Source organism: Clarias gariepinus, chromosome 2 (genome assembly GCF_024256425.1).
Source record: "Clarias gariepinus isolate MV-2021 ecotype Netherlands chromosome 2, CGAR_prim_01v2, whole genome shotgun sequence".
In the NCBI taxonomy this organism is placed as follows: Eukaryota; Metazoa; Chordata; class Actinopteri; order Siluriformes; family Clariidae; genus Clarias; species Clarias gariepinus.
The window spans coordinates 13925805-13997893 of NC_071101.1; the positions used below are offsets into that span (position 1 = coordinate 13925805).

General features: G+C 37.2%; 3 protein-coding genes across 3 annotated transcripts; 1 reads left to right on the top strand and 2 right to left on the bottom strand.

Annotated features, from left to right (window-relative positions):
• Positions 1 to 15040: 15040 nt before the first annotated feature.
• On the top strand, positions 15041 to 19408 carry bnip1a (BCL2 interacting protein 1a). Its single transcript, XM_053483414.1, has 6 exons — positions 15041 to 15408; positions 16278 to 16370; positions 16448 to 16539; positions 16724 to 16828; positions 17688 to 17806; positions 18231 to 19408. Exons 1-6 carry the CDS (start codon positions 15334 to 15336, stop codon positions 18425 to 18427), a joined length of 681 nt encoding a protein of 226 aa, XP_053339389.1. The 5' UTR covers positions 15041 to 15333; the 3' UTR covers positions 18428 to 19408.
• A 4367-nt stretch (positions 19409 to 23775) lies between these two features.
• On the bottom strand, positions 23776 to 27047 carry nkx2.5 (NK2 homeobox 5). The gene is made up of 2 exons (XM_053487309.1): positions 26613 to 27047; positions 23776 to 25234 (listed from the first exon to the last, which is right to left on the bottom strand). The coding sequence occupies exons 1-2, from the start codon at positions 26926 to 26928 to the stop codon at positions 24633 to 24635; spliced, it is 918 nt and encodes a 305-aa protein (XP_053343284.1). The 5' UTR covers positions 26929 to 27047; the 3' UTR covers positions 23776 to 24632.
• A 13468-nt stretch (positions 27048 to 40515) lies between these two features.
• stc2a (stanniocalcin 2a) lies at positions 40516 to 45279 on the bottom strand. Its single transcript, XM_053488401.1, has 4 exons — positions 44976 to 45279; positions 42362 to 42504; positions 41789 to 42000; positions 40516 to 41239 (listed from the first exon to the last, which is right to left on the bottom strand). Exons 1-4 carry the CDS (start codon positions 45118 to 45120, stop codon positions 40906 to 40908), a joined length of 834 nt encoding a protein of 277 aa, XP_053344376.1. The 5' UTR covers positions 45121 to 45279; the 3' UTR covers positions 40516 to 40905.
• Between the last annotated feature and the right edge of the window lie 26810 nt (positions 45280 to 72089).

Below are 72089 nucleotides of genomic sequence, written 5' to 3' on the forward strand. Positions count from 1 at the left end.
AGGAGAACATACAAACATCACACACACACACAGGTGAGAATTTTGCTTAGACATGGCAGAAAAATTTAAGCTCATACATAGCAGAGCTTGTAAGCATGCACGCACACACACACACACACACACACATACACGCACGCACACACGCACACACACACGTATAGTTTACAGTTAGAGCAGGCAATATAAATAAGCATCATTACGATACCATCCACATCATCATGCTTTTCTTTATGTTTTCTTCTTTATGTTTAAAAAAATTCAGATGAATTGTATTTATATATCTTATCATATTTGTTTAGCTATTATAACTATTAAAATGTGTTGAATAAAAATAAACATATATATTTTTAAAACTAGTGTCTGATTGGTTGAGCAATCCTGCCTGGCTTGGAGAGACCTGGGCTTTCCCATAATGCTAACCCTGATTGGATATCTTGATATCTGAGCTTCATCATACCTTTTAAATTTCTTTTAAAGGGGACAGGGTATAATTGTTTCATTTGAATCTTAGAATCTTTGCTATCATACTATGTTTAGATTCACATGCATGGCATCTAAAAATACGGACTCTAAATTTTCATCAATTCATTTATTTTCTATGTTGCTTAACCTGTACAGGGTAGAGGGAGAACATGCAAACTCCACCTTCAGAATGTGCCAGTGTGCCAGAAGACTAATATCCAGTGGCATCATGCCCAATTTATAGCCTTCAGTTCTTAATGACTCTACAAACCTCATATTTCCATGCTCTCCAGGACAAGTTTAGCAGTACATGCTCCTGCTGGAGAACCCCTGCTTTTTCTCATTTTATACTGTCACTGCTCATGTTGTTCTGTCCGGTAACCTGGAGTGTTCATTGGTTGCTCTTTTGTTATGTGTGATCCTGGACATTGCTTGTGTCACAGCTTGTAGTGTCAGGTTCAATGGGTTTACTTCAGTGCAATTTTGAAATACATTTTGTTTTAATGTAATCACAAGTTTCTCACAGAATTAAATTTCAAAACATATTAACACACTGTATATAAAATGTATGAGACTTTTATAAGGGTACATCTTTAAGGCAGATGTACCTGTTAAAATTAAAGTTTGGTTTATATTTCGTTGTCATTCTCATTTCACAGAACAGTAGGAGGTATTATTAATATTAGTTATTACCAGTCATCGGGGCCTTTATTAGAACCATACTTCATCATATACCAAATAAATTAAGCAAGACTTTTTAAGTCACGGTTAATTTAGCAGCTTTGTTTTTTTTTAGCTTTAATAGATCAGAGGATCTTTGAGCAATTAAAAACAAAGCTTTGTACACACACACACATACCATGGTGGTTGGATTTTTTTTTTAAAGTAATTCTCTTGTTTTAATTATATAATGAGGAGGGGAAAATGGTTCATGCTGGTAGTTGTTGTTAGATTTTCGGCTGCTACCATTGAAGGGTTTCTACAGCGGACCATCTGATCTGCATACAACTGGCCATCCCAGATTCTCATTTTATCTGGGCTTGGGACTTTCCCTGCATCCAGCGGCTGGGGTTTGGGCATTGGGTGGGAATTGAGAACGAGCCTTCCAGATAGCAGGCAAGATACCTACTTCATACTGGTAGTGTACTAAAGAAATAATGGGGCCAAAATTCTAGGAGCAAAAGTGAAACTAGTAAAATACTTAAACATATTAAATCCAATTTTTCGCCAGTTGTAATCATTTTGTAATATTATTTTTCTTTGCCACACAAAGGTATCAGTGTATAGTGCAGTCCACGCTGTGTACTTCTGCAGTTATCTTAGAAATAATAAATGACAGGTATGCATCACTGAACATCTATGATACATTCTGTGAAATAGGACCTAACCAATTTGGATGTTGTGTGAACATCATATTATATGCTTAACAAAACTATGTGTGATACTGTAGTGTACTGCAGGATTTTGATATCAAATCAACATGTCTCTTTTCTTTCACTGGGTTTCCTGCATTTGGAAGTCTTGATGAATTTGTTAATATTTTTTAAATAAAATTAAGCAGAGAAATTATATTATAACATTGTGTACAAGAGACATGAGATGCATGTGGTGTGTGCAGGAAGTCTGTGTCTGCTTATGCTGACTTACTGTAGGGGATGACTGATGGACAGGAGGTCGGTTGAGGAACAAACAGATGTTATACAGTGCATACCTGTAATATGATAGGAAGCTGTCATCATGTACCAAACTAAAACTGGTAGAGGAGGAGGCGGATGAAGTTTTTGTATCCTTTATGTCCCTCATGATCTTCAACACTCGTTATAATTAAGAAGGTTTTGTGTTTAATATACTTACAGCACTTTGTTTGACTCATTTCAAAATCATTATTAAAATATTTTATATTAAAACTTAACCAACATATTTTGATACAAAATTGGATACTTAAATAACTACAAAAATATTTTTGCCCAAACTGTGGAAAATGGATTTATAGTTTTTTTTTATCATATAAAATTCACACTTATGTCAACTAATACTACTACTACTGATAATAATAATAATAATAATAATAATAATAATAATAATAATAAGCAGAAGAAGAAGAAGAAAAGTTAAATAATATTTTGGTATTTTTCCTTTTGTTTACGATTTTGATTCCAAGGAAAATGTAGTTATCTCATTTTGCTGTCAAATTATTCACTTGTATTTTGCATTATTAAAAAATGTGTACAATAAATTTCATTACAAATTATATCATAAACAGCAACTTTCCTAAAAAGTAAAAACTTTGAAATATTAGCATTAATTCTTGTTTTTCTCAATAGTTGGTTATCCTATTTTTGCTTTAATGACACTGTAGTCAAGTTGACACAGACTTCACAAGTTTGTGCAGAACCTCATGATCCACAGAGAATGGCTTCTCAGTACAGGTGTTTTTATGATAACTCCTTTGTTCCTTTCTTTTTTTTCCCATCTTCATGTCTACAAAGCCAGTCTACTTAAAATAACACACCTTTAACGACTAGTTCTCAGATTCTGTTACTGCTCGAAAAATCTTTTAATCTAAACGATGCTGCAATGCAAATGTTTTCACATACAGTATGAATGTCCCAGAGTACAGAGAATAATTGGCTCTCTGTTTGTCTCTTTAGAACATAGCAGAACTCGTCCTCACCTTTTAATCCTGTAAAAACTAAAGAAGTAGCGACTTACAGATTTGCAAGTCCAAATTGTAGCAATTTTTGATACATACCATTTATTAGTTTTAAGCTAATTTGCTGTGAAACAAATGAGTTCCCCAATCACGCATGGAATAGCAGCCCTTTGTTTTTCTCTAACTTTTTCCAATATCAGCACTGACAACAGATACTCATTGTAAAAAAGGTTAAACATGTCCTCATAGAAAGCTTCACCCTATATGACATATATGTTCCTGTGTATGTTGTTCTTAAATATCCATGGACATAATATTGCATCATTATGGGAGTTGTTCAAGTCAAACTGGGACAGACATAAAACAGACTGACATTTACACAAGACTTCAAGCACAGTATCGTAAAAAGTACTACTGAAACACGGGGATAAGTGCATTAGTGAAGCAGGGAATTCTAAAGAGAAATAAAAGTTTTTACTCTGTGATTCTTCACAATTAAAAGTCACAGTGACACTACATAAAGTATAAGCCTAAAAATCCACTCTGTAATCATTTTAAAAAGGCAGATCTAGCCTAGCATTTATATTCTGATGAAGCAATCACCATATTAGGTGAATACCATGTAAGTAATATAATAGAAGCCAATAATTTATGTACTTATGGAAACCATGTAGACACACTTGTCCTGTTTACCACTGCAGAGGTGAGTAATAAATAGCTGATATTTTGGGAATCAGTTTGGCAAGCAATAAAACTGATCCTCCTTTTAAACCTTGCCAGTGTTATCCTTCAATAAGTGCCAACATCCTGCCTTTTTGAGGAGTTCTACCCACTCACACTTTACTCTCTATACTTTTGCTTCTCTTTTCTCCCTACACGATCACTAGTGTGTGTCCACTGCAGACTCTTGGGCCATCTGGAGGTGTGTGTCAGATGCTTGGCCTGCATCACAGTTCTGGGTGAGGAGGTAGGAAAGATGAAAGGGCACTTCTGCTTCTGTCTGTCTGGGAGAATGACAGAGAGACAGCAGGCACAGTTGAAAATGTCACTCCATGTAAAAGCATCCTGCAAGTGTCAATCAAGAAATATGATTAATGTTTTATAAACAATGACTTTGCTTGAGTGGTTTGATTATTGTAGTCGTCCAAATGCCCATATGACATCATGGGATAAGAGTTTGGATGTGTTCCTTTATTTTGAGATTGTTGGGAAAAGATTAAAAGTGTGAAAGGGGATGGGATGAGGTTTACGTAATATGTTGTCGGTCCTAACTTTTCAATTTTGTGTTTGCGTGTTGAGTTTTTATGGAATTCAATAAAAATCTAATACAAAAGATAAGGCTGTCACCAAACATCAAAATCATTGGCATCAGTGAATACGGTATAGTTACTTTTAAGACTAGATTTGTCTTACAGTTAAGATATTAGTGTAATTACAGCTGTAAATGAATACTGTAACTACATAACTGTAAATACACCTTATAACTGAATTCTACAATCAAGCATCTAGTCAAAAAAAATATTGTTTTAAACAATAAACTCAAAACTCAAAAACATTTCTTAGCCCCCTAATACTTTTTTTCAGATATAATTCTGGAGATTTTACTGTGATCCAATTCTAGCAAAGTGTTTTTTTCCCCTTCATTCTACATTAGATTAGATTAGATTAGATTCAACTTTATTGTCATTACACATGTACAAGTACAAGGCAACGAAATGCAGTTTAGGTCTAACCAGAAGTGCAATTAGCAGAAAGTGCAGGATGCATGCATGTCTGTTATAAGTAATATTGCTGTAGGATATCTGTAACTGACTTAGACATGACAAACAATTTGTGAAATATTGGCACCAGCCAATTTATTAGGTTCAATTGCTCGTTAAAGCACGAATCAAATCAGTAAATCATATGGCAGCAACAAAATCCATTTAGGCATGTAGACATAACCTAGCATTATAATGGGGAAGAAAGGTAATTTAAGTGACTTTGAGCATGGCATGGTTGCTGGTGCCAGACGGGATTTTCACACACAACCAACTCTAGGGTTCACAGAGAATGGTCTGAAAAAGAGAAAATATACGAGAAGAAGCAGTTCTCTGAAAGAAAATAATGCCAGAGGTCAAAGGAGAATGACCAAACTGGTTTAAGCTAATACAAAGGCAACAGTAACTCAAATAACATTTCATTACAACCAAGGTATGCTGAAGAGTATTTCTAAATGCACAACTCATCAAACCTTGAAACAGATAGGCTATAGCAGCTGAAGACCACACAAGTTCCACTCCTCTCACATAATAACAGGAAACGTAGCGACACGAGACGTGGCAACATAGCTTTCACTAGGTTATGGTCGCTGCCCTGCAGGATGTCCGAAAATAATGTGGGCTTTATAGATAATTGGAAGAGCTTTGAGGGCAAGGGTGCTGCTCTTATTTCTTGTATTATAGCGCATAATCTCATAAGAGGCCTAGTTAATCGTGACTACCCAGAGCCCTAGAGATGGACCTCAGCTGGTCCCTCAACACCAGCTCCCTACACAAGAAAGCCCAACAGCGTCTCTTCTTTCTGAGAAGACTTAGAAAGGCCCAGCTTCCACCACCGATCCTGACCACCTTCTATAGAGGAACTATCGAGAGCATCCTGAGCGGCTGCATCACTGTCTGGTTTGGGAATTGTGCCATATCGGACCGCAAAACCCTACAGCGGATAGTGAGGACAGCGGAGAAGATCATCGGGGTCTCTCTCCCCTCTATTGAAGACATCTACACCACACGCTGCATCCGCAAAGCCACCAGCATTGTGGCTGATCGGACACACCCCTCTCACACAAACATTATCACTCAGCTTAACTCAACTACCTCAAAATATTGGGACTGGACTGACTAATCAACACAAGTGCAGACACACTGATCTACACCACCAAATTATCGTACACACCAACCTGTAAATGCTTCTCTGTTTATCTCCTATGCACAATGATCATTACTGCACTACTTTTTGCACTAATTCCTCAATTCTTGCTGCTGTGTTGAGGAATGTTTATGTTTACCCACTACCTCAACACCATATTTTATGTTCTGTTACGTCGTAGTTGTCGCACTGTCACTTTGTTGTTGCTCTTGTTTGCACATTTGCACGTGCACTTTATGTTGTCTATAAAACCTGTAGTTATACTTAGCTAGTTAGTTTTTGTTAAATTATGTTGTAATTTATGTTAGGTCTTTCTGTCATGTCTCTGCTAGCCAGCTAACTAGGCCTCTTGGTTAGCTAGTTTAGTGTTTCTGTTAATTTATGTTGTTAATGTATGTTGCATGTAGCACCTTGGTCCTGGAGGAACGTTGTTTTGTTTCACTGTGTACTAATTGTATATGGTTGTAATGACAATAAAGCCTACTCGAACTTGAACCCAGGCCAGGGAGCAGACAGACAGGCTAAACCAACCGTCTGCTAGCTGCATAGAGTCGTCACTCAGGGTTCACTATATTGAGACTGTGTCTGTTCCTCGAGCTAAACACAAATTTAGAAAGAATAATTTAATCAACATAGAAACAAAAAACTCGGATCACACTACTGTAAATGCGCAGCCGGCACCTCTGATCTGAAGCTAGGACTGTTAAATATTCAAATTTAAATTTTATTTGTCACATACACAGTCATACAAATTCAAATTCAAATTACACAGTACGATATGCAGTGAAATGCTTGTACGACCGCCGGTGACCTTAAAAAGAAAATAAAAACAATATATAAGGAATAAATATAAATTAAAAGAAATGAAATACAAAGGAAAATAAATGTAACTAGTAAAATAAACAAACAAATAAGGGCATGTAAAAATATCACAAAATATAGAAATATAGGAATATGGGGGGGAGGGATATATATAAAAAATGTTAAATGTTTTAAAGTCGCATTAAAATGTTTTAAAGTGGCAAAGTGGCAAAGTGTCATGTGCAATGGCAGATAAACATGTATTGTATAAAGTGACATGTGCAATGGCTTCAGATATGTAAATATGTATTGCATGAATGTGTCCATGATTGTCCAGTCAATGTCAATGTTTAAAAGATATTACTCCTGTGTGGTGTGATGTGATTGAGAGACCTTATCGCCTGCGGGAAGAAGCTCCTCCTCAGTCTCTCTGTGTTGGCCTTCAGGGAACAGAATCACTTCCCAGACCGCAACAGAGAGAACAGTCCATTGTTGGGATGGCTGAGGTCCTTTACGATCTTCCTGGCCTTGGTCCAGCACCGCTTGCTGTAGATCAAGTGCAGGTCAGGGAGCTCGGTGCGGATGATGCGCTCAGCTGAACGCATAACCCTCTGTAGAGCTTGTCTGTCCTGCATGGTGCTGTTTCCAAACCAGGTTGTGATGTTTCCCGTCAGGATGCTCTCCATGGTACAGGAGTAGAAATTTCTGAGCACCTTAGAGGGCAGTCTAAAGTCTCTCAAGCGTCTGAGGTGGTAGAGACGCTGCCGGGCCTTTTTCACCACGATGTTAATGTGACAGGACCATGACAGGTCCTGCATGATGTGAACACCGAGATATCGGAAGCTGTCCACTCTCTCCACTGGGTTCTCATTGATGATGGGGGTCTGGTAGTTCCTCTCCTGCTTTGTACTAAAGTCCACTATCAGCTCCTTTGTCTTGCTGACGTTCAGGAGGAGATTGTTCCTCTGGCACCAGTTCTCGAGATTTACAATCTCCTCTAGGTAGGCCGACTCATCATTGTTCGTGATCAGGCCCACAACGACAGTGTCATCAGCAAACATGACGATGTACAGCAGGGGGCTCAGAACACAACACTGAGGGGCTCCAGTGCTGAGAGTGAGTGAGGCTGAGACATGTCCGTCCATCCTTACTGCCTGTGGTCTGCCAGTCAGAAAATTGGAGATCCACTATCACATTGATGAGCTGAGTCCCAGGTGCTCCAGCTTGGTGGTGGGTGTGGAGGGAATTATGGTATTAAATGCAGAGCTGTAGTCAATGAAGAGCATTTTAACATAATTCCTTTTCCTGGTGTCCAGGTGAGTAAGTGAGAAGTAATATTAGATCTCTCACATCTAAAGCAGTTATTGTTAATGAAATAATCACAGATCAGGAGTTTGATATACTCTGTTTAACAAACACGGACACAAATTTAATGCATTTAAAGTTCTCTATTTTAACATAACTAAGTATAGCTACAAATATTATATCTGCTCAGTCGATCCCACTAATTATCATCTACAGACCCCCAGGGCCGAACTCTGAATTACTTTGTGAATTTGCAGATTTCCTTTCAAACCTAGTAATTTCTATAGACAAAGCGTTAAAAGCTGGACATTTTAATATTCATTTTAAGCCTCTGAGAACAGCATTTATGTTCATACTAGACTCGCTAGGACCCACTCATAAAGCAGGTCACACTTTAGATTTAATGTTATTCTTCTGATTAAGTATAAAAGGTGTATTTACAGTTCCACTGTCTGAAGTTATCTCAGATCACTATCTTGTCTTAATTAAAGTGTGTCATAGAAATAATGTACGCACAGTGCCGCGCTACCATATAAAACGCACATTCACATCGACTGACACACAGAGTTTTATCAGTACTCAAATCTTCCCCTTTATCTCTAAGATTCTGGAAAAGATGGTAGCAGAGCAGCTATATCTACATAGAGATAGCATACGGAAACTGTATCAGTCAGGATTTAGACTTCATCACAGCACAGAGACCGCACTCTCTGTCTTCATTTTAACAGAGACAGAGACAGTGACCTCCTATTGGCCTCTGACCAGGGTTGCGTCACTATGCTTGTGCTACTCGACCTCAGTGCAGCTTTTGACACCATGGTATTCTCCTTCACAGATTAGAAAACATGGTAGGAATTAAGGCAACAGCCCTCTCGTGGCTCAGATCCTATTTGACTGATTGTTGTCAGTATGTAGATTTGTATGGTGATTATTCTGCATGTTCTCTAGTGGGGGTTTGGTGTTCCACAGGGTTCGGGTTTAGGGCCACTGCTTTTTCCCTTTACATGCTTCCTTTGGGTAACATAATTCATAAGCATGGTATTAGTTTTCATTGTTATGCTGATGGCACACGGTTATACGTCTCAGCAAAACCAGATTTAAAAAAAACCCAGCTTGCTAAAGTTGAGCAATGCATAAAGAATATAAAAGACTGAATGCGAATTAACTTTTTCTGCTTAATCTTGATAAGACAGAAGTTCTAGTCATAGGGCCGCATGCAGCTAGAAGCAAGATGTTAGATCATATTGTAACTTTATATGGCTTTTCTGTTCCATCAAGTGCAACAGTGAAAGACCCTGTGTGATTATAGATTCTAGTCTTTCATTTGAAACTCATGTAGACAATATCACCAGAATAGCATTATTTTACCTCAGAAATACTGCCAAGTTAAGAAATATATTGTCGCTCCCTGTGAAATTCCACATTAATTTTAAAATACTACTTTTTACATTTAAAGCATTAAATGGTCTCGCACCGCAGTATCTGAGTGAACTGCTAGTGTTTTACGATCCGCCACGCCTACTTCGATTAAAGGATGCAGGCTGCTTGTGAGTACCGCGTATTATGAAAACTAAAGCCGGGAGCAGAGCTTTTTCTTACAAAGCCCCAAAGTTATGAAATAGTCTTCTAAAAAGTGTTCGAGACTCAAGACACAGTCTCAGTGTTTAAGTCTAGGCTTAGAACCTATTTATTTAGCCAAGCATTTTTATAAATATCATGTGTTTTAGATAAAGGAGCAGATCTGGAGGACTCATGAACGTAGAGTATTACGGTGAACTGATATGTTTAGATGCTGTCCTCCCCACTCTCATTAATCACTCAGGTTTATTGACGGTAAGATGATTGGTCGCTTTACATCTCAGGGAGCCCTCATGTCTGTGTTCTCTGGTTCTCCCTTTTAATTATGCTGTTACATAGTCCTGCTGGAGTCTCTGCTTGAACTTTACAGTAAATATACATTTACATTATACATTATATGACTGTGACCAGACCTAACTGTTATCTCTTCTCTTCTGCTCTTTCTCCTGCTCTTTCTCTTCCCTCTCTCTGTCGAGCTACACATGTTGTTCCTGAGCTGCCAGTGAACCAGACTCCCTTTGCCCTCCGGACCTGTCTGACCCATCCTGGTGCCCCGCTTTTGGTTGGAGATCTCGTCACATGGATGCCCCGTGTGTCACTCTTTATCTCTGGGGATGGTTCTCTCTACCTAGAAGACGGTTTTGACCTCGACTGGTGTTGACAGCTGTTTCTTTGAGGAAACAGCTGTTCGATAGTTCGATAGTTCAGGACTGGAACTTCATACATGTCTACCTGAGTTTTCAATAACCAACTGGACTCCATATTAACATCAATTAACATAGACCCTAGACCTGCTCATCAAACACCAGTACCTGACCTCACTAATAATCTTGAAGATTGAAAGAACACAAATCCTGAAAGACACCCTTGAAAATCTAATGCAAAGCCTTTCCAGAAGCGTGAGGATCTTTAACAGCAAAGGGAGCAAAATCTGGAAAGGGATGTTTAACAAGGACATTTGGATGTGCTGGTCAGATGTACTATGTAGCTGTATTTTTTTAAGGGAAAAAAGGTTAATCCCATTCTTAAAATAGGATTGTTTTATGAGGATGTTTTTTTTTAATTTTTTTTTTTACTTTTAACATTTATCTAGTGTATGTGAATATCTTGAATAATGGCTTGAGCAGACATGATAAGAAATCATGAGAGCATCATGGTATTCTGTGATTAAGCAGTAAATTACACAGTACAGTATGTAACGAAAGAGACGTTTCTCAGATCCGTGTAAGGTCACTGGAAACCGTCTGGCAGTGTTTTGTAAGTGTATTTCAACAGGTTATGCTGTTCCACAAACACAATTTGCCAGGTCTGTGACCGGCTATGGATTAGGTACTGAATGTTTTGTTCTTTTATCGGACATCAGGAGGAATAAAGCACAGGATCAGGTAAAATTTATGTAATCAGCACGGAGAACAATATGGAGAATATTGTTGAAGATGAAGAAGTGATCCAAACAAAAAATGTCACCAACATAAGTTGGAAAATTGGCTAAACATTCAGTTTACAACATAGCAGCGAAATCTAAATATATTACTTCAGCAGTATGTTCTCCCCCAGTACAGTCAGAATCGTTTTCCACTCACTTTTGTTCAGATTACTTTTAGTTAAATATCAGAATCTATACTTTAACTATCAGCAGAGAAGAGATGTGTTAGTTGCTGGAATAAGTCCTCTGTTGTCACATTTGACTCAGTGAATCGTGTGCTCTCATTTCATTTAAAGCAAAACAAAATGCTTACGCTGTAGCTCACACTGGCTGTGAAATGCAACACTTTGGTTCTTCAGGGGTACATGGAGTTTATCCAATACATATACATTTTTTGCAATTATGTTCATAGAAAAATATGACTATGATTATATTTTGGAAGGGTCCGTGAAGTGTATTTTACACTGCAAGGATCCTTAATTTCAAAATATTTGAAAACTCAATGAAAAATTTGACTCAGTGACAAAAGAAATATGCTATATACTACAGTTTAAATATACAACAGCAGCTGTGTGTGCATAGCATAAAGAAGTAAAGTGGAAGGTGGGGGGGATTTAGACAGGAATCATAAACCCATGTCTTGTCCATGTGCGACATTTGTCGCAATATCAATAGGAGGCAGGTTGGAAGTGCGGGCCTGAATGGTTTTGACGGCACGCGTCATCGCTGGCATCGATGTCATACCGTCTCACTAGGAGAGACCTACTTCACAACAGCACTAATTACATCTGTTTCCTGTTTCCTCTGTTCGGTCACAGCTTGAGTGCATCTTTGCCATCATGCCTGTGGAGGCTGAATGTCATCAATAATTGGTTCCCCTTTGCACCACCATTACAAACAGAAGGGTCACATGCTGCCCAATTGCTAAGGGGTCTAAGAAAGATGGTACTTAGTTATCTGAAAAGGAGATAAAATGCCTCTTGTACATAATGACTGTTATTACATGCTTTTATTACTTGGACTGTCACGGATGTTTGGTGCCCTCTACAGGAATATGCAGCTCTGCATTAAAGTCTTACTTTTAAACCAGTACTCTCTATCCTTGGACTGAACCCTGGATCAGACAGTCTATCAGAGAGCTACATGATTTTTTGACTAAAGGTCATTGAAGATTTATTTTTCAGACAAGAATAATTGACCTACAAATTTTAGTGTTTGTACTATGTTACACACACCCACTACTTATCGTCTATACCACTTTATCCTTCATACAGGGTTGCAGGGGGCCTGGAGCCTATCCCAGAAGACTTGGGGCACAAGGTATGGGGGTATGCCCTGGATGGAGTGCCAATCCATTGCAGGGCACACACACTCAACACTATAGGCAATTTGTGAACACCAACTAGCCTAACCTGCATGTTTTTGGACAGTCAAGGAAGTCATGTACAAGGAAAAAACATTCTTCCCTAGATTTCATGTTTTATGAACTGATAGAACTCTTGCCTGCCCTAGTAAACCAGCATGAAAATATTAATTAGATATTAATTGAGAAATATTAATTGATAAAGAGATCAAAGCATTTCTGTAAATCGTTCTTATTCAATGTTTTTTTTTTTTCTTAAAGGAGTTCTTAGAGGTGTTGAGAACTTGTAGGCTGCTTTTTCTTCACTCTCCAGTCTACCTCATCCCAAATCATCTTAACCAAAAGTTGGCCCTACTTTTGCAGCTATAACAGCTTTCACTATTCTTGGAAGGCTGCTATTTTGGGGGTGTTTTTGTTTGAATTTGTGCCCATCCATTTCAGGCACAGGCACTGATTTTGGACGAGAAGGTCTGGCTCGGAATCTCCATTCCATTTCATCCCAAAAGCGCTTGATGAGGTTGAGGTCAGGACTCAATGGGGCACAGTCATGTTGAAACAGAAAATGGCCTTCCCCAAACTGTTGCCACGAATTAGGAAGCAAAGCATTGTCCAAGATGTCTTGGTAAGGGGCTAAAGCATTAAGATTGACCCTTACTGGGGATAAGGGGCCTGACTGAAACACCTGAATTTAATAATAAACAGGTTCGGTCAAATACTTTTCTCCATAATTTACATGTTGATTACTTTTCTCATCTGTCCTTGAATTTTTTTATGTCATGTTTTTTTTTAGAACTTTTAGCATGGTTCACTTTTTCAGACAGGTCCTATTTAAGTAATTTTATTGATTGTATGAGTCTGGCAAGTAAGATTCACCTTAGCTTTGCTGGCTGTGGGTTACTGGGCTACTGATCAGATGGTCAGGGGTTCGAGTCCCAGCATTGCCAATTTGCCACTCTTGAGCCATTAAACAGGACCATAAACCCTAGTGATGGTAAGATAAAGCCTCATTTAGGTGTTGGGGCTTCCCAGCCAATAGTTTCACCAAAAGGTTCATTTTATGTAGCTTCTTCCAGGGGCTCATTGTACTGCCATCTAGTGGACACATGTTGTGTAGCAAGTAGATCGTGACAGCTCAAGCAAAAAGATTTTGCGTGCATTTTTCTTTTTCATATATTATAAAAGAAGTAAATGTAAAGTTTATTGTTATAAACCTTATATTTTTTTATTATTAAAAAAAAGGTTTTCTAACTCTTGGAACAAAAGTCTCCAATATTTAGTCACCTGATTCGTGCAAACGAGGCTCCGTTTGTCGTTGGTCACGTGATAGCCGACGCACGCCTCGAAAGGAAGCTGTACTTGAACACGTCCGCCTTCTGCTCGATACAAACTTCGGAGCTTTTATGTCATAGTAACATAACTACTTAACTTTATCTGCTCCAGGCATTGTTGGGCGAAGTACACACATACTTTGAGTACATGTAGAAATAACCCAGATAAAATATTACTTAATTAAAAGTAGAGTCATCAATTTACAGTTTTACTTGATTAGTAGTGAATAAGTATTTTCCTTCAAATTTAGTTAATTATCAATTATACTGAACTTGTATTATAGTCTTTAGGTCATAAAATTTAAATAAAATTCAGTCTCTCTCCATATAATCTCTCTGCTTCCTAAAATGTAAAAGTGCTGATTAGTCACTGTCTACAACCGTCTCGAGTTCTGATTTGAAACACCTGATACATGATGACGAAATGCAATTATACAGAATAGTCACCAGGTGGCGATATTACGGCTTCAAATACTACACGCCACTGTGATTATAACTTGACACTATTTAGAAATGTAGTGGTATACAAAGTACATTTTTTTGTTTGTTTGTTTTTTGTAGGATGTAGTGGAAAAAGTACCCACTAACAAAATACCCAAGGAACGTACAGATACATTTAATGATTTTAAGTACAGTAATGAAGTAAATTTATTTGGTTAACTCCCCTCTGGCTCCAGGTGCACTGTGAACCCTAACTGGAATATGCAAAAATAATTAAATAAATTAATATTCACCGTGCTGTAATGTACATGTGACAAATAATTTAATGTTTTATATTTTATATTTAGCAAGGGTAATCACTTTTTCACATAGGGCCAGGTACGTTAGAACAGCCTTTGTTCCCCTCAATAAATAAAATCATCAATTTCTGCATTTTGTATTTACTTTGATTATCTTTGTGTATTATTAAAATTTGTTTGATGATCTGAATTATTTAAGTGTGACAAATATGCGAGAAAAAGATTAGCAAATACAAATTATTTGTAACAATTTACAAACTCAAATACTTTTTCACGGGACTGTATGCAGTGCATTTTGAAAAAAAAAATTAATATCGTGGAAATAAAGTTTTTGTAATTTGGCGCGCGCGCGAGAGAGAGAGAGAGAGAGAGAGAGAGAGAGAGAGGAAAAAACCCGATTTTATTTTGAAACCGATTGTACTTCCGGATTTGTCGTAGGTTATTTTTGCTTGCTTCACTGTTTTTACCTGCGTAGAAGGCTGTTTGCGTTGGGTTACGTCTTAAATCGAATTCCTGTGGCACTGAATAGTCTGCTAAAATTAAAGCCATTCTATCTGGGTGTTGCAGCGCTGCTGTTTTGTGGATACTTTTGTAAGCCGGAAGGAATTATTTTAGGACACAGAATATGGCACAGATCGTGAAACAGCTGCACTGGTTCTGAAAGGAAAGATTGGTTATACTGCCTATGTGGTTAACTATATTTCAGAGACGAAGTGGTTTGAAACACAGCCTGGGCTTTACACCGGAACACTCAGTGCGCTTGCGCAGCCATGGCTGATGTCCACGTCCGAATCTGTGAGCAGGAGATTCTTAAATATGATCTGGAGATCAAAGCTTTTATTCAGGTACAGGAGCGTTCTCTGTGTCTGTGTGTGATGTGGCACAGCTGTTACTCCCTCTCTCTCTCTGTCAAGATCTCTCTCTCTCTCTCTCTCTCTCTCTCACACATACAGTCAGCAGTCATGCAACAAGCTTTTAAATATATATTTATTTAGATTTCTAGATAAATTTCTCTCTGTCTGTGCAAATAATTATAACTCATTGTTTTATATTGTAATGAATGACAGAAACATTACTTATAACACATAATTAGTACAACAGCCAGTTCAAATGGAAAGTAAGTGTTATATTTATTATATAGAACTAATTAAAAAATATATATACTGTAGTTACACAAAGGAATAGGTATAAAAATAATTATAATAATTATGTTTGGAAGAAAATACTGTAGATTTTGTACATTTTGAATTTTGTACAGATTGAATGAAAAACAACTAATTTCACAGGGAAGGATGATGATAATAATAATAATAATAATAATAATAATAATAATCTAGAGCTTTCCATAAAAATAAATAAGAAAATGTAAATTATTATTATTATTATTATTATTATTATTCATAATAATAATAATAATAAAAGCCATAATTATTATGCTTATCACAATGATTAAAAGAAAAGGTATATTGACTAAATAAATAATAGTTAATTGCACAGAGAAGAGTATTTATTATTATTATTATTATTATTATTAATAGTAATAATAATCATTTTTATTATTATTGCACTTAATAGTGTTATTACTAATAATAATAATAATAGCATTTTCTTTCTATGATGAAAATAAGAAAATTGTTAAAATATTAAAATTCATAAAACATGTAAATATATTTTTTCTTTGTTTATTCATAATATTAATCTTTATTATTTAAAGGATATCAGTGAATGCACTGGCCCACACACTAAACTTACAGAGTTGAACGGGACAGTGAAGGAGAAATTCGTCCGACTTCGCCAGCGAATCCAGGTGACACAGTGTCATCTTGTTTGATGTAGAACAGGAGAGTGTACTTTCCACACTAACTCTAATATCTCGCATCACAGGATCTGGAGCAAATGGGTAAGGAGCAGGATAAAGAATCTGACAGGCTGGCGTTACTCAGACAGGTGGAGGGCCATCGAAAACAGATGCTCAGGTCAGGAGTATGAAGCTTGAAATAAATGCATCCTTTATATTTGTGTGTGTGTGTGTGTGTGTGTGTGTGCTGAGGTGAAGAGGGTTATATTCTACAAATATAAATGTGCAGGAATTGGCTGTGGCTGTAGTGCTCAGTGAAATGTATACTTTCTCTGTGTAATAGAGATCTGTTGCTCTTGCAGTAACCAGACGACCTGGAGGAAAGCCAATCTGGCCAGTAACCTGGCGATTGATAAACTGGAGAAAGAAGATTTGCTGAGTGTGGGCGATACTGCTGCAAGACAGAGGTGATGATAATAAATAGTATATCCACAGCACTGAGTTTTTATAGGTCCTTCTGTTTTTTCCTTCTTTTTTTAATAGTCCATGTCAAGGATCTGATTTTTATTTAGACAGAAATATTTCATTAGTGTTCTAGGTTTCTATTAACTCTGGTGTTGTTATAAGTTTTGGCTAATTTTTGCTGATTTATTTGTTTTATTAATTTATTTACAATTTTTTACTGTCTTTATGTCAGTTTTTACTTATCTTTAAAAATGTAGCATAAGTCTTTTATTTTGTAATTCTTTTTCTTTTTATAGACATAAAAAATCATCTCCTTTGTGTTTATTTTCTGCCTTCTTTTCTACTTTTCCAACTATTCCTAGCTGTAATTATGTTATTAGTCAGTAGAGGGCAGTCGTTCCTCATTCGCACACACTGTTTATTTGTAATGATCCTAATGTAAAACTACCAAATATTTCTTAAGACTTGTCTGTTTCCTAGCTGCTATGTTTTTTTTATTATTTAACATTTTATTAGGTAAATTAACAGTATTATAAGGATTAAATAAAGACGGAGTGAGTGCACCTGATTAAAAGGCAGCTCAGTGTGATACAGATGAACATTTGCTCTCCTTAAACACTGATAATTAAACAAAACTAAACAGGCTGCATTGTAATTACATTTATGTTCATTTTTATTGAAGACACTTTTATTAATTTGATTTCATGTGGACATTTTATTTTAAAGAAATGAAAAAAAGGTTTAATAAAGTAAGATCCTGATAATGATGATAAATTCCCAACCTGATGTAACCAATTACAAATCACTGGAAAATAAATTTTTGGTGTTTTTTCAGTTGATTTCTTTCTCTTCTCTAACCAGAAAGTTAACAAAGGAGAGCCTAGTTCAGACCTCCAGTGACATCACAGAGAGCCTGATGAGCATCAGCAGAATGATGTCGCAGCAAGTGAAGCAGAGTGAGGAGACCATAAGCACTCTGTGTAAGGACTCTCTATCATCTATACAGCCTTTTATCTATAAGCGTTATCATACTCAAAAATCTAAAATATGCAGAATCTAAAATATTTAAAAACTCTAATTCATGCTTGTATGACTTGGTGTATTTACATGAACCCGAGGATTCTACTAATAATTCAAATAACAACCCAATGAGAATGTGAGCATGTAAACACACATCTCAAATTAAAATTGCATGTAAAGGTAGCTGCTGCTAGACTGGGCAGATTAGTTTCTTTATTGAGATCTGCCCTAAATTCCTTAGGAAGCCTTAATATACAGCATATAGACTACTGATGTCAGGGACCTCACACACAAACACACACACACACACACACACACACACAAAAGTGCTCAAAAGTTTCTTTATTTCAGGATAAGAATAATATGATTTTTTTTTCTCTATAGCAACATCGTCAAGAACAGTTCAAGAAACCAATGAAGAGTTTAAGGCCATGACAGGGACCATCCAACTGGGACGAAAACTCATCACAAAATATAATCGGCGTGAACTGACAGACAAGCTGCTCATCTTCCTGGCCTTGGCACTCTTTCTGGCCACTGTCCTGTATATCCTGAAAAAAAGACTCTTCCCTTTCCTTTGATCCGGAGCATGGGGTGTAATCCGATGAGACGCTGGAATAAGTCTCCATGGGACAGTTTTCTAACTACATAGTTGATTTGCAATTGTGTTACACAAAAAGTTATATGATGGATGTTCAAGTCAGACTGTGGCTTTTGATTGTGCAGAATAACAGAAAACAGTTAAGAGAGTAAAAGCACATTTTATTTCTCTATATACTGTAATCCCCAGCTACACCAATGTACTCATCCCAGTGTTACTAGTGTTTGGATACCACCAAGGTAGAAAGGTTTCTCAGTATGCCAAAGCCATGATCAGATTTCCTGTTTCATGTCTAAAATACTGGCCCCCCAGGAACTCCTTTAACGGTTCTAACATCTAGAAATGCTTTGGAGTGAGGTTAGGACTGTACAGGTATGTGGAATGTGGCAATAACTCTCAGCCAAGTTCCTGTAATGTGCAAGCGGTGGTGGTAAACGCGAACGACTGGGATCGTCATTTACGGACGTACAGCCTTCTTTAAAACATTTCAGTGTTTTACTGCAGCTAAGAGTCACATCACCGTAAGGTGCTTAAAGGCTTCTGTAAATATCAATAAGTTATATGGCCTTATTCACAAGAAATTACATCACGTCCCGGTTTGACTTGTACGCCCCTCATATATGTTGTATAACACTTGCCTTTAATGTGTATTAAGAAAAGCATCAACATGGATTTCAGGAAGAAAATGCACTTTTAACTTTTATAAAGTGTGAAGTATAAAGTAGCTGATGACTGACTTGTGCCAGTAATGCCAATGTACCGGAGATCTGCTATCATGTTTGCCTAATTAGTTTTTTGTGTTTTTTTTTTTTTCCATTCCTGATTACTAATAATTCTCACCTCTCTTTGTTGTAAACTATATTATTGCACATTTAATACAAAGTCTTAATTACCTGTCCACCAGTGCCGAATCCTTACTGTATGTTAAAATATAATAAATAAATAAATAGACATTCCAGAGTTTAAGAGTAGATGTGTGGTATGTTTTGTATTTGAACAATGTTGTTCTAATATAAGAATTTATTTTGGTTCCCCTTTATCTCCAACTCCAGTTTAAGTTTTGATCTGTAATCAAAATCTTTAATACTGACATAAAATAAACATCTACAATAAATATTACAATCCGGCATTTCATATGTCATATGCCATACTAATGTCATAGCCATTAGTTTTGTTAATACCATTGACCTGGATCTTTTAACAGGGGATCCAAAGAAAAAAACTAAGAGCTTTTATACAAAGGTGTATACAGCTTTACTGATTCACAGCTTCATCTCCAGTTTTATCTTGTCATAGATTTTTATATTATTTTGGAACTATACAATGTGAGGACGTTTGTCTGATCACATGAGGGGAAGTAGCTGCATAAGAAGGCGTAGTGATGGCTCTGGATTTCTGCTCAGAAGATTGCTTCAAGCCCTAGGGCCGCCAGGCTGCCAGTGTTCCGAGGCCCTTAACCATGGGGTGCCATGACCCAGGTGCTCTGTCCCTCAATTTCCTAACAAGTTGGGATATGTGAAGAAAATTATTTTCCTCTGCTGTAATGTATATGTGACTAATAGAGGCTTCAATAATGGTTATGTAAATAGAATAGAAAAGGATAGCAAAAAAATACTGTATGACTTTTTGTGGCATAGGAGGTGTCTCTTAAGGTTACAAACAGAAGTGCTGGGGGTGTTTTGTATATAAATGGCTCATCACCAGATAAATGTAAGTCTGATATGTATGTTAAATCTATTGTTTGTCTGTCTGTTTTAGAAATCTAGATGTAAATTTATTCCGACCTGAATCTCATCTGGTCCCCTGGAAACTCTCTCATGGCCTCTTGTTTTGCACTGCAGGTTATTTCCAGGTACTGGAGGCTACAGTATGAGCTGTCAGCTCCAGTGTGACCCAGAGCCTCGACTGAATTAAACTCCATTGTGTGTAATGTGGATCTGGCAGTTCTGCTGGAGCACAGGAGAAGAAAAGCTCAAAAAAGCCCAGGACGCAATCTTAACGGTGCAGATAAAGAGGCATGCAGCTCTGTCCTTTCTCCGATAAGAGTCGGAAGAGCTGATAATTAACACACCACCCACATGCGCTTTCTCTCTCTCTCTCTCTCTCTCTCTCTCTTACTCTCTTACCCTCTCCTCCCCCTTTTCTTTCTTTATTTCCTCTCTCTCCTTTTCTTACTCTTTCCATTAGAAGAGTAAGACAAGGCCTGTTATTTTTAGGCTTGTGCATCCATGTTATCTGTTTTGTTCTTTTCAACACCTAGGAGAGCCAGTGGCCCGTTGTTGCCTGTGTGACCTTCCTGTTGCCCTCCCTTTCTCGTTCCCTCAAAATACACCCATTTAGTCAGGACCCAGGGACCGGCTGCCATTTTGTAGCCTACATCACGAGTAGTCATTCAGATTTACATGCAGGCCTTCATTTGTTTATGTGTACAGAGTTTTGGAAAAGAAACACATGAGGGTCTCCAGATGTGTGTGGAGAGACTACAGAGATGTACAAGGACTATTGCTTACTCATGTGAAGTGGCTGCTATTCTGCCTGTCTTTTTCCCTGGCCCTACAAATCACCTCCCTGTCTCCTTTGCCCATGTGTTAAGCAAATTGAGCCATTTTAAACATTAAGTACAACACTTTTGGGCTGTCAGTCAACTGATGCTGTGTAGACAGTGTTAAGGTAGCTTTTATCTTGCACAATTAAATCCAGGGCTGTGAATCTGTGAGGCAGTTAATAATCCAAGCCCTATGGTGTGTTATGAAATGAATATATTTTTTCATAATAATAGTAAATCTAATGACAAAATCTCATGTAGTTTTTATGTAGTCTAACTTACTCTTAAATGAATGCAAATGGAGGTTGTTAATGTATTGCCTATTTTTCTAGCAGTCAGTAAAAGGATAACACAACAACGAGTGAAACTGGTGCTATGAATCAGAACGCTTTAACAGGAAGAGCTGTCGCATCATTACCTGATTCAAACATGTTAATGCCCTCTGACTTTCAAATAAATATTTGCAGGGCTCTGATTTATGGCCTTTTAGGCACTTTTTTTTAGGTTTCAGGGTTTTGGTGTGTTTTTTTTCCGTTAAGGAAAACGGGTGGCTTTTAGTGTCAGACAGATAGCTGATTCCTAAAGGAGCTATAAAGTTGTCATTACTACCCACAGATTGCTGAGTGAAAGTCTGTAATGAGCTCTTGAAAAGATTGAAGGCTGACTCTAAACACAGTGGTTAAGTCTGTCTGGAAAAGTGTGCTGTTATTTTATCATCTTTATTAATGCAGAGGCCACATTTTTGATGTAGGTAATGTTATTATTATTATTAGTAGTAGTAATAGTATTTTTTTTTTTTAGCTTTGTCTCTTTTATCCTAGGGGTGACCAGATGCACTGCCTGTTGCAACTCTAAGATTTCCTGTCTGGGGTTAGGGCCAACACTGCATGCAGGCGTTGGGTTGTATTGCATTGCATTGGGCCCTAGGGTTAAGGGTCTTGCCCAATGACCCAAAAGTGGTGACTAGATGATGGGCCTCGAATCCGTGACCCTCCAGTCAGCAACCCAGTGCCTCAACCACCATAGCTATAATAATAATAATAATAATAATATTATTATTATTACTATTAAATGTAAAATAAATAGTACTCATATAAAATATACATCTACCTGTTGAATGTAGATAACAAAAAATATAAAATATAAAATATTAGAAAGAAATTAGCACAATTATTCATATTAATATTATTTTCATTTTATTTTAATACAGTTTTAAATTCATGCAGGTCTTTCACTGCCTATTGCTGGTGCTACTACTACAACTACCACTAGTAATAATAATAATAATAATAATAATTATTATTATTATTATTATTATTATTATTGTTATTATTATTATTATTATTCCACCATCTTCAAAGCAAATCATGACTTTATTTTTCCATCGAGTTTATTTTAGGTTACAGGATTACAGTTCATGCCTACACAAAGGTAGATACTGAATAGACATGTATGTACAGACTACAAACTTTATCGACAAACGTGTATTTTTTATCACTTTTCAAGTGTGGGTCCGCTTTCAGTGGTCACCCAAATCAAAGTCATTATGAGAACAAAATTATAATATAAAAACAAACTAACAAATAAAAACAAACAAAGGCTCACACTGTTAGACGGGTTTGGGTGTCCGGGCTTGGTGTTTTCACTCCATTTGACTTTTTGTTTTTTAAATCTTTCAGAAGCTGAATTCGTTCAGAACGCCGCATTTCTAAGCACAGCAATTTATATCACGCACAAGTTATATTTCTTACATGTCTACAAACTAAGAAAGAAAGGAAGAAAGAAAAAAGAAAAAAAGAAAGAAAATACAACCCACATTGACTTCAAAAGTACAAATGACACTAGTGTGTGTTTGTGTGTGTGTGTGTGTGTGTGTGTGTGTGTTTGATGCGTGAAAAGGATCATTCATTCACATCAGCTCTCTAAGACAACAGCACCATCAAGTTTCCTCATTTTAGAGAGACAGAATCCTTAAAATCTTTAAAATATTGACAAATATGATTTTTTTTTAAATGATATTAATAATAACATTTATATTATTTATTAATCCTTTTAGGTGTAGTTGCTAACGAGTTACAATTTACACCTTGGGATACTTCATGAACGGTGAATAGAAATGTAGCACCTGCACGAGGCACTATAACCATAAACACATTGATAAAATATGAAAAGTATTCTTTTTTCATTTTATAATTATATCCATCTGATCCTCTTCTCAACATACCATGTGTCCTTAACATGGCCTTGTCCACAATAGGATTAATTTTCTTTTTTTTCTGTTATTAGTTTTTTTTTTGTTTATTTCGAAAAGATATTATTTATTCACATAAATAAGAAAATACTTCGACCGAGATGTTATCTATTTGTTCATTTCATTTTCTATAAACCTCTCAAAGTGCTACATAGATGTTAAACTAATTATGAAAATGCGCCAAAGACAACATGAACATAAATGCCTGACACTAGCAACATGAAATTCACAGATCGTTCAAAATGTATCAAGTTTTATGTGGACAACACAACAAAGGGTTACAATGTTATATTTTATCCATTCATTTAATACTGATTTCAACATCAAAAAAAGAAATGACAACATCTTACTTAGCTTATTTTGAACACTGATGCGATTCTTTATTTATTTATTTATTTGAAGAAGAAATGGTGTTTGATTGTGGCATAGGGAAGTGTTCTTCAAGGGTTCGTTGCATAATTAAGTTTCTAGTTTCAAAGAAATGGTCCGACTTTGTAACTTTTCTAGAGGAAAACACATTTTGAGAAAAATGTACCATCAAATGGACATGTTGTGCATCTTTAGTGTCTTCTGAAAACCTTCAAAAAGTATTTAAGTTATAAATAAAGAGACAGTTCGGATTTTTTTTTCAAGTCTGTCTTAATAAAAATTGAGGTCTTGGTCATTATAAATTGTTCTCGAGAACTCACAGTCGATGTGCAGAGCGGGAAAATTTATAGCAACAAAGGCCTATGGTAATGTAACTTACATGCAGCTCAATTTTGATGAAATATATCGGGGGGAAAAACATGAACCGTGCCTTTAAGGACCACTTATGAACTTTGAAAGTTTTGCTCTATAGTTAAACTTATAACCTTTTATATTGTATAGCTTTTACAGTTTATTTAAAAGCACATACAACTCCCCAAGGGTGAAAAATATTATGCAAAACCATCCTCATGATTGTCCCAACTCAGCTATAAGTGGATATTTGTCTGGTGCCTTTATTAATTGTAATGTATAATTTAAAGCAGAGGAACACCCGAGAACCAGAGAAGTGATCCAAACTCGATGTGCGCATAAAAAGCGTGAGAGCTCTACAAACTCCAAAAGAAATGTGGATCCATTACAGATTAATAAAAAACAATAAATTAAAATATATGGGCTATATTGTGTTTTTTTCTTCATTTATGTTAATGCATTGAACCAAATTGACCTAAGGTCCGGTATTGTTCAATGGATTAGCTTGAAAGTTCACATCATCGGAACTGTATTTACCCAAAAAGCTTAATGTATACTAATTTCTCCTGAAGCGGGATAAGAAATCTGTGCTTGTAACCATTCGTGCTGGCAGTGTTGTCTAAAATAATAAAAACCTCTGTGCATCATGTCCGGAGTAGTCGGCATTCTTCACCAGGCCCGAATGCCGTGTAACGAGGAAACTCCGCCGCTGGCCTGAAACGGCGCCTGCACGTTATTCAGATCGCCAACTCCAAAATTGACATAATTACCGCCGGACGGTGACGCAGGAGGCACGTTTGCGCTCGCCGAGTAGTTGCACGTGTAGTTCGTGTTGCCAGAGCTCGGAAAATTCACGTTGCCGAAACTGTGGTAGGCGTTATACGGGAAATGGTTGATGCCCATGTTGTAAGACGCGCTGTACGCGGAGCCGGCGTCTCCCAGACAGCGCTTGCCGTCGCGCACGAGCACGGGCACGGACACGCGCCTCGGCGGGCCCGCGCCCACCATCTCGAGCGTCTGGTCCTGGCGCTGCCGCTTGCATTTGTACCGCCTGTTCTGGAACCAGATCTTCACCTGCGTGGACGTCAGTTTGAGCACGTGCGCCAGGTGATCCCGCTCGGGCGCCGACAAGTACTTCTGCTGCTTAAAGCGCCGCTCGAGCTCGTACACCTGCGCCTGCGAGAAGAGCACGCGCGGCTTTCGCCGCTTCCGCTGCCCGGGCCGGTCTGCCTCATCTGGTTTCTGTCGCTCTTCGGGTGAGCGCACCTTTTCTGAAATGGAAAAGATAAGATTTATTTATTTATTCATTTATTTATATTGGTGTGGTGGATTTCTCCTAAATTAAGAAAATATCGTTTAAATCTTACATTTGTTTAAACGTTAAACGTACAAGAGATGCATGAAATGCACTTAATGCATTACTTTTAATGCATTACTTAAAAATAATAATGATAAGCTTAAATTCCTTTCCTGTAAACAACCATTTACAGGTATTTCATTACAAAAATTTGCAAAATAGAAATATGAATGTTGTGTATGTCAGTTACAAATATTTGGTTGGTAGGCCTATATATAAGCTGACATATGTTTACTTTGCATTTTATATATTTTATAACTTGCCATACTATAAAATATCCAAACTAATCAGAGACGATACATTCTTTTAATTATTACTTTTAAGTGTAAATTAGGTCATTGTGAGTTGTGAGTGTTGTCAATACCAGATGATGGATTAACAACTGCAGCATTATAGCAATGCTCTACATATCAATTTAAATTTAAGTTATACTCATTAACACCTAGACAGTTATCTTATAATGGTTGAAAATATAGAGTAGCAAATATAGAGTAAGGATATACTTTAAGAAATAAAAAATAGAATAAGAGTTAAGAAGAGTTTATTAGTTCACTGCTTTTAATTAGAAGTTCTGGAAGAATGATTTGGTAATTAATCACCTTCTGCATATTTGATCTAAAGTAACAACCCCCCCCCCCCCCCCCCCCACCACATTTACATATTAATTCACATATCGAGCCATTAATTCACTGACAGTACGCGTTGCTGCAAAATCTGAAGAATTGATTCAAAGGTGAAAACTCTTTACTATATGAAACTGACCGGTCTGGGTGCAAAAAATGCTGACAGTGCGTAATCAGCCGCCTGGTCATTTGTCAAATTGTTTGAATTTTTTTTCTGGGAAAGATTATAAATCGCGCACAAATGTTCACTTGTAGTAATCATAACAGTGTAACTCTGCTATAAAATCATAAAAACATTTCCGTGGAACAGATGAAATATAACGTCAGAAATTAACAAGCTGACATTTTTATAGTAAAACAAACAATATTCATAAATAACAAACACGGACTACACTGTGAAGCCATGTGCAATAAAGGGTACAGTTTTTATTATTGTTGTTGTTGTTGTTGTTGTTGTTAAGCAATAATGATAGCGACATCAACAACAGCGACAACAACAACATAAATAATAATAATAATATATTTATAATAATAATAATTATTATTATTATAATGTTCTTTTCAATAAACTGTGTTTTTTTTTAAACAATTTGAACAATTCCGACAAATTTTCTTCATATTCAATTCACAATAAATTCAATCTGGGATTCGAAATAATTGAATTCTCACCTTTTTTCTCTTTGGCATCAAGCATGTCCGACTTTACGTCTTTGGCTAGATCCATTTCTAAGAAACTCTTGCCATAAAAGGCAGGACTAAAGTCAAGAGACGTGCCCCTGTCAACTTTAGCGTCCTGTTCGTCACCAGGAGCGAAGAGCGCGGCTCCGTTCACGGCGTCCACGAACGGCTCAGGTTTGAACATCATGCAGGATGAAGTGGGAAGCGACATATCCAGCGACACCATGTCTTCGTGGTTGTGTTCCAGGTTTAAAATGTCCCGCACTGAGAAAGGAGTGGACGACATTTGGCTCGAAAACATCGCCATGAGACACCAAGTCCTGTTCAACCACGCGCAAGTGTCCTTGCTGTCATTTATCAGGATAATGCGGTGCGTCTTTAGCGCATGGAGTCTCAGCGTTATTTTTCCAGGGTAAATTTCACCAGGGTGCAAATCGGTCAGATTGACCCCTGAAAGATCCCTTACTCGGGTTCTATAGGGCAGAGGAGTGACTGCTGTGGGTAAGCAAGGAGGGGCTATGGCGTAGTAAGGTTGCAAGGATCTGATTGGCTAATCCGGATACTGTGACACAGTAATTTACAAATGTCCTGTCATAACAAATGTTCGTACACCAACTGACCAGTTGCAGTTTTCACATGAGCAAAATCCCTGGTTTTTAGCCAGAGTTTATCCCTGTTCCTGGAGGACCCTGTGCCCTGCAGATTTTAGTGTTTCCCTGCTTTATCACACCCACTGCTATTCAGAAAAGGCTCCAATTAACTGTTTAGTTATATCAGGCTAAAATGTGCAGGGCATTTGGTCCTCTAGGACTAGGGTTAAGAACCAGTTGATTGGACTAGAGTAAAGTATTTAAGGGCTGTTTTGTAATTAATGATAATTCCTTATCAAACCGTGGCCAAAACTATACTAGCAGTACAATATATATATAATTATTATTATTATCATTTTAACTATTTTACTCTATTACTAAATACTACTTACTAAATATTACTAAGACATAATTTTCACAATTACACATATGTATCTACGTGCCAAATAAATGAGTTTTATCATATATATGTTTCTTTAAAGTAGCCATCATTTTACATTGGTGACAACTTTGCACTTGGCAGCCAGAAAGAGTTCGACATATATGGGAACTCCTTCAAGTTGGAAATTTGTTCCAGGTGACTACCTAGTGAAGCTGGTTGAGAGAATGCTAAGAGTGGTATCAAGCTGGTATTGAAGCAAAATGTGGCTGCTTTGAAGAATGTAAAATATAAAACATCTTACTTAGGTTTGTTGCTTATAAATAATTCCATGTTTTATTTAATCATTTTGATGCATTCTGTATGGTTATACTGAGGAAGAAAATAGTAAAACAAAAGAAGAAGAAGAACAGAAAGAAAAAACGAAAGAAAGAAAGAAAGAAAGAAAGAAAGAAAGAAAGAAAGATGAATAAGGAGTGTCCACCTTTCTGGTACAGTAAAATTTAAGGAATATGTTCAATACATGGATAAGTCCTGGCATTATATTGTATAGTAGAGTATACTTTTAAACATCAAACGGTAGGGAAATTGGGGGTTTATAACGGTCTTAAGAGAGTGAGTGCGTCAAGATGTCACAGTGCTGGAACCTGAAGCCTGCACTCACTATCCCAACTGTCTTTCACCGACAGATCGCGGTGTCACCGACTCTTATCGGGATGTGATAACAGATGACAACAAACCAGCAGCCACCCACATCCACCCAGCAGCAGCCGAGTTATAAAGGTCAGGCGAATTACACGCCAAACAAATAAGAAATCGAACGCAGGATGTTGTTAAAATGGACATCGTCGTGTCACAATAGCTAAAGTGATTTTGGGCGTAGACCCCAATGCGAGTTCTCAGCATAGCAAGCCCTGCTCATTAAGAGCTAAGTGATTAGCTGATTAGTTGGTTCGGGGTGACGCATTAAGGAACACTTGAAACATGCTTATGTCCATGTGGGATGACCAGATCTAAGTGCATAAAAGAAGATTAAAGATGTTAATGGATGGTAAAAAAAAAAAAAAATCATGTTGATTTTTTTATTTTGATATCAAACAGGAGAGTTTTTAACCGAGGACTACGATATCATTAGATCTAAAAGCCTAGAAATTACACAAAGACGAATTCTCTAAAAAAAAAAAAAATGTAATGGAAAAATTCATAAACAATCTGATGCTAAATCTATGTCCAGTCTGTTATCCTGGGCTAAACACAGTCTCCGGCAGCTTTGGCCCGGGTGTGAAAGCAAGAAGCTTGGCACGCTCTGGCCTCTCCTAGAAATAGAGAAATCGAGAGAGCTGTAATTCCTCACGGCAGACAGACAGTATTATCGTTTGTTTTTATCTCCCCCGGTTGGCGCTGTACGCCAGTGTAAATGGTCTGGCCGTGTCTCCGGCTCCGGCTGCGTGTTTATAGTGTTTTTAGGGGAAGATCTGCCCGTGTCTGATGAATGAACGCCAGCACTTTTGCGCGCAGTGCAGAGTGAGCAGTCCTGCAGGCCACCGCAGCAATAATTGGCGAAATAATGTAAACTTGCGTAAGCTTATGGAAAGCTGTTTTTTCTCAGGATGATTTATGAACAGAACAGTATCCTGCTGTCTCCTCCAGTTTTTTCTTTTCTTTTTCTTTTTTTTTTGTGGGTGACAAAGCTGATGGAGAAATAACCTGGATTAATTTTTTTAAAGAAAAAAGGCTTAAATAAATAATTTTACGCTTTTTATGTCCTTTTTTGTAAAAGGGAAAATTATGTCAACAAATGTAGCATTCCGGGATTTATAGCTGAAGCTTTTAAAACATTTAGCCTAGTAGTGTTCTTACTTGCTTTCTACATTTGATATAAGCATGATTTAAGAAAATAATAAGAAAATGTCGGCTCGCTTGCAATGGATGAGACTTCCTACGCGCGTTTTTGTCTCGGGCTTGTCTTTCAACGGCGTGCTTCTAGCAGATAAAAAGGAAAAGAGGATAAGAGTTCTTGAAAACTTCCTCCTCAATGACATGGGGAGGATATTCTCGGGTTGAGGGCTGAAATGGCCCGATGGGTCTTATCTAAATTGGTCTGGCTTACTGAAACCAGGACTGCCGTGTTTCCGCTTCTTCACCTGCGTATCCGCTGTTATCCTGCAACTCCCAGACTCAACGGCATCCACACTATTATCACAATATTCACTTAGGTGCTTAAGATATTTACCCCTGAGACCCCAAATCTAACCTCGATGTATACCAAGTCCAGGTTAGTGCAGTATTTTTTTTTAAACTAACGTCACCCACAACTTAGATTTCAATAGGCCTGATGCATATTGGAATAACTATTTATTTAATTAGCTATTAACTGACCTCATTTTCAGTGAAACCTATAGACACTATCCCAGGGATCAAAGGCCAGCAATATGCGCTGATATACTCAAAAATATCTAATTCAATTCAATTTAACAGTTGTCATTGTCACAAAGCAGCTTTACACAATCAAAAGAATTATATAAGTTTGTATGGAATGTGAGTGTGTATGAATCAAAATGGTCAGATAGTCCCTGATGAGCAAGCCTAGGGCGACAGTGGCAAGGAAAAACTCCCTGAGATGGTAGTAGGAAGAAACCTTGAGAGAAACCAGACTCCATCAGGGAACCCATCCTCATTTGGGTAATGTGTCGCAGTTACTCAGAGAAACCAAAAAACCTGCAGGGTATTTTCCAATGGTACCGACTTTTTAAAGTAAAGTATAGCTAATGTTTAGTATGTCATAATAGTTGGGAGAAGTTGCCAAATGACACCACGGACTAATTTGTATAGCTAATCATTTGATCGTCATGATCATTTGCATGTCATAACCCAGATAAGCACCTCGATCTGGGATACTTCTGGCAAAGATGTGGCCCTGTTGGTCTACTTGCGTCATTGCTTAATAATAATAATAATAATAATAATAATAATATTTAAAGAGCACAAATTCTAAAGACATGTTTGCACTGTTTTTAGATTTCATTTCCACAAAAGTTCAGTTTCTCAGTTTAATAAATGAGTGTAATAAGGTGTTGTTTATATTTTTAAAAAGATTTTTTTTTAATGTAGTCTCCATAAATATGAAACAGTTGTTCAGATGTAACTTTTCTCAGTTGACCGCTCATGGGCTTTCATTCCATGTGGTTTGTGGGCCAGATAACTGGTGTAGAGGTGAGCCAGAGGTGGGCCATAATAATTTTGAAACATAATCTGGGAACATGTCAACTAAAACAGGAAGATATTTATATCATTCAAAATAGTTTCCTTAAATGACAATAGTGTCTGTGGTTGTGTCATGCTAAGACACTACTTAATTCCCAAATCATGTTAAATTATTTTCTGTAGAAAAAAACTCTGATAATAGTTGTGGCTCTAATATAGTTTTTTTCTGCACATGTTATCATTTCAATAGAAACATTTTTATACTTTATTATACTTATACCACAGCAATATCCAATCAATTATATTGAGATATGTTATTTGAATTATCACACATTCTACGTTGTTTAATACATTTAATAATATTAAAAATCCATGAGACATTTAATTTAGCTCTTTTTTTTTAAACATACATCACAGCAACTACAAACTGGAATATGGAAAACAGAAATTTTTTTATTATTTGTTAACATGGTAATTTTGCTAAATGAAGAATAAAATAATGTGTGCGCAGACAAACAATGACGAACAGTGATGGATATTTGGAATCATATAGGTTCATACTAGCAAAACTCAGTAAAGCTTTACACACTGGTGGTAAGTCAAAAAAACTTGCTATCTTAAGTGATGGAGAGCCATATTAAGTGCAACAAAGTCATTAACATATTCCTCAAAAGCTGCTAGGTCTGTCACTAGGCTTTTTTTTAATCAAGTTGTTTATGAAGGCTAAAAAGTCCAAAGTTTGTCAACACTGCATTAGCATTAGTTATTTTATTTATTAATTAAATCATGTAAAGCACGTTCTTGCTGCAGATGAATTATTTAAAAAGTAATGTTGATTTTTCTTTTTTTTAGAAAACCGGTTCACTTTAAAAAAAACTTTAGTAACAATCCTTTTGAACTTTAAGTTCACCGAAAGTCAAGGACAGTCTTAAGTGTCCCATCTGTCTCACCGTGTGTTTCTCACATCTCACATATGATATTCATTTCATATTAAACAATTATATTTAGAGAGCTATAGCTTACAGTGGCCTTGACCTAAGAGCCAAGGTACTGCATAACATGTAATGGCTTTAAATAATGTACACCTATTTAATATTAATAAATAATAATGTACAATTGTACTGATAGTTTACATGAAATAATGGAAAAAGAATAAAATTGTACAATTGTATTATATTAGACTGTATGTAATCAAATGAACATTTATCCTAATGGAATAAAGATACATTTATTTTACAATAATTATGATTGTTAACACTAGTCTTTTCAGTGTTAGTTTCTCTGCACACTAACATTTACAGGCACTTAGCACTGTTTTTAGCAAGACCAGTCTTTTTAAAATAGTAAAAGATAAGCATCTGCTAAAAACCTACAAGTTAGAAAAGAATGTGCAAAATGAATGACTAAACACATGACATTAAAGGACCATTAAAAATGTGAAAAATAATCAGAGCAAATTTAAAACCAAGTCTTTTATCATCACACAATTTGTTCTCCATTTGTCTCAGGCTCATTGGTTCATGTTCAGATGTTTGGCAGTAGATTAGACAGTCTATTAGTGTTCAGCAAGTAGCATGTTGGCTCCCACAGGGAGTTAGATGACCTGTCCTCTGTTAGATGTCAGGAAATAGTTTTGACTACTTGCTCAGATTCAACTGATGTTCAGGTTCTCGCGTTTCAAAACATCAGAAAAGGCCTTGCACCTAGAGTCTATTCGTCATATTTAAGTGATACTTTTCCTGCTGGGGATTTTCTGTTAAGGGATCTGAAACTGCAGATGTCATTTTCTTGACTTGTTTTAACTTTGGAATTCTTGCAAAATATTCTTTGAAAGTGTTTCTGTAAATTTTGTAGCTGTGCCCTGACAATGATATCATGGGACTTAAAACTGTAAGCTTAGAGGCTGTAAACCTTTAAAATATTTTTTTTTCATAAATTGCACCCTCTTAATGCACTGGACATTAAATAAGCATGGAATAGCACAGTCCCAGAGATTATTTTTATTAGAGTGTAATCAAATATAAATACATTGTTCGATTATGTGCAATGTGGAAAAATATGAGGATTTTTTTCAGGGGAGTGGTTAAAATCAAAGCTTTCAATTATTTCGTGCATTTGCCACATTTATTTTTAGTAACTGTCTGGTTAGGGTTGTGGTGATGAAACGAGGCAAAAAAGCATTTCTAGTTTAGACTAAGTATGAATTTGAGTGATGTAGCTGAGGTTCAAGAACTGTCAGAGACAGAATTTACAGACCAATGGCATTTCAATATCTCTTTTTTCTTTCTTTTTTCCCCCCAGTGTTTTTCAGGGCTTATTTATACTATAATTGATTTAATTTAAATAATATTCAGAATAGCAATGGTGTGTAGGTTTGTGCTCAGGTTAACATCATTCTTGCAATATCATGTAAGATCACACTGCTTGAGTCCATTCCAAACTACCAGTTTAAGAGGGTAAAGGAAACAGTCCTTTTGGAGGAAATGCTGAACAATTTATTTTATTTTATTTTATTAACAGAATAACTGAATAAATATCAAAACTAAATACATTGTCCACCAATTTTTTTTTAAATCTGTATAGTATTGCTTGTTCATCAGGAATTGAGTCTACAGTACATTCTTTAACATAAATAAGTAAGGAGTCTGGTTGAGTAGATTACATTACACAGCATGTACAGTACACTGTCTAGGAGAACTTACTCTATAGGCTTAACTTGTTGTCCTACCATTAGTAAGGCTTGAAATTAGCGTGTCATTAGGATATACACCAACGAGCCCAACAATAACACCACCTCCAGGTGAATTAATAACATTGATTATCAATTTTGTACTAGTAATGACAGGATCATGGGCATCCAAGGTTCATCTATGCTCGTAGGGACCAAAGACCAGGGAATCTGGTCCAGTAACACAGAAAAGCTAATGTAGCACAAACTGATGTAAAAAAGTCAATGCTGACTATGATAGTAAGGTATTAGAACACCCAGTGTATCACAGTTTGACACATATGGCTTAGCAGGCAAAGAGTTCAAGGTTGCCTCCAAATTCCCCAGATCTCAATCTGAGTAAGCATCTACCGTATGGAATGCACCAGACACAAAAAGAGCCCCAGCCCACAGGATCTGTTGCTAACATCCCAGTGCTAGTGTGTAGTTTCCTCTTGTGCCACTGACCTCTGTGGGTGTGCTGTGGTGTCTAGCACAGCACACCCACGGAGCCCCTGTGGAGCCACAACCTGAGGTGACACAGTTGTCAATGACAGAGTTGTGAACACAATATTGGGCTTAATTATTTTGCGCTTTAATGTTACAGCTGTTTGGTGTATAAGCAGGTAGTAAATAAGTGCTTGCATATAACGTCTTCCTTAAACAGTTATTTAACATAAATTCATTTAGTCTGTTTTTTATGACATTAAAAGCAAGAAAAACAAGAGAAGGTGGTAGTATTCATAACTTGGCTGGGTTTAAAAGAAACTGAACAGTAGCCAGTGACTACAAAACTATACAAAGATTCACGTGAAGTTCTGACATGTAGTTATGATAAGACTGTAAGAAAGGTTAACTGAGTCATGACATTAGATGTTAAAAGAGAAAAGTGAAGATATAGTTTATATAAAAGAGTGGGAGAAAATAAAAGTTTGAGTAGTCCTCATTGCCATATTATTTTACTCAAATACTAGATCGAGTTTCAATTATGGCTGTATACAGCAGATCAAACATGAGCTAACAGACTTCCCTTTATCTCCTGCTAAACTGCACTGTGTTTGAGTGTATGTGTGAGCAACATCGGCATGCTGTCTATCATCTCCCTGTGTGTTTGGTTTTTGTCTCCCCTTACTGGAGCCTTTTCTGCCTTTCTTTTTTTTATCCCACTAAGCCATGACCCATGTCTGATGCCTAATGTTAGCTATATCTTGTTAACTGGACCTTGTTTGTTAGTTTGTTAATTTCCCTATATCTTTGTATAACTTGCGTCGATTCCTTTCCATGTTCCTTTTTCTCTCTGAGGTTCCTCTGGGTTCTCCAGGGGTTCCTCTGGGGTCGTCCGTGTATCAAAACAAACCAGGAGATGAATTGGCTATGTTCAAGTGCTATAGATTTCACTGTATATAGTGCCCTGGTGTGGCCATAATGTATTCCCACCTCATACTCAGTCTTTTTTGGTCTCTAAATTTACAGTGATCCTCACCAGGATAAAATATGATTTTTAGATTAGATTAGATTAGATTAGATTAGATTAGATTAGATTAAATTGAATTAGATAAGATTAGATTAAACTTTATTGTCATTGTGCAAAGTACATGAAATGCCAATAAAATGCATTTAGCATAGATGCCTAGTGAAAAAAGAATAATAATAAAATAATGTAAGGATAAATGAATGAATGAATGAATGAATGAACTTGAATCCTTTGATGAGATTTGGCTGTGATGAGGAGGATGTTCTGGCTTAATTATGGCAGCTAACTCTTGGTCACTTTGGTCTCACAGTATTTTAGAATTTTTTAATCAATTCATGTAATCTTTTGTTATGTTTTTTTTTTCTTTTCGCTCAGCATTTTATAATCCAAAGGGACAAAAAGTAAGTTCTGACTAGACATTTGTGATCAATTTAAAAATTATTTCAAGGGTGGACATGATCATCTCCAGTGTTATTTCTTTTTGTCTAGAGACTGACTGGTGAGAAGTCCCTTGCTTTTTACATCTTGGAGAAAGCATGGTTTTTGTCTTTTACTGCAGTATTTTGGGTGCAAACCATGATTCCCAATCTCAAAAAGTCTTTAACATGACATGTATTTGTGCAATTGCATTCTTTTTTTAAAGTGCTTTTACATTATCCTCACCTCTACGAAGAACATATATCCGTTTAAAGTGCAGGATGCATGATTATACTCTGTGTCCAACCTTATTTAAATAATATCCAGAATAGCAATAGTGTGCAGGTTTGTGCTCAGGTTTACATCATTCTTGCAATATCATGTAAGATTACACTGCTTGAGTCCATTCCAAACTACCAGTTTAAGTTGGTAAAGGAAACAGTCCTAAAGGAGGAAATGCTGAACAAATGTTTTATTTTATTTTATTAACAGAATAACTGAATAATTATCAAAACTAAATATATCCACCAAAATATTTTTTTTTACCTGTACAGTATTGCTTGTCCATCAGGAATTGAGTCTACATTCTCTAGCATAACTAAGTAAGGATGGTTGAGTAGATTAAGAAATTTATGAGAAACAATTTGGATCTACAGTAATAAACAATATGTCTTAACACTGATAAAGCACTGGGAGCACACAGGACTTGTTGTCCTACCATTAGTAAGGCTTAAATTTAGCGTGTCATTAGGATATACACCAACCAGCCCAACAATAACATTGATTGTCAATTTTGTACTAGTAATGACAGAAACATGGGCATCCGAGGTTTATCTATGCTTGTAAGGACCAAAGGCCAGGAAATCTGGTCCAGTAACATAGAAAAGCATAGAATGTAGCACAAACTGATGTGAAAGGTCAATGCAGACTACAGTATGTCAGTATTTTGGGGACAAACCATGATTCCCAATCTCAAAAAGTATTCAACATGACATTTATTTGTGCAATTGCATTCTCTTTTTAAAGTGCTTTTACATTATCCCCACCTCTAGAGAGAACATGAATCTGTTTAAAGTGCAGGATGCATGATTATACTTTGTGTCCAACTTTCATATGCAGTCAAATGATGATGTACTTCATGTTTTTGGCCTAATGGTTGCATTATGCTCAGCAGAACTAAGCTTTAAAGCCATGTTGTTTATGTATGCTGTTGTTGTAGGCAAACACATAGTCTTTTAGGCAATTCCTTTTATAAACAGCTGTAATGTAAGCAAAGCACTGGGTTACTGAACAGGTTCCCAGTCCTGGTCTTGGGTTACCCTTATGTCCTGCACATTTTGGTGTTTTACTCACATTAACTGAAGAAGATTGAATAGCCGATGAGTTATAAACATTATCTGATTAATTAATAGAGAAAACACTAAAGGTATTAATCGATAATCGGTTTTCTATGTCCCTACAGATAAAAAATGATGTATGGGCATAGATTATTAAACTGTACATAGAAACTTTCCAACTACTTAAAAAAAACACTAATAAGTTTACATTCTCCAACATCAACTGTATGGAGCCATGTTTGGAAAGACAGCAATGGAGCAATATAAACTAAATGAATGTCCTTGAGAAATCAAAAATCAAAACTATCTGGATGCAAAAGTTTTTTTATTTTTTTTCTGTTTTGAACCTTGTCTAAAAATTGACCTCAAGAGGGCAGTAATGCATCATTGTTGTCCAGATCATGGTTGGCTGCTCTCTTTTCCAATAGCTAAGCGGCACTGCTATTTTTCAAAGCCATCTAATCTTGAGTTTTCTGGTATGCATTTGGCTGTCATTTTTATCCAATTCACAAGTTTTACTAAAGTACATAAATTTCAACTGATTAAAATTAAGGGTATGTTTTTGGGCTCATTTAGGAATACCTTCCTGTAGATTAGAAGCTTGTGAGTTCAAATCCCACCACAGCTAAGTTGACACTGCTGTGGCCATAAATTCCTGCCTAATTAGTAAATATACTGTATATGAACATAACTGTTGATGCAGTATATTATCCTAAACTTTTTAGTTTTTTTTTTATATATGACGAAGGGGCTGAAAATGACTTGCCATCTCAGATTGCTTTGATGTTTACAGCAGATGTCCATAGACCAACTTGCATCTATTTCACTATCAAGGTCTATCACTAGGTGATGGTTGGCTGCAGTAACCAATGACTTTGTAGAAACGGCCTTTGTTGTGGGAGGGTTTTATGTTGCTGAGCACAACAAACATTAATCTCATTTTATAAAACTGACACTATTGCTATTACTACATACTATTGTAATTATGGGTTGAGGACGCAAGGGGCGAGCAGTGTCGGCTTGGCATTGCTATGGTTTAAACTTATGACCTTCTGATTAGTAGTACAAAGTTTTCACCCACTGCCCACAACCACTGAGTGCCAGTGCTGATGACACACTAGGTGAAATTCGATCAACCATAACTTTAAAAACATTAAAATTAAAACCACCTAGGTTTTAGGTTCCCCTTGTGCAGTTATGTCCCCTCTGGTTGTGGCACCATGGGACCTCTGGGTGTGTGCTGTGGTGACTGGCATCATGACAGCAGCGGATCCTTTGTGTGCCCTGGGTTGAAGGGTGGGGCCTCAGTGGATCAGATTTGCTTTTTCACTGCACCCCATGGATCCTTGATCAGACTGGGATCTGGGAATTCGGAGGTTATGTCAACAACCTTGAACTCTTTGCCTGCTAAGACCCATACACAGCAGGCTGTGATACAGTGGATGCTTTGATACCTTTCTGTTGTGGCCAGCATTGACTTTTGTGGATTTTGTGCTGCATTGGCTTTTCTGTGGAATTGGACCAGACAGGTCGGCCTTTGATCCCTGTGGGCATAGGTGGGCCTTGGGTGTTTATGATCCTGTTTACTGGTATATAATTCATAATCAATGTTGTTTACTTCACCTGGCAGTTGTGTTAGTGCTATAGCTGATCAGTGTAAATCTCTGACCTGTCTTAACTTCTGCATGTAACTTACACCAGCAGAGTATGACATGAGCATGACTATTTAAAGGAAACTTGACAGCATGACATCTCAGTAATAAAAGACTGTAGTGTGGCTGTAATATGACGTATGAGTGTTTTTGCTAACCTGCTCCAGGATATAGGTTCCCAGGCCTACTGGAAGGCTGACTATGCGTCTTTGACTATCCAGACCAGATCCCCCACACCTCCAGTCCTGTAAATTCAGGAGTTTTCAGAAAGGCGACTTTGTTGCGGCACTGGACAGTTATGTTTCAGGTGCAGCCGTGCCCTCCGGGGCCCTGTAAAGCCTGTTTATAGATCTCAGCTCACTGACGGCGTGGCCTGGGCCAAAACGCAGGAGAGCTTATTTATGGTGAGACACAGAGAGAAAGACAGAGACAGAGAAGGAGAGAGAAAACTTTTTTTTTTTTTTCCAGGCAGGCCTGTGGGATTCTGCAGCAGCATGAAGGACGTGCTTGCTGCCATGGCATGGATTGGCGCCAAGGCCATGCCACACACCCTGACAGCTTTATGTGCCAGTTTCATGGAGTGCACTTCAGATTATTGCCGCTGGATCGGAGCAGCATTAAGGCTTGCTGTTTTTCCCGTTAGAGAGAGAGCAGATTCTTAGAATCAGCGCTTGCTTGGACCCCACAGTAGCATGATTAATGCCTGTGTACTCTCTGGTGTGAAATAATCATGGCTTGTGTGTGAATCCAGACATGGTGTCAAGCTCACATGGCCATACGTTTACTGCATAATTGTAATTTAATATATGGACAATGTAAATGCAGACAATTTACTAAAATGTGTTGCAAGAGATATATTTAATATGTAGCTTGAATGTATATTGACATTCTGACACATAAATACTGGTATGATTTTATGACATGACTTAAGTAGTATTACAGTGCATAAAATTGGTGAAATGTCAAAAATAACATATGACCATATTACCATTATACGTAATAAGCTCGAATATTTAATTGCAAATCATTAACATGTAGCTGATAATGAGAATGTGCGCATGACTAGAAAACTAAACATCAGAACCATACATTTGTATGTTTAAACTGTTTAATCTGCAATGTTCCTGTATATTCATGCTTCCCAACTCCAAAATGTAAATTGACGCATCAACAACTAATGGTCCTTTTTTAATTATTATCAAGATTGTCCACAGTGCCTGACAGAGGCTTGTTAATGAAAGCCCTTTTATATGACATAATTCATTTCAAAACTTGGTTTAATCTGGAAATCTAACAATAAAAGCTTCACAACTTTTATCTGTATGCAGCACAGTGGGCGAATGGCGATAGATTGCGCCAACAAAAATTACAGCCAAATTATGCAGTTAAATGGTTAAATGGTACACTATGTGGCTCTGTTATACTTATGAAACCCTTCTACAGTCAGGGCTGAAGGGAATTCTCCTATGGCTCAAGCTAAAGTGGTATTTTCAACGGTAGTATGCATAATAGCTTTCGCTTCTTGTGTAGACTTAACCTAGTTTCTAGGTCTTACGCCAGTTTATTATGGCTCCAACCGCTGCCTCTCTTCAGTGGAGGGAGCGCGAGGACTGCTATTTTTTTCAACTTGGAACCAGTAGAGTTGTCTGAAGGGTTGGCTCGAATGCAAGCAGCCTGGCTTTCCATGACACACTCTCTGAGCTGCTGCTGTTTTTGTGTCAGACTAATGTGTTTGGGGTAAATCCCAAATAGTGCATAAGTGACACACAAATGAGATAATCATAGACACTTCATCATTCTGGAACTGGTGAGTGACTGCGTTTTCTTTATGTTAGCAACGACTGTGTGCGTGTGTGTGTGTGTGTGTGTGTGTGTGTGTGTGCACGCGCATCAAAATTGAAACATTCATAGAATAGTATTCACGGTGCAAGATTAGGGCTTTTTACGTACATTTTTTTTTAAAGCCAATAATAAGTTCTTCTTATTTTATGTGCCACACTTGGAATCTACTGTACAATTTATATATTTAATTAACAAGTATTCCAAATTACAATACACGTGAAATTCCAAACTTAAAAAAAAAACAAAAAACAAAATATGTTACATATCTACAGTTTGATTGTAGTACATGAAATAATGTAAACTAATACAACAAGGATTTATTTATTATGTGTACTATATTACATATAGTACCTCTGTACTGCATACAATGGCTATATTTATACAGGTTTGTGTAATTATAGATATACATGTATTTATATGTACACTTTATATTTCAACATTGCATAACAAATAAAATAAATAACTTACAAGGGGTATGTTTATGAAATAGAAATGCTATGTTAGAGTCATGTGACAAGAACAAAAGAACCTATGATTTGCAGTATCAAAAAAATGAGCTACATCACAATACCCTGCAAAAGTAAACAAACAGTCTGGGAGATCTGGAATGACCGCTGGAAGGGAAAAGGACAAGAGGAGAGCTTCACTGGGCCTATTACTCAGTCTGTGCTTGTGGGGGTCTTCACCTCCGGATGTCGGTGTTCTCAGGGTCCTCCTGCTCAGCCATTGTGGCATCAAGGCTTGCACGTCGTGTACCATGGCCACGACTTCTTGGATGGACACTTGAACCCCCTTTGCCAGTTTTGTCTTTGTCTGCTTGACGTGGACCTTTAGGGTGCTCATGCTGGCTTGCGTGGCGCTCCTGGTTGGCAAGGGGTGGTGGTGATGAACAGAAGCTTAGGCTGTGACAGAGAGCACCCCAGTTTTGCTCGCATTGTATCCGTACACTTCTGCTAATGGCCTCCTTCACTTCTTCACCACAGGCTAGTAAGATGTTCACCAGTTCAACATACGGCCTAAATAAAAGAGAAAAACATTGTGCCTTTAGGACCATGTTGCAAAATACAACTCCGAATAGTGCATCTTTTGAACCACATGGAATTCTGGGATTTCTAGCATAAAACGCCAGCAAAATGAAGCGAGAAAAGCACTGGAAGGTTGTGTCACTGCACCTATGACAGCATGGACCTTCCATGAGACTCAACAAAGAACCATTTAACACTCTTCTGACTTAAGCCCTCCCATTATGCAAGCCTATACACAAACATGAGGTGGAAAACAGATTTGCCCAAAAAATAAATTTAGCTTTTATCCAGTTATATTTAGATGCTGCATTTTAAAAATCTTGAGAAAAAAAATCTTTTCAAACATAAAGCAAGCATGTAAGTTAAGACACTCCACAGTCTTTTTCTTATGCAAATGTAAGTGCACAGAAGTGTCACATGTAATAGAAAGTGGCTTTGTTGGTTTGCTTGGCAGGTTCACTAAGCAGCACTCCATGTAAAGGAAGGAACATGCAGGGAACTGGGTGAAAGACTGGCCTGTAACTGTGCGTGAGCACTCACCCTTTTGGGAGCAAGTCCTGGAAGTGGATCATCTCCACAATGACATTAACGTTGTCCTTAGCCGCAGCACACAAATTGTGCTTTGTGTAGCATTCCCGCTGGAGCTGGAACACCATGTCCTTTATGGCCAGACACTTTCGACTGATGCAGCTGAATTTATGCCTCAGGCCATGGGCCATGCATTTCAGTGCATCTTTGATGAAAGACTTTCCCTGAAAAGACACAAAGATTAGATTTTCTCCTGTTGCTTAAGGGTACTCGCTGTACCTCTTGCACAAGATACAACTTTTGTCACACTTGCCAGCATTGCAATACACACAGAATTCTCAATCAGAGGGCCCCTGTGCATCTGCTGGGATAACATGAACCTATGCAATTCCTACAATGTGAATTAAGAGCTCAATTATGTTTCAACACAAAGTTTCAGGCTGTGTCTTGGGGGCAAAAGTTTTTTTCTACAAATCCACCTGTGGCTTGTGAAACCAGAGCCGAGGCTAAGACCATCTGACAATGGAGATATGACTTCTGTGAGAGAGCAGAGTAGCACTCAGGGTCCAAGAGACATTTCATTACCTGGGAGTCAAACTTCCCGGCATTATGCAAGAAAGTCAGGCATATTTCCTGCAGTCCCCGGATTTCACACGAGTTGTTCTCGAAGCACTCGAACACGCCGCAGCCAACATCTCCAGCATTCACCAGACAGTGTTGAATCTCAGCTGAGACAGAGCGAGAATGTGATTTGTCACTATAGTAAAAAGCAGATATTTGAATCCAATGTTAAAATTCCTTTGAGTTTATACCCCGAATGCACTTTCAGGCAAATTTTTATTCCAACCTTTCTTTTTATGCAAGATTACTACTTGCCAAAGGACTTTGACGATTTTAAAGAGAATTAAAGCTAAACGATGCATGAGTACATATAAAGATATAACCTTTCACCTCATACACTTGGAAGCAGATCACTTAGTGCCTATTTTAGGCTTTGTTTCTCAACTGAAAATGCAAGAACTGTACTTAGTGGACGGATTTAGCACAGAGAGAGAGAGAGAGAGGCAGAGCTCAGCTGAGGTAATTAAGGTATGCTATTAAAGTCAAACTGGGAGGCATCTGGCAGTGAGTGCAGTGAGTGGTGGAAAAGCAAGATTAACTGTATGGGGGGCAGGATGAAATTATGTTGATTTTACATTAGGGAAAAATAATAAAATGCAGAAGAAACTCTGTGATACAGGAAGCTAGCGAACGAAAAGATAGCTTTGATGTAAAAGTGTGACAGTGACTGACTGTTTCATACTGTAGTAAAACGCAACTGCCTTTCCATCTCCTGTCCAAAAGCTTTAGGAATGCTTGCATACTGCAGAAATTTTCTGAAGTACAAAGATAGATGAGCTCACATGATAGTATTCTGTTATGCAATATGAAATAATTCACCCAGTAAACAAGTGGCTTGCAAACAGGCTGAAACTGATTCACTGACAATGAGACAATGCTTATACACTTCTTTTTGAAAGCTTACAGCTCAAGTAAAGAAAAAGGTTTCACTTGGCACCCTGGAATGTACTTTGGTCTGTCACTCTGGGAAGATTTTGAAAAGATCCTGTAAACTAAAACCCTGATCGTTTTTTTTTTTTTTTTGGTCAAAAAAGATTGCAAACAGAGCTAATTTAAAATCCTACAACCATTGACCAATCATGGAATCCTTAAGGGCCTCTTAAGGAATAAGGCAGTCTTCACTTATCATGTTTTAGTAATTTTGTTATTTCTGCTAGGATGAGAAATCTTAATGCAAAATGACATTCTTCTACAAGAAATAAATGCAGGGGGGGGGGGTGGAAAAAGTGAGGTTTTATGGTATAAATGCTTGTCACATGGGTGATATCCTCAAGGGTGTATCTTTTATATATCTCGTGGTTCAAATAATTTAGGTACGCAATTAAACCTGAAAGAAAATATGCTTTTAAAGACGTGACATCGTAAAATATTCCTATTTAGGAAAGGTTCTAGGAAGAATTCTACAGAAGAAATATTAGAACGTTAAGACTGTTAAGCATCCAAAAAACCTATGTATGTAAAATCTGTGTCATAAATTGTGCACAAAATTGTTTAGTACATCTAGCTGCATAATAATAATTATTATTATAATAGTGACAATGATTTGGTAGTGGCTACAGGCTTCTTCTTTAAGATCGGAAGTGTACATGCATTCTTTTGCACTGAGGAGGCTTTAGTCGTGCATTTTTAGCGCGCGCGCGCCCTGTCCGTGATGAGGATCGGCGCGCGCCGAAGAAAAGTGAGACTCTCGGTCGCTCCGCGCTGCTTGTGTTGGCGCGCGCGGGGGAATGCGCTCGGAGCGCGCGAGCCTGCCGCAGCTTTGCATCGGGTTTCAGGAGACGATCAAGATAGGGACTCTGCTCCTACCTAAATACACACATACTAACATACCTACACAGTACACGGCTGCTGTAAATCACCTCATGCACTGTGTATTTCTAACCAACGCCATAAGCCTCTTATCAGATTCATGTCCAACAGTGCTGTAGAGTGCTCTGCGAAGAAGTTATGCAAATCAGTCTATCTAACACGAGAAAGTCTTAGCGCGTGTAACGTAAGGGGTCATTGCATCACTCATGCAGCTCCAGGAAAGTTGCGCGGACGAAATCCGACTTCGTTTCATTGATCAGCCAAGAGATTGTTGCGCTTGGCATCTAACGCTTAGTAATTCCTAGAATGCGGCAGCCTCGATCTTTTGCAGAACACAAACCCTAGTACGTGGAAAAACGAAAGACACACTCCAATAAACACGATTAAAGAGCGCGCGTATGCATTACCTCTCCTTCGCCTACCTTGCGCCGCGCTATTAATAGTTTACGAAGCTATCGGATTTCCGCATCTCCGTGTATTTACAACGTGATAGTCTTTCCTCGAGATCAGAAAACGCAGCGTGGCCATTTTCCGATCAATTAACCTGTTTTCTACAGATATGGCACGTCATGGAAAGCGGAAAAAGGAACCGTGTATAATGCACATGCATATAATCTGTATATGCAGCTGTACTAGGAGCGCAGGCTCATTGCACTTTTGCGCAAAAAAAAAAAAAAAAATAGAAATCCAGATAATAATTCTTATTCATAATTTATTGTAATAATCTGGACTCCTGGTTGGTCCGTAAATGTGTCCTATCGTGTCTTACCTGTATTGTGTAAAGAGAGTCGTCCTTTCTGGTTTGCGCTTGCCGCTTTTTCCGGGTGACTTTCATGAGCGTCGGTAGTGTCTGTTTCCTCCGTCAAGGCGATCACCGAGAAAACCAGCAGCGCCACGGTGAATCTGGCCAACATTTTATTTTTTTCCCCCGGGAGACACCTTGGGTAATCGAGTTTCTCAGAGACACGGAGTGTTTTTCAATGCTGGCGTGTCTTTGCCGGGAATGAGCACGCTGAAACGGGATGGATGCTGCCTATATCTCCGGCGGCCCGGCCTGTCAGTGCTGATGAATCGGTCGAGCAGGTGTTGTCACGTCGCCGCGGCGCAGCGACCAATCAGAACAGCCGACAACCACGGCCAAGTCTTGGAAGGGGGGGTGGGGGTGGCATGTGTGTGTGTGTGTTTTGTGTGTGTGTGTGTGTGTGTGAGAGAGAGAGAGAGAGAGAGAGAGAGACTAGGTGGTGGTGGTGTTGCGGCGTGGGGGTGGGGGGTGGGGGGGTATGGGGGTGGATGGATAGCTGCCCTAGGGGGTGTGTCCCTGGCCAAAGTTGCCCCAGCGCGCCATAACAAACTAAAGTCGACTCGTGAAGTGTGTGCACGAGGGGGTGCTTGAGGAATGTGCCTAAAGTTAAACATTTTCATTTCATGATTTATAATATAGATACAGTGCATTATTCGATATCAAAGGGTACTTTTCATTGTTACAATAATCATGGTTAGTTTTATACACCTTTAAATCCTCTACATGAGAATTTTTTTCTGATTAATATATTTTTTATCATATACAAAATAAAACATTTCAGCCCCATTTATGGCTTGGAATCATACCATCCACAAACACATCATTTACAGCGTTCATCTGAACTCACATTACACCAAGCTCCATTTCGGAGCAAGGGCATTTAAATGTGTTGTTACTTTTGTTTTGTTGTTTACTATATATTGCACAATCACAAAAAAAAAAATCCACACCCATAAAATAATTTAGTCAACTGACAAGACATTTCTAAACTACTTAAGCCACATAATCCTACCCTATAATAATGCATGCGCGGAAGGAAAGTGTCATTTAGGCTATATTTTGGATGCTGGGTTACACATGGTGAAGTGTCATGATTGCCAGGAAGAATGAGTGCACGCACATGGAAATGAACAGAAGGTGACATTTTACACTTCGTCGCTATGAAAAAGTCACTAATCAACAGACTTAATCATCTTCTGCCTCTATTGTGTCACTGTGGCCAGTGTGTGCCAAGTTCACACAGTGGAGAAAAAGAGGGCAACTTTGCTAATGGCTGGCAGGGATTGCATCATTCAAAACCACCCCCACCCCCAAGGCAGCTGCTCCATTCACACACACATATACAAAAGCCATGTGAACGTGCAGCACTGACTGACTGACTCACACACACAAACGCGCGCGCACGCACGCACACGCACGCACGCACATACACACACGCACGCACGTCAAATAGTCTGACGAGTTCTGCCAACAAAATATGGCACACCACACAGTCTCCTAGACTATTTAGTCTCGATATCTCTTCTATTTTAAACAATTAAGCTGTTAATACCCTGCACTGTAAGTGTATTCAAATTGTTTGTAAGAAGCTATGTAATGCTTCATCAATCTGTTTTAAAAGATATTGACATTTAATAATCTTTAGAAATAATTACTGTCCGCTTCAATTAACTTTCAAATGCATACCCTACCAATCCAACTAGACCATACTTAATCTTGTCCAGGTAAAGTATCACCTTCAGTAGTAATGAAGACTACGGTCGACTATAAAGGTAAAGGTTTATTACTGTATCTTCCCAGGTAAAAGATATAGATACAAAAATATAGATACAAACACCATAAAAAGCATAAAAGGTACCCTTTAACTCTTGATTTTTAGAGTGTGTGCAATGTAACATTTTACCTTCATATCAGTGTAAGATAGCTGTGTGTAAGAATATGCATAGATTAAAGGTTAATTACATTTGTGGATATAAATTGTTCATGTTTTCCCCTAATAACAGGAAAACAGACACACCTTTTAAACAATTCTGTAATCTATCTATCTATCTCTCTATCTCTCTCTCTCTCTCTCTCTCTCTCTCTCTCTATATATATATATATATATATATATATATATATATATATATATATATATATATACTGTATATACTGTATATAGAGAATGCGTTAGTTGGTCCTAAATGAGACGAAAGTGAAGCACCCACATTTACCTGTAATAAGAAACATAATAATAATAATAATACTCTGCCTGGTAGGCTATTTATTTCACCAAAAACACAAGCATCACTATTTGCCTACTGCTTTCCAGGTAATGTTTCACAGCTTGAAGAGAGCTGGAACTAAATTCGCGCACTAAAATCTGCACTAACCCTGCCAGTGTTTATTCAAGACCAGCTGGACTTAAATGAATATAAGTGCTCGATTGTGTCTTGCTTGCTGGTGGCTGTTCAAATGCCGGTTAATATAGTCAGATGCAGAGGTTTTAGAAGAGAGTGCAGTGGCTACTATGGCTGTTTTTTTGCACACTAGAATGCTGTATGGGAAGACGTCCTCCACTGGTATTCTACTGTTTTCCTGCATCTCTCTCTCCCTCTCTCAGCGCGGAGTGTGACTGAATGACCGCGTGTCACAAGCTCCACCCACTTCCCCGGACACACCCTCGGCCTCGACCAATCAGAGCCAACCGCTCAGACCCCCATCCCTGTAATGGCGCGCCACCACAGGCTGCGCGCATGCACAGGCACACACACCGGGGTGATGGTATTCTTGCGTGAATAAAACCAGTAAATCAGAGACCGTGGAATATAACAGATGATTATTATTTCCACGTTTTGTGCTTCATTCAGCACTGGTTTCTCGCTAAAAAAAAGAAATACTTCAATATTTTTTACTTTATGAATACTGTTGTTTATAGGGAATCTTATGCAGAAAGGCATTTACAGTAAGCTATGTAGTCGGTTATAAGGTCGATTACTTCATAATTATATATATATATATATATATATATATATATTATGGCACATATCTAACGGGAGTCATCGACTGATAATGTGCTGGGTCTGGTTTCAGGCCCTCGGCCCTCATCCTAATCTGTTTTCGTTTCATTAAAAAGAAAAAAGTGCCTCTAAAATTCCCTACAAATAATCACATTTATTTTACAAGGGATGATACATTTAAAATGTAATTTTTATAAATAATATGTGATCATATTTAATGAACTTTAAGACACCATAGAAATTCAGGTTAACACATAACATTATGCAAAACATATTTGATAAAAAAAGCCATATATTTAATATAAAAAAGAAAATGAATGGATGTCTAAAAAAACAAATAAAAACATCATGCATTACATTACCTTACTCACTCATCTTCTATACCGCTTTATCCTGTATTCAGGGTCGCAGGAACCTGAAGCCTATTTTAGGAGGCTTAGGGCATGAGGCAGGGTACACCCTGGACAGGGTATCAATTCATCGCAGGGCACACACACATACACACCCATTCACACACTACAGGCAATTTGGGGACACCAATTAGCCTAACCTGCATATCTTTGGACTGTGGCAGAAACCCACCAAGCACCGGAAGAACTTGCAAACTCCATGCACACAAAGGCAGGAATCGAGCCTGGCCAGGATCGAACCCGGACCCTGGAGGTGCAAGGCGACAGTGCTAACCTCTACACCACTGTGTCACCTTTTTTTTAAGATGATAAAATATTTTCACATACTACTTGGGAAACACAACTGTTAAAAGTTCAGTTGAGGAGTAAAACTATGTCCCCTGCATGTAAAAATAAGTAGCAATCATAAGTAAAAAAAAATAAAAAATTACATGTAGAAAAAAATATATGTTCAACATGCAAAGAAAAAAAATTTGTAAAAACTGACAAGATCATTATAAAATTATTGTGCATGGTTTCTTTAAAATGTTCTCTGGAATAAGTTTATAATAACAAATAAAAAAAACTTACTTTAGGTCAAATTATCTTTGACATTATTTATCTGTTGATGAGAAATACAACCTCTGGACAGAACCCTGAAGAGTTATACCATTTTTGTCTTAATAAATCAAGGGCATCTGTCATCCAACCTCTTACTTTGATTGCCCTTTGGATAAAGTGAGTAGCTGAGATCATGCCATTATTTTTGCATCGGTTTGGGCAAAGAGACGGGACAAAGGCTCAGTCTGACATAATAATCCCACACAATGAGCCTGAAAGTAGGAGAAGTGGTCTTCATCGTGGTTGGCACATAGTGTCATAGCCAGATAAGCAAAGATGGCAGAAATGTGTGTGCATCTGTGTGTTTATGTGTTTTTATACTGTATGTGTGTGCGTGTGTTTTTGTGTGGTGGGGGCCCTGGCTTTCATTTTCAGCATTTATTATGTAACCAAAGCCTTTTCTGGGTTATGCTGCATTTCATTAGACCCAGTGATGCTATATTGCTATATTTATCGATGTGAAGGACAAAAGAAAAACAAAAAACTATCAATCAGCCCCAGTGTAACATATTCACTGCTCATTAAACATGAATGGTGTATTGTGGTGGACTAAGGGTCTCAGCAGATCATTAAACCCCCTTTTTTTCCTGTTTACTTTTTGTTAACTAATAGGTGCCCTGTTACCCGCAACCAGTGATGAAGTAGGCTCAAATAGAATGAGGCTGACGTCTTTTTTTTTTTATTTCCTCGCATGTTCTAATCATCTTCACAGACATAAGTGAAGTAAAAACACTATGTGGCGACGATACACAAACCAGTACAATTACTAAAGGTCCTATTTGGCTATTTATGTACAAGATGTGATGTGAGCCTTCACTGTTATCATTATGCACTATGTGGTCCATGGCACATTAAGAGGACTATTACAGTACATGATGTGAGAAACCTGGAGATCTAGCATGCATAGCCGTCAGCTCTTTTCCGCTGACAAGACGCCTGTGTCTATTCTTGAAATTTTAGCATTTTTCCACCACCAAAGACATGCCTCAATTCTAGCACCAAAATAGTGCTGGCCTGGGAACAAGAACCAATGACATCAGGGGTTTGAGGGCTATTAACTTGAGACATGAATGGTGTGGGAGGCTTTGGTGATCATTGTTGAAAAAATTAGCAACATGCAATATGTGGGTCAACAACCCTTCTGTTGACCTTGACAACGATGTAAACTTGAACTTAATTCTAAGTATACATGGCTAAAAGTAAAAAATAAACAAACAAATAAACAAACCAACAAATTAATAAAACACTCAGGGGCAGGCTGTAAGCGGAGTGATGTCATGTTGCCCAACATAAAGCAGAGTTATTTTTATCTGTTTATTTTAAAATAACAGCATGACCACTGACTTTCTATTCATTAAAAGGCATTTTTTGTTCATCTTAACTATGTTGCATTCTGATAACGTTTACCAAAACGTTTATTCTTCTTAATAAGAAGTCTTATTCTTCTAATTGTTGACAGCAAACTGCCAACAATATTTACTGAAAAATGACACATAGTACATTTCAGTGTTTAAAGTTATATTTGATGTAAAACATTCAAAACACTAGTTAGGTCTTTTTACTTTATTACAGCTTTGAGGAGCATTCATGTCAAACCAGGACTTTGATGAAAGCGCAGTACAGTGATGAGATTCTTAGTACAGTCCTGACCTCACTCCCAGCCATCTCCACATGTTTGGGCCATTAAAGGACTTCCTAAAAGGCCAAAGTCACAGACAGGAGACAGGCAGTCCTATCACGGTGTACCGAAAAAACATTCTAAATTGATTCTATCCAAGCACTAGTAAAACACTGGGATAAGTGCATTAGTCTAGCAGAGGATTATTTACTCAATTCAATTTAATTAAGTCAATTGAACGCCGCTTGTAAATCAGTCTTTCCATTATCACCCTTTATTCACTGTTGCCCCTAGTAGAAAAAAAAGCTTGTAATTTCACTAAGAAAATTGGCACGAATACTGTCTTATGTTGGAAAACTCACAACAGACTGTTACACTAGTAGAACTAGTATTTGAGACATCTTCCATAAGTGTTGTCAAAACAAACAGACAGTATCATTGTATCAGCAATTAAATTTTTATATTATTAAATAAGTAAAACTTAAAAAAAAAAATTTAATTATTTGTGGCACATCTGCCAAATAAGTTCTTATAAATTAGTAGTTGCTATAGAAACTATAATGCATAAGAAGAAGCGCCTTAAAAAAATTATTATCTATCCTGTTTTTATAGAAAAGTAATAAAAACCTTCTGAGCAATCCAGTTGCATATAGTGTCACCGTGGCATGTATAACCAGAAAAGGATTTGACTTTAGATGGTAAAATATGTTCTCAACACCAGATATACAGCTTGTAAAACCCTCACCAGTTGTTATTATTTTTATGCTGCATATTTTTAAGCTCCCACATCATTACAGAGCATTTGGGTCTTTAATACGGTGGAAACATGGAGCAGTTCTTCAAAAGGGTTGCAGTGTGTCCAGTATCAGCACTGAAGTGTCTTGGTGAAAAAGGGGGGGAAATAATGATTTTCTGATTGATTTGGCGCTTTTTGCATGTAAATGCAAAAAGGTTGGTTCAACCCTCTCGTTAATCTTCTGCATATTTTCACACTAAACCTTTTATCAAATATCAGTGCTTCTTACTTAATTGCACTATTGAGACAGTAGCTGGCAAAAACCAAGAATTTAACACAAACTCTCTCTCACATAAAACATATAAAGAAGTGATAAAACAACCAAATAAAAAGTTTTTTTTTGTTATAAAGATGGAATCTAATTATAGTTTCCATGATGCTCTGGCCCATAAAGTCCACTTCCAAACTGTTTTTTACTTCCCATCAGAGTGCATCTAATGAACTTCAAGACAATCCAGTGATAATTCTTTTTCACTCAAGCAGCATTTTCTTTTTCTCAAAAACGCAATATATTTTACTTGGGAACAAACATACCCTTGTTTGCCATCTTATTAAACCCCAAGCAGCCTCAGGCCCAGATGTAGTAAAGGCTTCATACACTCTAAAAAATGATTCTGTGGCCTTGTAAGTTTCACAGTTATAAAAAAGTTATGTTACCTTAATAAAATCTCTAAAAGTCACATACATGATTGTTTAAGTTAAACAAATCAAAATAAATGCCTAAAAAAACAATTATTTATTTTGTATTAAATTTACACTATAATTTTAGTTTACTTCACTAGTAAAAATCAGTATTTGACTAACTGAATTATATTTTTAACATGCACTTAATATTTTTTGATACATTTCAATCAAAATATCTGGTAATGGAGTAATTGTACTGATTAGTTTCAAGGACTACAATTATAAATTATTCCAACTCAATATTCTTTATTTTTAACAACAAAAACTTAAATAATTGAGTAAATTGCCCTGTGCAAGTGCTCATGGGAAGTCTGGTGTAACATCAGAGACCAGAAGGCTGTGAGGATGTGAGAATGGACATGAAGCATCTGGGACATTCTGGAACATTCCTTACAAATCCTGGTGAGTAAACAGCTAACACAAGTTACTGTAATAATGACTCTGTCTGCCTGCACACACAACTTTATAGGGTGTGAGTTACTGTTCTGAATCCTGTCACAGCCGAGCTCCAGAGCTAACGATAGCTAGCAACAGGCCAGTCCTGGGGTTCAGTGTGATTTAGCTTGTTTGTTTCGACCACCAAACTGCTCAGCTAAAGCGCGTTTAATACAGACACTTAAACTCTGGTGTTAAAGGAGAGATTTAACACCGAGCAGCGGCGCGTGCATGTCCGGGTTTCTTCCGAGTTTCTCGGTGTAACCGGCGGCGGTTGTGCCGCAATATTTGAATTTCTCCCGCCAAATGCGGTGATTTTGCGCAGCCAACCGCCACTGTGGCGAGGATATAAAACTAACATGTTCAAATAATTACCGCGTGTGTACCGGTCCACCTCACACACTGAACCGCGAGTCTGCTCGGTCACTCCGACACTTTAAGGAAGAAACTCAGAACAAATCCGGTTTAAACAGCAGAAATGAGGTGCAGTGTCCGGGTTCTGGTACTGTTTTATACGTTACTGTATATGAGTATTTTTAACTTGATTAAACACTGAGCAAGCAGCGGCAGATGTTATAAAATAAATGTGCTAAGTACTGTACTAATAACTAAAGCTATGAAATATAAAGATTTAGTGAAAATACAACATTTCTCTCAGACTTATAACTGGGAGAAAGTAATATGAAATTAAAATACTGAAGTGAAACATTATGTATGTTCTGATATGTAAGTAAAAGAACCTAAAACTGATTGATTGTGTGTGTTTGTGTGAAACATGTTATATATTTTCTATATCTCTTTCACAGCACCAGCACCACTAATGAAGAGAAGTTGAATAGAGATAAAACAGGAGGTAAATGTCAACTTTTTTAAATGTTACAGAAGTATTAAATGTGTAACCATTGAATCAAAGATAGAAATAGACTATTAGTCCAAAAAGTATGTATTTGAACGGAAGTACTATTTTACCAGTCTGGTAGACTTTACAGTAACAGTCACACTTGTACTTACTTGTATACTATTGTTCCTTTTTCAGGTGCCAGTTTATGGGATGGCGGTGTAAGCTCTGCACATTTGTCGTATCATCAAAAGAAATTTCGATCATTATGGAGTAAAGCATGGTACTGTTGGTCATGGATATTTTGTGTCCTGTCTTCATTTAGACTGTCATTGCTTCTTTAAGACCTGAGAAGGTCTACACACACATTTGTATGGATCCCACAGTTTGCAGGAAACTGTAGTGTGAAGGTGTGCAATCTTTCAGATGTAAAATGTGACTCATTAGATTCTAATACAAAAGTCTACTTTCCATGTGTTAACTGTATAATACTTGTGGCAGGAGTATTGTTTCTGAAACTAATAACTAATAACATAAATTCAGCTCTTTGTTTATGATCTTGTTACATGTCATTTGCAAAGTAAACCAGGTTGAGTTTAGACTTCATGTCTTGTCAAATTTGGCAAATAAATGTTTAATTAAAACGAAAATGTGTGTATTGTTTCTTTCATTCAGTTAAAATATTTAGTAAATGTAGCACATTTGTTTATTAAATAATAGTATAATTTTCAGTATCTTCTACCTTCCATTTCAATTATATCTACTCAATTATTTTACTCATTTTCACTTTTCATTAACTTCAAATTTTCATTACATTTACTCAATTTTGTACATCATTGTACTAAATATAGTTATTCAGGTCTACTTAATTTTTTTACTGACTTGTACTCAATTCATGAAGTATATTTTACATGATTTTTATATTTTTTTATATTTACTCAATATTTTTAAGTGTAAAAATGTTTCACCAAAAAAATTGAGTACAGCACAGTTTTATTTTTTAGAGTGTATCCACTGCAATTACAATTTAGCCATTACAAGTTCAGCGTTAAATATCAGAGAGCTTTGTTTTTAATGCCATACCTTGTGAGGAGAAAAAAAAAACAGAAGAGTTCATAAGGAAAAAAAAACTAATGTCTGCTCCTTCTCAACACTTCTCTGTGCCTCTATGCACTGATACGACCTTTGATTTTTTTTTTTTTTTACTTTTAACTGTCTCTCTCTCTCTCTCTCTCTCCAGCATTGGTCTTGGCCTGAAAGTTTTCCATGCAGAGTTGTAATTTTATAATGGCTGGGAATTCAGCAAATTGATGCCAAATTCTAGACTGACAAACCAGCTTGATAAGAGAGCAGTCTGGCTCGGTTTAATGATAGGTCAGTCAAATCAAACAGCTTCGCAAATGCATCATCACAGAACACTTTAATGATATAACAGCTCAATAAAAATCATGGCACCCACACAACAATGTTTGTGATTTTGTTTATACAGCATTTTTATTGTCGCGCATGGAAATTGACCCTGTAATCTTGATCTCCTGGCCTTTGTTGATGCTTCTCCCTACTGCTTGTGGGAACACGTCGTCCTTTTTCCGAGAGGCAGTAAGCTTAGACGTTGAAATGAGATGAAACAAGCTACTAGGAGTGCGTCAAAGCTTCTAAAGGAATTTTGGGAATGCTTCCCCATAATTATGACATCCATGGCGTAGGACCTATTACCACCCTTTCTTGACCTTAGCCCCCTTCCTATAAGACTATATTAGAATGAACAAGTGTGGGTCCAGTCAGCCTAAGCACACAGCCACGTGAGTGTAACACCATCTTCAGTTTGTACATTAGGTTTGCCATCAAGACATTGCTACATTTGTCTAGTCAGAGAGATATTAGAATAAAAATTATAATTTAAGATGTATAGCAGTAAGGAATGGCAGCATGATACATAACATACATCATGATATTTAGCCACATTCCGAAAAATTATAAGCTAACATTATACATCACTGCTGTTGAGTGTTCTGAATCTGATTATTTAGAGTTTCCTATAACTATTATATATAAATTATAATAGACTTAATTATATGCATTATAATAAACATTAAGTAAAAAAATAAAGTCCTATCACAACTGCTGCTGTATTTACTTTGTATACTGCTGTATTTATTTATGTATACACTTTTAATTAACGTAGAGAAATCTAAACTGTGAGCTCCAGTTTTTGGACACTTGTCAGTTTTAGCTAATTTTGCATTTTGCTTGCACTTGCAAAATAAACAAGAAAACAATATTTGTATCTGGTATAAAGTTAGGAATAACAGGAGCCAACTTGTTTTTCGCAGACACTTACTGTCAGTATTTAAAAAAAAAAAAAAAAAAAAAAAAAAAAATATATATATATATATATATATATATATATATATAAATTTGCCATAATTTCTTAAGGAAATGTGTGGCAAAAAAGCAAAATAAAAAATGTTGAAATGTGCTAAGACATGACTTTAGGGCATCACACTACTCAATCATTGATCAATTTATTATAATTGCTCTGTCATGATTTATGTCTTGCTTAAAGAGGACCGATGATTCACTTTTTGATCATTTTGGACAAGTACATGGGTCTTTATTAGGGCATTGTTGGCTCAGGCAGTTGTGGCTCTGGATTGATGATGAGTGGGTTGTGGGTTTCGCTGAAACAGCAGTGGGTATCATTGATTTCCTTAAGTTTATTTGTTAAAAAAAAAAACATATTTACAGATGCTACTAAGAAACTTTTTTTGTAAGACCTTTTCCAGGAAAGGGTGGTTTATTTAAAATTAAGACACAAATTTTCAGACACAAAAATGACGTTTTGACAAATTATTAAAATGCAAAGAAACTAAAATAAAGCACACCATACCATAAAGCATGATCTGAGTTGTATTTTAGCTGGTCAATAAATAGACATAATTTGTAGACCACTAGACTTATTTAAACTTTTAGTTTAAAAATTAGTATAATTGATGAGGAATTGCTTAAATGCATGCTAATGTGCAACACTTACAACTCTCATACTCATTTTATATATATATATATATATATATATATATATATATATATATATATATATATATATATATACTATATATATATATATATATATATATATATATATATATATATATATATATAGGCTATATATAGCACCTTAGGTTAGATAATTTAGGAAAGCTTTACAGAGCACAAGTAGTAGACACATCTCAATATCTTAATATCAACTGTTTAAAGGTTTAAAGGAGATTATTGCACACTGTACAAAACAAAATAATACAATTAGAAGGTGTGTTCAAACTTTTAAGTGGTATTGTTTATACAGCATGTTTAATAATTTTCATATTTTGCCACAGATTTCAGTGCAGCTTTTAGATTCAGAAATTGTCAAATGACCTAATGAAGCTTTAGCAGCAGGCACTTAAAGAAGGGAGATCATTTAATTCTAGGCTAAGTCACATGAGTAGCCCCCTGACCCCAAGGTGAAAGTTCACCCCTTATCATTACTTCCTGCTGACAGTTTATACTGGTGGTGTTCCTGGCTCTTACCAAAATAGCCTGAGGATGTATGTATCGGAACGCATGTAGCTCAGCAGCTCACTGAATGCTAGCCTAACTTCCAATTCATTTTTCAAACCTTCTGGTGAGCCAGCTAGATCTGTAAAGCAAGTAATCCTGCTTGTAAAACAAGCATTTGTGAATGATTCTATTAAAATATTTATGTATCTAATAATGAAAAATATTATTAATCTAATAAGTCTTTAAGTCTATGGCTTTGGCTGGAATCAAGATTCCCTGCTGTTTATTTATCTCTGTGGATATTGGTTGGATCCCTGGTGTTGTGCAGATTGTGTTAACAACATACCTTACATACAACAGTGAGAGATGTGTAATAGTTATTGTCTTCTGGTGGCCATCTGTCCAGTCCTCCATCCCAGTTAGGGGTCGTATAGGCAGGTGAATACCGAATGAAGACAGGTATGTGGAGCTTGTTGCATTGTGACATTAAAAGGCATTAGAAAGGCTGTGCATGTGCTTATTTTAGGAGTGATGATGACTGTTACATTACAGCATGTTAAGGTCTCTCTCTTTCCATCTCTCTGACATGGAAGGTCTCCATCACTGCTGTTTCGTATTGTTTCCTTTTTTGGAATCATTTACGATTTTAGAACTGCAACTGTTTTCCCTTCTTGCTAGGACTCCTGGCCTGTTTATATATGTGGCCTATGAAGGATCTGCCCAGTCAATGAGGACACATAAAACTTGCAGGAGTTTCTGTCTCACAAGTCTGCTTTGGTTCCAAACAGTCGAATATGTTTACATTTCAGACAATTCAAGTGAGTGAGGGAATGTCTATGGCTTTGTATCATTCGAGCGTCCTAACATAAGTAATGTTACGGATTAACATAAAAATGAGCTACATAGTATACAATGGCATTCACTGGCTTTATTTTTATAACCTTGCACGTCCCCCACCTATCACTTTCTCAAACTGCTACATTTATTATAACATTCAATAGGAGACCAAAATCAGTATTAATCCATCTCATGCCTGTGTACATGCCTGCGCAAACAACGGTCAAGTAAGGAGTTTCTGAGTACATGACAGAGACAATTATTTAGCAGGCGGATTATTATTAAGCCACAGCGAAAAGAAACAGAATGTATCTAAAATGAGTTGGTCAGTGGTCTGACAGTCTCCCATGAGGATACTATGTGGCGTTAGCAGAGTGAGCTAATGAGTTTATTACTGCTCTAATAGTGGCTGGCTGAAGCAAGCAGCATATTCCACTATAGTTAGCCAAGTTAGCTTCTTGCCTAACACTGCACTTATACTGCCAAATTAAATTCACATAGGAACTTGATAACTTTTAAGTTATAACTTCATAAATTAAATTTAAAACTGTTGTAATTATGATGGCACGGTGGTGTATTGGTTAACACTGTTGCCTTTCACCTGCAGGGTCCGGGTTCGATTTCCGGCCAGGTTCAATTTCCACCTCTGTATGCATCAAGTTTGCATGTTCTCCCTGTGTTTGGAGGGTTTCCTTTGGGTCCTCCATTTTCCTCCCACAGACCAAAGATTAGGCTAATGGTGTTCCCAAATGCCTGTAGTGTGTGAATGAATGTGTGCCCTGCAATGTATTGGCACCCTGTCCAGGATGTACCCCGCCTCTACCCTGCCCTAAGTCTCCTGGGATAGGCTCCAGGCCCCCACGACCCTGTGTACAGGATTAAATGGTTTAGCCGATGAGTGAGTGTTGTAATTATAGTGCCTAATACGTTCTCCTTGCATTTAACATGCATATGAATTCTGACCCCAGATCTGTCAGAAAAGGATGAAGTGAAAAACAAAAATATTTTTTAAATGGATTTTTTTATCAACTACAATTTTATACTGATTTTTGATCTTTAGTAGGTGGTCAGCTATGACTATAACAACTACATGTATGTGACAGGTTCAAAATCCATGTATGTTTCAACAAAAGACGTATTCATTAATTTATTAATTTGTTCACAAATTATGACTGACTTTGTCATTTTTTTTACTGTTGAATCATCATATCAACTGGCATATCTGTGTGTAATAAAATGCTATGCACAAATATTTTTATATTGTAAACCAAATCTTCCTTAAGTAAAAATTTGTAATCTAAAATTATTTTATGGCACAAACAAACCTTTAATCAGTTAATAGGTCTGATTACTTTTTAAAATGTACTTCAATTTAATTCAAAATATTTTATGGTCATTTTAAACATAACTACAAAATTGAATTGATATTAAAAAACCTTTTATTAGTTCTGTTATTAAGAGAAATAACAGAACAAAATATGAGATTCAAAATTCTCTTGATTGCTCTATATAATCTCCTGCTACACTAATGCGCTTATCCCAGTGTTTCAATAGAATACCATTAAGGTAGAAAGTACACTTCTGGTGACAAGTTATCCATTGATGTGTTCCACTCACCGAATGTTCACAGAAACCACCCTGGATTGTTATAGATGTAAAACGTTTGCTCTATTTAAATGTTTTGCTGCGGTTAAGAATCTAATCACCGTACTGTGCTTCTGGATTCTCCTGGAAAATATCTATCAGATTTATGTCTTCATTCTTCTGATTATCAGATGACAACTTCCGGGGATGACTTGAATGCCCACGTAGATCTGTTCTATGACTAGGGACTAGGGAGTGGTTTGTCGTTTTTTTTACTGACTTAAGTGTAAACTAAGTGGTTCCTTTCACATGGCTCCCAACTTGCATGTCCAACTGAAAGTGCAAAAATAGTATACTTGTATTATTAGTATACTTGTATTTGTTGGTTGTATCCAGATTGACAGATCTTCAACAGAGCAAACCCTATTGCTTTTAAAAAATCACTTTGCTTAGTTTGGATAGGTGGAAGTTTGTGATTCCCCTATGGTCTTGTATGACAAGCTGAAGGCCTGCAGTTGTGGTTTTTCAAGTTATACAAGACCTGAGTGATTCTGAATAATATTTTATAGACCAATAAAAACATTAGTGTAAACAGAGGCTTCACTCAGCTACACATGCAGCAGCTCCAGACTAATAAACTGAAGACCCACACTGCGCTAAGCTGTGCATATGAATGCAAAGGCTTTTACGTGGTGTGTGAGTGTACGTTCTTGTGTCTTGTGTGTACTTTTTTTTTTCTTAGCCCAAATTCCCTGAGTCATCAACTTGAGTGTCATTGCACCTCTCACTCTGTTTTAAAAAAAGGTCCATTAAGCGAGGGAGTCAGGTTTGGTTACCTCAGGAATGTTTGGGAGTCTCTCAAAGCACCACTCACAGAGGCTGCCATGAATGCCTGGATAATTCAGAGGCAGTGAAAAGGCATGAGCTCACGTTCCTCACCTGAGCTGTCTCTGTGCAGGGAAGAGCAGGATGAGGAGTCAACATTCCAGCATTCCAATAGCTTCACTCGCGCGTCTACATCAACACATCAACTTTAGGGTCCCCAGATTTGTAAAGATTATATTTACAGCATCATGCAAAGACAGACCAATCCACCATCTTGATCAAAACAATTTAACGTGGGTTTACACATGCATTGATGATGTCAGACACAAAATCGCTAGGCTGAAAGATTTTAAGTTTGGTTGGAACTTTAAGGAGACAGTTACTGTGGCTTAAATATCAAAGTTGTTTAGCTAACTTGAAAATGTAATTTCTACAAACTCATAAATACCAAAAAGTTTTAAATACTCATCAAGGTCTATTCATTTGAACTAATTGTAATTATGTAAGTTAACAGTACTTAATATGTTTAATTACTTTGATTGTGTGGGTGTGTGCATGGTGCTCGGCGGTAAAGTGTTGAACATCCATTGCTCTCAGGGGACACAGTGTACCAGATGTGGAGAATGTGGAACCTATGTCGCAGTACAGAAAGAATCGGCAGGTAAAAGTCAGTGATAGCCTTGAATACACTCATAACATTTACATTTAAATGTTATGAGTGTACATTACACGTGTGAAGCCCTCAGTTACATCCATCAGAGTGTGGACTGGAGAGACTGACACTATACTTCAGGACCGATTCCACCACACTGACTGGAGTAGGTTTGCCTTTCAAGCTACTTCTGACTCTCACACGGACATTAATCTGTACACTTCTTCTGTTTTGGACCACATCAAAGCCACCATTGACAGTGTAACAACTGTGAAGCAGATTACAACATACCCCAATCAGAAGCCATGGATAAACAGGGAAGTTTGGCTCCTGCTCAAGGCCCGGAATGCTGCCTTTAGATCAGGAGATACGCAAGCCTATAGTGCATCTAGAGCTGACCTGAAAAGGGGTATTGATAAGGCCAAGTGGAGCTACAAGTTGAGGATCGAAGATCATTTCAAAAACTATGCTCCTCGGCGTATGTGGCAGGGCATACAGTCCATCAGTGACTACAAACCCACCCACTCTGCACTCATATCCACTGAAGTCTCCTTCCTCAACGAACTTAATAATTTCTATGCTCGTTTTGATCGGAGTCACCAAGGAACAATCACTACGTCGATACCACCTGTGAACTTTCAGCCTCTCTCACTTTCCACCGCAGAAGTCTTTGCTGCCTTCAGCAGGATAAATAAACGTAAAGCTGCTGGCCCTGATGGAATACCTGGACGTGTGCTCAGAACCTGTGCTGAACAGCTGTCTGAGGTCATGACGGACATCTTTAATCTGTCCTTATCCCAAGCAACAGTGCCGACTTGCCTTAAATCCACCTCTATTGTACCTGTGCCTAAACACTCCAAACCTATGTGCCTTAATGATTACAGACCAATTGCACTCACACCCATACTCATGAAGTGCTTCGAGCGATTAGTCCTAGCTCACCTCAAGAAAAGCCTTCCACCCACACTAGACCCTCATCAGTTCGCCTACCGTGAAAATAGGAGCATTGAAGATGCTGTCTCCCTAACACTACACACGGTATTATCTCACCTGGATAATAAGAACACTTACACAAAAATGCTTTTTGTGGATTTCAGCTCTGCGTTCAATACAGTCATCCCCTCCAGGCTGATTACGAAGCTCGCTGATCTGGGAATCAACACCTCTCTATGCAGCTGGATACTGGATTTTCTGACCAACAGACCACAGAATGTTAAATCCAATAACATTCTCTCCTCAACCATCATTCTAAACACCGGCGTTCCACAAGGCTGTGTACTGAGCCCCTTCCTGTTTTCACTGTACACACATGACTGCAGTCCTATGTATGGTTCCAATACCATAATTAAGTTTGCTGATGACACAACAGTGATTGGCCTCATCAATGACAACGACGAGACCAACTACAGGGCAGAGGTAATGCACTTGGCCGAGTGGTGTGCTGACAATCACCTGCTCCTGAACACCAGTAAGACCAAGGAGCTCATTGTGGACTTCAGAAGGAGAAGAAGTAATACACACACCCCTGTCTACATCAATGGACAATGGTCGAACGTTTTACTACTAAGTTCCTGGGGATACACATTTCTGAGGACTTAACCTGGTTTACTAATACCTCCAGTCTTCTCAAAAAAGCTTCCCAGCGTCTCTTCTTCCTGAGACTACTGAGGAAGAATCACCTTTTTAAGGACATAATAAACAATTTCTATCGTTGTGCAGTAGAGAGCATCCTAACCAGCTGCATTACAGTCTGGTACGGTAACTGCTCTGTTTCGGACCGTAAATCCATCCAAAGGGTGGTGAAAACCACCCAGCGCATCATTGGTACCCCTCTTCCCCTACCCCTCTGGAAAAAGGTTCAGATGCCTAAAAGCCAAGAGCAGCAGGATGAGAAACAGTTTTTACCCCACAGTGATTACCTTATTGAACACTTCACCATCCACCTAACCCCTTTACATGCACGGCATCATCACTGATAACCCATCATCCCTGTATAATATTACTGTAAATATTCCCTGTACATTCACTTGTATAATATGCACATAGACAGTACACTAATATATGTATATTGATATATGTATATATGTGTGTATAGGTATACTCTCTGCATTCCCTTCCAGCTGTTTAGTTATTTATATTTATTCGTATATATTTTCATACTATTGCACTTCCTGTAAATTCAACCATATATAGTTTCTGTATATCTTTATCCCATATACTTATATTTAGACATATCTGTATATCTACACTTATTTAGTCAATTAATTTATCCATCTCTGCTCACTTTACACTGTATATTCATTTAAATATATACATCCTGTATATTCTTCTGTAGAGCCAATTCATACATAGCCTTTATTTTTATTTATTTATGAATAGTATATATAGATCTGTATATATGTTTATACCCCACTGCTAACTTATATTTCTGGTTAGATGCTAACTGCATTTCGTTGCCTTGTAACTATGTGCAATGACAATAAAGTTGAATCTAATCTAATCTAATCTAATTTAAGCATTTGGTAGGCGCTCTTATCCAGGGATAAATCCTCACACTGGTTACCATGTTACTAACTAGGTATCAGTCAATAACTGTTGGGAAGTTTTTTATTCATTTTGTTGGTGGGGGCAGAGGATGGGGGTATGGATGTTTCTGATTGTGAAGAAAGTCTTTAACTATCCTTTGGATATAGTGGTTCAAGCTCTGGTTTTGTATCATTTCCTGCAAAAATATCTGGAAAGTGACACACAATGCAGTCACATCTACCGCTCATCTCAACACCATACTGCAAAACTGGAGAAAGTCACCGCACAAGACAAAATGAAAGAAAAAAAGGAGGATGAGACAGAGCTGTTCTGAATAAATGGAAATAAATACATGAAGTGCCTGAGGTTTTTTAAGTGGCCAGATTTTATGAGTGAATGATTAATTCCTGATATTTGGACACCTTCATTTTACCGCAGCAACATTTTTCCTGGCACAGCAGCTGGTACCAATTTCTGTGCCCCAGCCGCATCAAGGTCCAAGTACACGTACGGCCTGTAGCTTATCTCGGCAGCAATGCCCTCCCCTCCTCTCACGCTTGAGTTATTATTAGCTCTTTTCTTCTTCTTGTATTTTTAGGCACACTCGCGTCTCTGGGTCGTTAAAGTCATGCGTGGGGCCGTGTGTATGTGTGTTTGTGTGAGTCACAGCTGCTAACCATCAGCCAAGTCATGACACACTTCTGACCATCGTTTTGCACGACTCACTTCAATTACTTGTTCAAAGGCCTGCTCTTCTTCTAAAATTGAGATTCATCACCGCAAATCCAGAGTTCAACTATAGAAGAATGCTTCTCCTTTTTTTTGGCAATAAGCGAAATATGTGTGGTGCTCATTTTTTTAAAACATTCCTGGAAGACTAATCCAGGATATAAAGACTGGCAAAATGAAAATACAAACATAAATAATCTCAGGGGGGGTCAATAATTCTTTACCGAACTGGCTCACCACTGTTGCTTCTATTGCATTCTTAGTGCATTTTCCAAGCCATCTTCTGGCTTTTCCAGATTAAGGTTAACCACACAGCTTAAGGACACTGCTGTTGCTTTCTTTACCTGTTAAAGCAGCCAGAACTTGAATTCCACTCTGTGCTTTACACAACAGCTTTAAATGAAAGAAAAGGAACATTTACAACTTTATAAACATTTACATAGAATCAGTGCATTACTCATTATTAATGCTTGGACATTTTTCATAGATGCACCTTAATGTACAGAACTTAAAAAATTCACCGGCCTGCTAAAATGTATATTATAACAAAGCATTTAGTACACATACACATAGACACACAGGCTATTCTATGTATATGGTCTCTTTTCTGTAAGAAAACTAAATTTGACAATATAAAAATTATTGCACACCTCATCGTTTTTTATGATTTGCAAACTATCCATCAACAAATACTCTTTTTCTTTCTAGATGTAGCCTAGCACAAAAATTATTTGCTCCCAACATTTATCACAGAGCATCTGTAAATCCTCATACATTTAAATACTATTCAGTGTATGTAGCCTATTCACTGGTTTTAATCATGAATTTCAGATCTACATGGAATTTTCAATTAATCAAGTTGTGTACATCAAATAATATTAAGCTTCAACATCAACAGCTACTAGTGAAAAAAAATTCAACACTGCCACAGGCATTCAGATTACTGGACTGATTCCCATTGCTGAAGCAATAGCTAAAACTTATAAGTGACCCACCACTAGGGAACCATGTAAACAAAAACAAAAAAAAATGTGTCTTAGGAAACATAAACGTTCTTTAGATTATTAATAGGGATTTAGAGCTAATAAAAATGTGACCTATGATCTAATCAGGTATTAAGTCACACTAACTAAGGTTAGTTTTGTCCAATAGAGTGCAGTAGGTGAAATGTATTAAATGTCCAATTTCAGCAAAATCCATTGTAAACAAACTTTACACAGTTAATTTTTAGTTTTAATCCTAAACAATGTTTAATTCTAAACACTGGATTAGGATTAAACATTGTTTTAAAGCAATTCAGTAAACACTATCCAAGCTGGTTCCTCTGGTTGTGATAGAAAAACATGCATTTTTTTTTCATGATAAAATCATGCTGTTGGTGAAGTTATTTTTAGAGAAAGCAGGGAAATCCTGGTGCTGAGGGTTCCCTCTTTCTTACTATTACATGGAATCCTCATTTAAATATTCTAAAAATAGTATTCTTACTTTTTTTAAACAAACCCACACTGGTCATATCTCAGCAGCCAGGCATGATACAGTAACTGTTATGGTTTTTGATACTTCCTGTGGCTAGCTTAGAAGTGGCATGCTTCCCCATTTTATGTTCAATTTTGTGCACTCTGATTTGTACACTCAAATTTAAAATATAAACTTTGTATGGAGATGAATAAAGATTATTGGACCAGGAATCTAAAAATATGCAGAACTCAAGGCATTCAAACTTGACTTAATACCTGATTTCATGTGAGTGGTCACAATTCCCAATGGTCCTGTAACAAGGAAAAAGTGCCTGCGTACAAAGCTATGAATAAGTATCTAATATGACTGGTGGTGACAGCAGTTTCCTTTCAATTCTAATCAATAATGATTAGTTCATGGCTATAATAAGATGATTGAAAGTGATTTTTGTTTTAATTTTGTCTAGTACTGTGGACTACAGAAAAGCTTGAACAAATCTTACCCACTTATATAGTTGTTATTTATTGTCCTTTTCAACAATATTTTTGTAACACAGTTACTTGTGTTTACCAAAATGTGAAAAAATTATAGAATAAAGGCGAGATCTTGTGTGACATGAGCTACCTGTACGTCTATGTATATATATACCGTATATACAATCTGCTTGCTCTTGTAACCTTTTGTCCTGATACACACCTCTACTAAGACACAGCTGTTTTGAATTTGAAGCGGGTGAAATACTCATACACCTCGGTCCATTTGTGTGTAAAAGTTTCTGTTGGAATTTCACTTTTTAATCTTTCTAGCTTTCTCTGACATAGTGTGCTGATTTTAGCTATATAATGTACAGAAATGTATGTGCCTGGATCACTCACTCACTCATGCATCTTATGTCGATTTAGCCTGTATACAGGGTCGCAGGGGGCCTGGAACCTATTCCAGGAGATTTAGGGCACGAGGTGGGGTACATCCTGGACAGGGTACCAAGCCATCGCAGGGCATGCACTCTATGCAATTTGGGAAAGACAATTAGCCTAAACTATTGCCAATTAGCCTATGCCATTGTGCCACCTGAATGACTGAATAGATTGCAAAAATAATCTGCTAGAGAAATTGAGTTAGTCCATGTTTAAAAGGGTAAATCTTTGAACTATTTTATTGTGTATGTCGAACTGTCCTGTTACTGTATCATTCGATTGGTTCGGTCAGGTAAAACACTTACAAACGGTTTACAAACTCTACTTTAAGGGTTTCCTATGAAGACCAAAAGTCACTTTAAATTTGTTAAATGAGGTGTTTCTTTATTCCTTATGAAACAAAATAGAAAAGCTGCATAAACAAAAGACTCGTCGCTCTGACATTTTCATACTGTAATAAGAGAGTATAGGCCTGCTGCTGTGCAAGTAGCGCTTGGGTGACTACAGAACAATAAAGAAAATACTACCAACTAAGAATCCAAACCACCTCCAGTAGGGCAAAGAAAATACAACGAGTGCTCCTCCTTCCTGCCTAACCAAAAGCAGAAGAAGATGGCATGATCCCAAAATAAATGGCACTCAGCCCCACTGTTTCCAGGCAGTCACCATGATTACAATTATCAGGTAATTACAGAGCACAAACATAGGATATCTGACATCTAGGAAATTATGCTGAACAAACACTATAAGAGTATGTACTGTATCTTAAATATAATGACATGCACTGCGCTCCAAATCATAGAGTATTAAGTTAATGGTAAAGCATTAGGCCATGAGAGAGAAAGAAAGAGAGAAAGAGAGACTTAAAATACATCTAGATACTTAACAAGAATGTAACTAGGTGATTAATGAACGCTAACAGCGATGCAGACTTGCTATTCCTAATGATAATTTTTATGTTTTTTGACAATATAGCCAGCTGCTCTCCCCCTATCATTGCAGCAATTTGACAGATGACATTTTTTAATGAGTGAATTAATTTGACTCATACTAACAAGACCTCTATAAATCTTACAACCGCTCTCAACATGGCACTATATTAAAAAATTATAAAATTAGCACAGTGCGGGGTCAGTGAATGGTTAAGCTCAACCAGCCATCCTGACTAACATTTTCTCCCAGGTGAAATGTATTCCTCCATTAGGAAACACTGGGCTGTAAGTCAGGGACTAAGAGTACTATCAAGAACATTTTGTAACGGCCAGTCATTTTATATTATTGTCAGTAGTTATAAAGAAAGCAAGTCAACACAAACCCATAAGTTTGTAAGGAAAATAAAACTAGTCATTCAGTTATGAAGAAAAGAAATGCCAAATGCCATATGTCTGTTTGCTCAGGCATCTTCGCTGAACACTGTGACATCAGCTGAAACAGTCCCAGCCCCAGTACATCACATAGCCCTGCAACATGTCTTGATCACATGCACTTCTTTTATATAATGGCACCCTTATTTAACTTTTGTGGATTGTCTGTTTCTTTGCCACGCTTTTATTATGTGCTCAGTGGGTAAGGCATTGGGCTGCGGTTTGGAAGGTCTCAGGTTCAAAGCCTACAACTAACAAGTTGCCACTGTTGGGCCCTTAAGCAAAGCCCTCAATGCTCAACTGCTCAGATCTATGATGAGATAAAAATGTCGTTCTGAAGAAGGGCATCTGCAAAATGTAGTTTGTTTTCTTTTATATAAACCTGGTCTTGTCTGACATTTGGGGGGCATCAAATTAGTGAAATTGTAAAACTGAAATATCTAATTGCATAAATGGAGAAAGTTCTGAAAGCAATTATATATTCATAGAACCTATCCTAGAACCGTTCTCAGAGCAGTTTGTTGGAGCATCTATGAATTAGACTTTCTCAAATCGAATGCACCTTTGGTTCGGATAATAACCTGGATACATTATGTATCTATTTATCTCTTCCATTGTCATCTCACCTAACTTAATTCACACCCAATTTATCTCTTATCTAGATTTTGCTCCTATCCAGTCCTGTTTTTAATTAATAGTCATGAATCAGAGTAACTTTTGGTTCTGCCTCTTATTTTCACAGTTAATTTTCACTCCTTGCATTTCACTTTGTGGAATTTTTTAGACATTGTGAAATGCAAATCAAATGTTTTAGGAAACGCTTTGCACTTTACAGGTCATCAACATATAAGTATAAGTTGGAAAATCAGCCTTTCCAAAAAAACTGTGAAAATTCTTTACACACAACTGAAAGACTGATAAATGTGTAAAAAATAAATCTGAAAATGTAAAACTGAGCAGTAAAAGAAATGTATTTTAAACGTTTGGTGTGTGTCAACACTGACTCTTGTGTCTGGCAATGCCTTTACTACTTTGTCATCTTTAGACCTAGGCTGATCTGTGCTGGTTTAACAATTTATGTCCGAGTAGACAACAAAGCACTTCTGCGCGTTGCCTGGGATAAGAACAAGAATGTCTGCCAAATGCCACAAAAATCTAAACATAAATGTAAATCTCTGTCAAAGAACTGATGAAAAGCTTGCAACTCTTTCCAAAGCACTGGGGATCGGCCTGCAGGTCAGTTAGAGTGGTTAAAACCCCAAGAGTGACAATGGAGAGGGATCGAACCCAAATCCCTGTGGAATTTCTTGGTTTTTCCTGTCAAAAATGGTTTTGCATGAATGGTGTGTAAGTATGTCAAGGCGTAATCCTCTTTCACTTTCCATCAGGCTTTTACGTATATGGACAGGCTGCATTCCTTACTTTACATTGAAACCAAAGTTGATATTAATGGTTGCATTTTGCTGACTGCTAGACCAGCCCCTGGCTCCAGAGTTCAGCTCATGTGTGGTGAAATGGCGGGCTGGAAGCTGCTTTACAGCCCTGTGCCCAAAAGATAGTGGCTGATTCCAACCCAGCCTGTGCGCTGAGCACAGAAACAGGCCAGATGTGGATTTGACTGAGTAGATAATGGTAGTGCAAAGAGAGAAGAGATCTTTTGCTCGACAGAAATCAGAATTTACTGCCCTATGTCAATGCAAAAATGATTAGAGAGCATGCATATGGGAGAAAGATGGAGGAGAGAGGGAGAGAACAGATATGGGAGTCTATACTGTTAAAGTAAGCACTTTCAAAGCAGAGAAAGCATTATTCTTCCAACCTCACATTCCTTTGTGTTATATGATGTAATTTAGTAATGTTGTAATAATGAAAGCTTTTAAATTGTTTGGAAAACTTTAGAGTTAAAAAAATGTTAATTTATCAAGAGAATAAAAGGTGCTCATGACTTAACTGCCAGAACAAACTAACAAAGCATAATAGAAAGCCTTTTGCTTTCAGGCACTGGCCAAGATCATGATCTCTAAATATGCCTTTGCCCAGTTCACCACACTGTGCTATCACTATTCATAGCACTCTAATAACTTTACTAATGATTGTTATTCCCAGTGCAAAATTTCTCTTCTAATGTGCACACACTCTGATTCATTATTCATTATTGATTCTGTTATAATAGTAACGTCTCCATAGTACATATATACAGTACATACACAGTGGGATTCGACCATGTCCTTCTGAGAGCCTCTCACACCCACAAATAGCTTCGTCTCCCAGAGCACTTAATAAATTCTTTATATCAACCCTCTCAACTCATTTAAACAACTTTTATTTTTCATTAGAAATTCTAAATCGTGGAGGGCATTGCTAATGATTCAGCTGAAGGGAAGATGGGAAAACAGTGGCTGGAACAGAGGACTCCTGTGGAGAGCCAGACCCCTCTGGCTTATGCAGATCAGTGTTCTCATTAAAAATATGAGAATAAAGTTTGCCTTGTCTGGAACAAATCTGTCAGACTTGCTGTGAAACATAGTTTTCTATGATATTTTATCCAATTTAAGCCCACTGGCAAGTAAAGTTGCCACAGTTTATGTCTCTTATTTATCTTTTTGAAAATCTAGTAAATTGTTATGCAAGTCTAGTATCAGTGGCAAATATCACTCAGAATAAAATGTTACATAGTATGTATTTGTTAAACACTTTCTGTTGACATTTTAACATTTATTCAACTGTAACTACAAGTAGGCCCATAAGTATTTGCACAAGGATCTAATTTTTTCATTATAGCCTCACCACAATATCTCATCTACATCACCACAATGGAACAATGGATATGTCAAATCAATATACACCACTGCAAACTCGTACGACTCATCAGATTTCAGTTTTTCTCGCCATGAAAACATTTTTAAAGCATGCTCATAAATCACATTTTTGAAATGAAGTCACAGACTAAAAGGAAATATAGCGGGTCATAAGTTATTTGTGGGTGGATAGTAGTAATTCTTCGAGACTTTTTGTGTGGTTGCAGTGGGATCAGAGGATCCAAAAATATGCCGAATTTTTACCATTTGCTACTACTTAATTACAAACCTCTCAATGTGTTATGATTTAATTTTTTAGATGAATCAGGAATTACTAGAGTTCTGTTTGATCACATGCGCCCTCATGGTCATGTGGTGACGTGGAGCAATTTCCACCCAAGGCAGTGCTAGCCCAGCAGGAACCTTAGCACAAACAAAGTAAAACAAGGAGATCTTGATCATTGTTAACAGATGAGCTGACAGGACATGAATGAAATTCTCTGACAAATGAGTTGCCTGCTATATGGTCCATGACCAAAACCAAACAGGGAGTTTAAAACAAATAGTAAAAGGTTTGGACAAATCTTGACAATTCATAGTAAATTATTAGATGCCATAGGTACTCTGTAGATTGAAAAAGTTTGTAGATAGTCATAATAGTTCAAATGTACATTGTAAATGATTTGTGACTAAGATTTTGTGGTTAATGCAAAGTCAATTCATAGAAGACCAACAAACATTTTGAGAAAAGGGAAATAGGTCTTGTAAACAATAATCTACTATAATATCTGCCTGAGCGAGGGGCGATAAGGCCATGCGAGTTACTGACAGTTTGATAAAACTACAATATGACTTGCTGAAATGTATGTTTCGATGTTGTAAATATATTCAAAACATGTGTTTATAATCATAAGTACATGTGCGTACTTAAGCACTGTAGTTATAAGCATAGTATTTAAAGTTTAAAATAAACAAATAGTTTTTTTCCGCACAGAAGACAATTTGGTTACCTCTTTCACAATAGATGTTATTTGCTCCCATATTTAATTAATCATTCACATCACATGTTGTGGATTTTGGTCACTTAATGTACTTCAGAAATTCAGGCAATTCTCAATTTTTTTTTTTTTTTTTAAATTGATTTGTGTGCACAAATTTGAGAACATTTGCAAACATTTGTAAAAAGATTTCTGATAAAACTAATGACACCTAAGCTCAAATTCAAATTCAAATTTTATTTGTCACATACACAGTCATACACAGTACGATATGCAGTGAAATGCTTGTACGACCGCCGGTGACCTTAAAAAGAAAATAAAAGCTATATATAAGGAATAAATATTAATAAAAAGAAATACGAAAGAAAATAAATTTAACTAGTAAAATAAACTGTACAAATTATAGAAATATAGGAATAAAATAAATAAATAAATAAATAAATAAAAAAGCTTGGTTCACTAACCTGTATTGG

Excerpts from the sequence above, each read along its gene's own strand:
- bnip1a (XM_053483414.1), top strand. The coding sequence starts at position 15,334 with ATGGCTGATGTCCACGTCCGAATCTGTGAGCAGGAGATTCTTAAATAT. Across the intron at positions 16,371-16,447 it reads GACTTCGCCAGCGAATCCAG|GATCTGGAGCAAATGGGTAA; the intron begins GTGACACAGTGT and ends CTCGCATCACAG. Across the intron at positions 16,540-16,723 it reads CATCGAAAACAGATGCTCAG|TAACCAGACGACCTGGAGGA; the intron begins GTCAGGAGTATG and ends TTGCTCTTGCAG.
- nkx2.5 (XM_053487309.1), bottom strand. The coding sequence starts at position 26,928 with ATGGCGATGTTTTCGAGCCAAATGTCGTCCACTCCTTTCTCAGTGCGG. Across the intron at positions 25,235-26,612 it reads TGATGCCAAAGAGAAAAAAG|AAAAGGTGCGCTCACCCGAA; the intron begins GTGAGAATTCAA and ends TTTCCATTTCAG.
- stc2a (XM_053488401.1), bottom strand. The coding sequence starts at position 45,120 with ATGTTGGCCAGATTCACCGTGGCGCTGCTGGTTTTCTCGGTGATCGCC. Across the intron at positions 42,505-44,975 it reads ACTCTCTTTACACAATACAG|CTGAGATTCAACACTGTCTG; the intron begins GTAAGACACGAT and ends GCTCTGTCTCAG. Across the intron at positions 41,240-41,788 it reads CAGGACTTGCTCCCAAAAGG|GCCGTATGTTGAACTGGTGA; the intron begins GTGAGTGCTCAC and ends TCTTTTATTTAG.